Below are 72,089 nucleotides of genomic sequence, written 5' to 3'. Positions count from 1 at the left end.
GAAGAGTTCCAAACAGGATGTTGTAGCAGATTCTACTACTGAATCCGAGTACTATGCCGCTTCAGAAGCAGCAAAGGAAGCTATATGGATGCGTCAATTCTTACAAGGACTATCCATAGTTCCTAGTTCGAATGACTCAATCACTATCTATTGGGACAATAGAGGTGCCATTTTCCAGGCTAAGGAGCCTAAGTCTAGCAACAAGTCTAGACATGTACATCGGAAGGCTCACCTGATCCGTGATTACGTGGAGCAAGAGGAGATAGTGATTGACAAGATTGCTTCGGATGACAACATCGCGGACCCTCTCACTAAAACATTGAAATATGATAAGCATGAAGGGCACGTTATTTCCATGGGAATTAAACGTGTTCCTGAGTTGTACTAGTTTATTATGGATTCGATACATTATCTTTTTCATATGCTATTTATAACTTCATCGTTTTTCATATTTTGTTTTTCATGTGGATTGTACGATAACATTGAACGCCACAAAGTAAACTGAATTACATTATATTTGTTTTGGTCCGTAATCGCCTACATGATCTAATAACTCTGGCTATTATTTTGTGAAGTTGATTGATGGTGGGTTCAACGAGCCATAAGTCAAACGGTTGGCTGATCGATCACAGATGCGAGTTATAACGATACCTCGTAGGACAATTGTGACACATAATGGAGTCCTAAATGTTTAAAAACATTCGGTGCCAGGTCGTGGATTGGACGTCCATTGTGTTCCTAGAGTCGATTCTTTTGACTATCGACTGTCTCTTGAGATTAAGGCAGTTTTTGGGTGACTTTGGTTTCTTTCTCATGGTCGACCGTAACAGGAGGATAAGCAGATTTTCACTGGGTCATTTCATAATGTGCTTATATCTGCAGGATTCGGGTAGAAGAAAATATCCAACCTTTATCAGGTTTAGTTATTTCTCAGGGCCACTCGAGGAGTTGTAACTGAAATGCATGGCCATGCTCGAATGATGATTCGTTTATCAGTTAAGTTACTCTCTAGTCGGGAAAACCACTCTTTATATTGATCACTTGTAAAATACGACCTTTGTGAATACGGATTTTGCAAATTGTTTTACATTGAGTGGGAGAAATTTTAGGATATGAGAATCGGTTATCGCACATACACTTGGGAGGACAAGTGGGAGTTTGTTGGAGCTTGTGTCCTCCACAGTTAGTGTGATAACATATATAAATCTCTTATAGGTTCACAAGGGTATACTTAGTATTTTATGAGTTGATTAACGTTTATTAATAACGGTTGGCTTGCTAGAAGTTTGATATTATTATCATACTGATGGCGGTGATCAACTGGTCCCTAAAAGTCACACCTAAAGAATGTGTTTGAGAGATGTAATTATATGAAAATGTAATCACATTGATGCCTTATATGACTAAAAGGTAAGTCCATGTATTTGACTAAACAGTTAGTCAATGTGATGATGAGACGATTATTTAATACAATTAAATAATATCAACTGAGACGAATTAATTGTTAATTCGTAAAATTGAATATAAACTGTTATATTTATTTAATGTATATAACGTTAGCTTAAACGAATTAAGATGTTAATTCGTAATTAAACGTAATCGGTTATATTTAATTAGCAAATTATAAATATGCGATATTTATAGTTAATGTATATATTATAAGAAATTGTCATAATAAATATTTGATGACGGTATTAATAAATGGACTACAAACTGTTGTGGGACAGACTTATTAATACATGACGACTTTAATGACAATTGATAAATAATACACATTTTATACATTTTTAGAACAACCAAAAATAAGAAGATTTTCTCCTTATTTTTGGTGGTTGGTGAAACCGAAAAAGGAGAAAAAGAGAAAAAAAATATCTTCCCCTAATTCTCCTCTTAGACGGTTTTAAGAGAGGAAAGGAGATCATTTTTTCTTTACTTAATTTTTTACCTAATTCTCTCATCACACAAAAACCCTATAAATAATTAACAATTTAGGGATCTCATTCTAGCAAAAAGAGAGGCATTTCTCAAAGCATTTTGGGTACAACGATTAGGAGAATATCGATCTCGATATTGTTCTTAGGCCATATTGCTAGGACCAAAGGTTGATTCTAATCTCTACTATTTTGTTTATAAAATTTCATTTATGACTAGCAATTTCATAATTATAATTTCGTTATAATCCGAATTTCTTGATGAAGTATACCGATATTTCCCACTGGAAATTGGTTTAATCAGTGGTACCTAAGTTTCTATACACGTTCAATTTCTTTATGACTGATTAGTTAAGTTAAGATTGTATGACTGTGTCCGTATATTGCGTTGCATGAATAATTTCGTTTATAGGAATATATTTATCATAAATTTCTATTTGTTATTTAGAATTTAATTGTCTATACAAACTTAATTCCTTATCAAATATATAAGACACACCATATCTTTTATCTTTCCAAATTCTCCTAAATTGCTTTCCATGTTTACACGACTCATACACCCCATATACAATTCAACTTTCTAAATTTTATCCTTTACCATATTAATTCTATCACCTAATCTCCTATACCTACCATAACTCCTATTACTATTTTCCACTTACCATAATTGATAACCACTTACCTAGACCTAGACCTACTCATATAATTACCCCCTCCCTTGCGTGTGAACCGTACCTCACCTCCCACTTGCACAACTTTTTTTTCTTTTCAGAACAATTACCATCATCACCATCACCTCCTTTACACAACCATCACCATCACTTCCTTTACACAACTATCACCATCATAATGAATCCTAACCATGCAAAAACCCAATCATCAACTTGCCATCAACAAAGCTGCCACTTTCACAAACCATCATCACCACTACCATCTCATGATCTTAATTCCACTAATTTTCCTTCACCTCAACCAAACTCAACTACGCCCCTGTTTCGTGGTCGGGACGAGTCGATGTCCGAGGGTAAAAGGCGCCGCCTTTTTAAAGGGAAAAATAAGGTAGTTGTTGATGAAGGTGAAGATGTTGAAGAACCCGAGGTTATTATTCGAAACGGTATTGCTCGTACCTTGCTCCGGGATGTTTCGAAAGCCGCAACAAAAGAAGGGTTAAATCGTGTTCGGCTAACTCATGACGAAAGCATCCTTGTTAATCGTGTTTTAAGGTATTCTCTTCATGGAGGAAGGTATTATCCGAAATCTTGGTTGATTAATGTTCCCGCTCTTAAGTTCTTTGTTGATTTTCTTGATTTTCAAGGGTGGAGTCACATTAGTCAATTTTCGGGTCCTATTTATCCGGTTGAAGTTGTTCAATTCTTTCCTAGTGTGTCAATTAAGAAGGGAGTCTTGCATGCGGTGGTTAATGGGGTTGATGTGACGGTCTCTGTTTGATTTTTGCTCGCTTTTCGGTTCCGATGACGGAATTGAAATTAATCCGAGTCTTGAATGGTCTAATGTGGTGAGTGAAAAGGAGATGTTAGTTAAAAGGTACTTTGAGGAGGTTGGGTCGGACGGAGCTAATATTGTGGTTCGTCCTCTCTCGGCGAAAATTAAGTTCCTCTTGAACTTTCTTTGGAACACGATTGTGCCGAGGAGAGGAGGTCGTGATAAAGTTTCGAGTTATGAGGCTATTGTAATTTATTCATGGTTGGAGGGATAAAAAGTGAACTTGGAAAGTCTTGTGTTGCATCGTATCGTCCAAACGAGTCTCAAGGTTACCAAGGAGAAATTAAGTACCACAATCGACCTACCATATGGGATGTGGGTGTCTCGGTTGTTAGAGATAAAACGAGTGGTGGGACGGGATAGTTACGGTGTAAGTGCACGGGATTGTATGTGTGATCGATTGATCAAGCTTATGGGTCTTGTAGTTGATGGACCCGAGTTACTTCTTGTCAAGGATGTTGAGAAAAGCCCGGGTGATTCAGGTTTGGGGACTATGGAGGCAAAATTGGAAGGTTTTATGACTGGTTTAATGGAGAAGTTTGAGGAGCATTCAACCAACTTGGCTACGGCTTTGTCACATGTTGGACCATCACGGTCTTTGGAGTCGGGTTTGGATGCTTCTCGGGTTTATTCTTGGATGGATGCGGTGGATAAGAGGTTAGAGGGTTTTGAATGGGAATTGAAGGCAATCCGTGGGGAAGTGTTCCCACATGGTGACCGTCTTACATTTCTCACGAGTCAAGGTGGAGCGTTGGTCATGCACGGAAAGGCTATGGCAAGTGATTAATCGCTTACCTTGGAGGCCACGAAAGCTTTGTCTTTGAAGGTGCTCAACTTTGAACGGAGTATTCAAACTCTTTCTCAGCTTGTGCAGAGTTCCTTCGATCGTCTCGATGCCTTGGAGCATCATACTCGGCCCGACTACGTGAACCCTTACAGAACCCGCAACATTAGATCTACCTCTGCCTTACCATATTTAGCCCCTTCTATTTTTAACTTTCTTTTTCATGGTGTGTTTTGCAAACTTATCATTCGGCCCAATTTTTGGCATGCACTTGTGGATTATGGCCCAAGTGTTTCTCTAAACATGTGTCTCATTCGGCCCATCGGCTTTAAACATGTTTTCTTAAGTTTGTTTGATAATTAATCTTCTAGATACTTATAGTTATGCGTGCTAAATTTGCTCTTTATGTCGTTTTATCTCTTGTCTTGTTTTATATTATTCTAGTCATTTTTAATTTGTTCTTAACTTTTCGATGATGTCAAGAAGGCGAAAGAACGTCTATCGTAAGCATCTACCTAAGCTTGCTCCTTGTCAAGACCGATTGTCTCTTAAAGTCCTTAAAGTTTCGGTTCTTGATAAATCGTCTTGATCTTGCGTTGATCTTTATTATTAAGATGACGGTATTATATTAAGGGAGAACTCTTTACTTAGTCACAAATTAGGAGGCTTGCCATCAACAAAAAGGGGGAATTTGTTGAACCATATAGCTTATATGTTTATGTTTTGATGATGTCAAGGTGCTTTATAATTTATATACTTGTTGCGTGTAATCGTTTGTCTAAGTGTTTTAGAATCAACTTATCTAATACAAGCAACAAAAGAGATTGTGATTAAAGTATAAAATGTTCAAGCCTCTATTCAAGATCAAACGATATGAAGATTCATTCAAGATTTATGTGAAGACGAAGTCCGTCTAAAGATTAATCAAGCTTGTATGATGACGTAGCCTATACTCGAAGATCTCCCTGAAGATTAGAATAGTATAGGTGATTATCTCGTAATGATAACCAAGAATGAGTTTCTTAAATTGGTAAAGTTATAGCTTTGCAGCTATAACATTACTAGTAAAAGAGCTCAATGTTATAGCTCTCCTACTATAACATTGAGATGCTGAGTTTATTATACACGACTTATAATGTTTCAAAATTGTTTTGAAAATTGTTTAAAGTTTATTTTAAATGTTTTGATAAAAGTATTTATTTAATTAAGCCCGGTTTAGTGCGGAGTTCGGTTTTATGTTGAACGTTGCCTAGTAGTTGTTTTGGACCAACTTATGAGTTGGACCTTGCTACTAATTAGGGTTTCAACAAAACCTCTCTTAAAACCTAAATTCTAACCCATATATTGAGCTAGGGTTTGCATGAGTCACGAGGCTTATGAGCTGTGACATCTCGTGTTACCTAGGGTATATTGGGTAAATATTTTATTCTATAATAATATCTTTACATATCTTATATATTCTACTTAATATATTTGTTTATGATAAAAGATATTCTTTTTTTAGGAAATCTTATCATATTTAGAATTTATAGTAAAGATAATATTTGAATAAATTATATTCTATCTTTTGGAATATTCTTTATTATCTTTTAAGGCTTTTAGGAAAGAGATAATAGAAGATATGATTTGTTAACATATCTCTTTTATTCGGCCAATTAGGGTTCTTGTAAACCGAGTTGCCCTACTCTTTCCTTCCTATAAATACTTTACTCTTTACAACATCTAAAGTAGAGACCTTAAGCATACAAATTGATTTTAATTTTACAAAGCAAACCGTGTGTTTTCAAGCAGAAAAACCGATTTGTTATCTTTTGAAAGGTCATGTGTTTTAAACTCGTATACTCGTTCTTATTGTTATTGTTATAAGATAATAGTTCTTAGTTGATTTCTTACTTGTTCATTAACGTGAACCTTTGCAAGAATCATTAGTGCTTTCTTATTAGCGTAAGTTAGTCACTAGAGTATTTAACGGTACTCATTGAGTTACAGCTAGAGTTAGTTGTACGAGTTGGGTTAGTAAATTTGTAATCCATAGAAAGGTACTAAATTTATTAATCGAGAATAGTGGACGTAGGTTTCGACTTGTGAAACTGAACCACTTCAAAAATCGTATGTCTCCTCGTTCTTTCGTTAGTTTGTTTATTTCGTTTTACATTCACTAGTTTATTAGTTAAAGTTTAATCAATAAACTTTAAATAATCAATTGCATATAAATAATCGAAAAAGATTTGAAAAGTTTTAAATCCTCAATTCAACCCCCCCCCCCCCCCCTTCTTGAGTATTTTGGATCAATAGACTCTTCAGTAATATTCAGTTAGAGTTATTGTTAAACATGGATTCAACTACGCAAATCATTGAGAATGTTTTTGAATTAACCAAATTCTTAATTATACCTGCTATATACAATTACAAATTTACACGTGATTTGCGTTACTTCGAACCACCAAAACATCTTAGAGTTTACCAAATCCTTAACTACACACGATATATACGATAACAACTTTGTATAAGTTTCTCGTAGTTGCAACTCATTTACTATCTTTCATTCCTGTGTATGGCTTATACCGCTCCTAATAATTACCAGATTGGTGTTTGGTGGAGTGTTCTGTCATATTACATTCTTGGTAAATTTCAAATGAAAATTTGATAATGCTACCGTATGATACCCAATTTTAAGCTGTACAAAGTCTTGGGAGAGCGGTCTTTTAATATGTTATTGACAGACCAATTCTGTAGCCACTTGTACAATACTCAACTATACTCAACTGATGCCTTCATCAACCTATGAGATAATAAGAACTTCACAAAAACTTACGCCCATCAGTTACCATATACTCCATACATATTAAATTTGTGAGTCTCAATTCTCATCGTCACGCAACTACATGCTAGAGACAACCTTATCCGGGTGTAAACCAAAAGAAATATTTTCAAAGGCTAATTTTTCATATGAGGAGCATTTATCCTACTTTTCTAGTGTAAGAGACTTAATGACTTGTATCCGCAATTTATTTGTATAAAAACATGTCGATGTTTTCGTCGTTGTGAAAAACAATATCGTTGTATAAAAACGTTAAGACCCTGTCTCTACAAATTTCATTTTTATATACTATAAGTCTATAATATCCATGCCCAAGCAAAAATACAAATAGCTAGAAACACTTAACACTCGCTCTACATTCCTACCTTCAAAATTATTGTGGTCTTGATAATTGATACCGTTGTAAAATCATCCACCATCTTGCAAAAGTTCGATCAACCTAAACACGAGATAAATCAAAATTATAAGTAATTTGTCGGATGTTGACATTCGTTGGACACGATACTACATAAACAATCAAAAAAAAAATTAAATAGACATTAAGAAAGTCAACCATGCAAGTATATTGACATTAGGGCATTAGACAACAATAAACCGTAAAAAGGAAAGCAAGCAAAAGAGACGATCTATATGATGCGAGACATAGGAAAGCATGTGAGAGACCATTTTATATAATGTGAGATATTGTCGTGTTTCCGTCCTATACAAACTCTAATACCTATAATCTTATCTTTAGATTTTTTTTGATTTATTATTTAGTTAGACATGAAATATAGATAGATATATTGAGATAATTATACATAATATTATTTTAAATAAAAATTAATTAGGTAGTTTTATAAAGTTGGAGTCTCTAAAATTGCCTGAAAAAAGCCTTTTTTATATATATACTAGATTTAATACCTGTGCGATGCACAGGCCACTTGTAATATCTTGTGGCTTGAACTACCATTATGTATCATTTGGTTGGCAAAGAGTATATATACATATAGAAAATGTAACTATATACTTCCTCTAATCCACTATATTCTTCCCATTTCTTGTGAGCACAAGAATTAAGGGTGAGAATGTGGGTGGGGTTCGGTGTTTGGAGAAAGATAAAAATAGTTACAAAAATATATCTGTTTAAAAAATATAAAAATGTTACCATTAAATTACTTACGAAAAACTCTTTCATATGAGTATACATATCATAATATTTAGCTTTATATTTTAAGAGATATTGAAGAGAGAAGAGAGTGTCTCGAAATGTGAGAAAGTTATATATAAAAAAACAGAGTAAAAGATATGGGTGGGGCTTGGTTATTGGAAAGAGGGAGAAATAATTAGGATTAAATATTAATAAATGATATGGTGGGGTTTGGTGATTGGAGATATGTAAGAGTATACTCCATCCATTCAACTCCACTTTACATGTATTCTTTTTTCGTCCATTCAACTCCACTTTACATGTTTAATTTCCTTTTTAGGCCAAGAAAATGACCATTCTATCCTTATTCACACTCCATATTTACAAAAAATGTCATCCATACCCCACACTAATCCACCATAAAACCCGACCTTATATATTTTTTTAACATTTTTAACCCCACCATTCTCTTTCCCTATGTACTTTTTATAGTTTTTTTTAATCCGCTCCTTAATACCCGTGCAAAAAGCAAACATGCGAAGTGGAGTTAAACGGAGGGAGTAATATTTATAAAAACTTTCCAATTAAGGAAAGAGAGAAGAAAACATGAATAATCCGTTTTAGGAAAGAGGGAAGAATATAGTGGATGGGAGGGAGTAGTAATTATACACAATATCTATATATTTATATTCTATTAATAGCAACTACTCCCTCCATCCCAATGAATAGTTTACACTTACTTTATATTGTAATTATCTTTCTAGAGGAATACTACAAATTCATAAAAGTTAGTTATTTCAATTTCCATGCCCAAAACACGTTAATAAAGAGTGGAATCTCCTATTGTATTCAATATCAAGCTGAATAATACAAATTCTTTTTCAAGGTTTTAAGTGTTTATTGTTAATATCGAGTGCTACTATTATCCAACCTTTATTATTTCAAGTGGAATTGTACCTTTGGTAGTCTATCTTGTAGATAAAAATTAAAATTCACCTCATCAGTTCCCTTGTACTAGTCAAGATGGAATACCCAACAAATTTTATACTGTTGAAACCAACTGTCTTTTTATAATTTCACTTTTAGGTAAAACTCTTGAGATACTCTAACATTAAATAGTACTCTGTATTAGTTTATCGTACACTGTATCTATTATCATACATTATATCATATATTATGAAACAAAATTTTAGTATGTACATCTAATTCACTCTCAAAGGTATTAAACAACAATTACCGAAAATAAAAATAAAGACAAACACGAATTACTATATTTTACTAAAGTGCTAATTTATCCCCTTAATTTTATTAAAACTTGTTGAGAGTAGTTTGGTTGATGGCTACGAATATCAAATAATCTAATACGGAGTATGACAATGTTCGATTCCTTGAAAATTATTAGTCGACGTAATAATGAACGCTTCCCATCAATTCAACACAAATTGTGACACCCCGCGATAAAGAGGAAAATATAACTTATAAATCCAAGAGAAAAATAGGAGGTTTTTTGAAACTTTTAAAATTTAAAGCGCGGGTTCCTTAAAATACAAACACAAATAAAGAATGCGGAAATAAAGCTTAAATTATACAGACGTGATAGTCAAGGTGAGGGAAAATATATCCCTCGAATGACAAAACAATAAAAGGGTGAGTCTAAGCAATCCTAATAAACCGACTACAAGGCCAAAGTGCTCGCTAGCTCACACATGTCTCCACCCGATGAATGCACCGACTAATACCTGTCATTCATGTAAACATGAACGCCACAGTTAGTGGGGAGTAACTCAAGGTTCTCCCAGCCACAAATTGTCGAAACAAACATAACAAAGAACTAAAATAGGTAAATCATATAAAATACTTACAAAAATACGAATATCAAGTTTATATGTAAACATGTCAACTAAATGAGATAAAACAAGATAGACCAACCTTAGCATAATAAAGATTCAACTATTCATGTGAGACAATCAAATAACATGAAAGACAAGAATACGATCATTCATGCAAAAGCACGCATTTCAAAGAATTATAACATAGATATGAGATTGGAATCCGAATCATATGAAACAGTTAAGTAAGGGGTCAACTAATGCAAATTACAAGAATAGAAACTATAGCCATTATTTATAAAACCACTTAGCAAACATTGAACGGGACGTGGCTACTAATGTCACATTCAAACTTATGGCTTGCATCTCACCATAAGAACAGATGGGACCATCAATCCCGACGATCATATCGCAACTAGAGGGCTTATAGCTCACCCCTAGTATCCGATAGGACCAAGACAAACAACACAAGGCATAACTCTTGCCTTGAAAGATAAATACCAATATCTATAACCAAGCAAGACCTTTACTACTCATCTATAAATATATAATTCCCCTGGTAGGACGACAATGGTACTCCCAAGACTCAGTCCTAGTCTAAATCTGGCGAGACTCTCGGGATGAGAATGGTTCCCGATACGACATGCGCGAGCAGTCCGCATCCAAGACTCGATCGCAGAACGGAAGTCGAGAACCCACAATCGGCGAAACGATCCAGAAAGAGGCGGAAAATATGAGCTAAACCCACAATCGGCAGGACAGACCGAAAGAGGCGTAAAGATAAGTCAAGCAATACGGTATAGCATAAAGGCATTATCACCAGAATACGATATGAGCTAACCCATACTTGGCAGAACGGCACAAGTAGGCATAAAGGCATTATAAACGGGTACGACCCAACCAAACGATACGAATCAACTTGGAAAGAGACTACTAATGTAATGAGCAAATGATAATCCAAGTAAGATATTTCATGACAACGTATATTTATGAACATGAACAATTAACCCGTTTCTTCAAATACTTGTAACTTGAATAAAAATGTAATTAAATGGAAATAGCCGCTTTATATTGAGTAAAGTAAAAATTAAACTATAAATTACCCAAATGCAAGATAAATCATTTATTACTTACAATGCATGAATAAATAGCTAGAACTCACATTATAATGAAAACATGGCATTTCATATATAAATAACATAATTGAAGAATGAAATCCACAATTGTAAATCATGTGAGGAATATATATATATAATAATGAACAGAATTTAACGAATTACATTATATCAAGCACGAGGCGGGTTTTAAATAAATCAAATACGGACTTAAATAGACACAACCAAACCACTCAACACGAGGCTAGGCCACGATTCAACATGGCAATGCCTTTACCTGTGACAAGGGCCTCAACAGCCAGCCCTAGCCACAGCCCGGGCCCCAGCCAGGCCCGGCAGGCTGCTACACAGGCCGCAACCAGACCACGGCTACAAGCAGCCCCCGCCAAACCATACAACCCACCATCACCACTCCAAAACAGCCAAAACTTGGGTTCTCACCCACCAGTCCCAAACACCCATTTCGAGACAACTTTAAGACGAGTTTTTATGCATAAATAAGACGGAGTTTTACCCATACAACAAGTAGAGTAACAAGAAAAATTTCACAAGTATAAGACAAGCCTAAAACAGTCCCGAAAGACCACATAAGATCGTCCCCAAAACAGTCCAACTCCCATCTTAAAACAGTCTGGGAACGTGTGATATGTCACGTCACTTGAGGCTCTTATGGCCCTTCCCTTGAAATTCCCATATTAAATAATTGATGGATTAAGCAAGATAACTCCTCTAGCAATGAAAAATAACTAGAAAGCAGGTAAACATGCTAACTGTTCGTATTTTATGGCAGTTGAGAGAATAAGAAATTTTGGTGTGGTGCAGCTCTTTCAGTTTTAAAACATAGACAGCCATGCATAGGATGTTTTGACAAAGGGTATTGGAAATCGACTTCATACAGTCCATTTCCTCGCATAAAATAGTCCATGAATAACCTGTAACAGACTACCAAGATAGAGCCCAAACCAGGCTGTGACAGACCGCCAAACAGGCCCTCGAGCAGGCCATGGACAGTCCCACGCAACCTCTATTCAAAATACCTTAAGACAACACAATCAAGCACCACATATCCGACTCAAAACAACGCTAACGTGCTGTCCAAAACAGGCGGTTTCAAGAACAATTTAAGACGAAATTCTTTACATAAACAAGACGGAAATTACCATACCAATGAGAAAAATGTAAGGAACCAAACTTTATCAAAAAAGGGTATATAAAACGACACATAAGACGAAATTTCGACGATTTGTCGAGTAACCTATAACCGTTAACTTAAACGCTCCTTATTCTTCGAATAAACAGTCCCCAAAGCTTGAGTCTTCCACCGGGTCTTCGAGACCTTTATCATGGAGCAAGAAAAAGAAAGGATTGAGGCAAAAATCGAAACTTTTATAAGACGGTGAAAAACGAAACCTTCACAAAAATAAGACTTTATTACCTTGAAAGATGAAGGAGGAAGTAAGGAGGAGAATGGTACAAAAATTAGAGGAAACGGTGGAGAAACGAGCCTGAAATCCGAGCTTGAAATTGGCCAAAAATGGTGTTTTGCTCGTTTTGGGTTTATTGTTGCTGAAGCTGCTGTTGTTGTTTTGTCAGATAGTTCGAAAAGAATAAATGAGGGTAAGTGGGTTGGGGATTGGTCCGTGGGTTGTAAGTGTGGGTGAGAGAGTGAGATTATTATAATAGTTAGGGGTAGAAAGTAGGTGAGTGTGTGTATGTGTTGTCGGTATAGGATAGGTCGAGAATAGATTAGTCTCATATGTGAAAATGTGACGGTCTTATAATAGACGGAATTATGTTTATATCTTAAGACGGAAACATTGTTATTATTTTTATCATTATTAATACTATCCGACTAAAATACGTATTTTTATATAAATTAAGCTTTAAAATATTACTTTCATAAAAATCGTGTTTAAAATAAAATTAAATAATTAAAAATGTAAAATAAAGTAATAGAATAGTTAAATAAATTATAAATGTCAAAATGAGAAATTCGCGGGTGTTACAATCACCCCACCTTTTAAAAAGTTTCGTCCTCGAAACTTGAAAGTAGAAAATGAAAGGTTATAAAAATGAAACTGTACTTTTTGAAATTTCAGGAACTAAAACATTGAAAGGTTACTCTTTGTGAGAATTAAGATTCTTTCAAAAGTTTCAAGTAGAATTTAAAATGTAACCAAATACTCATCAAAGGAACGAAAGTGCTCTCGTTGCGCATTCAAGAACATCAAACATTCCAAATCAAAGATAAGGTCAAATACCAAAACATTTGTAGAGATCAAAAATCAAAATGCTTTCAAAAACATTTATGAAGAGTTTTCGAAAGTATAAGTCTCATTCATGGAAAGAAATTGCTCTTGTCGTGCACACAAGAACGCTAACTTTCCAAGTCAAAGACAAATTTAAGACAAAAATCACTCGCCGACAAGGGTAGAACAAGTTATTAAACGTCTCTAATAACGGGTTTTAACATCCTATCAACGTTAAAATCCAAAGAAAAGTAATCCACTCAAATTTTCTTTCGCAAAAGCCAATCTGAAAATTAAAAGTCTAGTGGTTAAACTCAAAAATGAGTCAAATTCTGAAAACATAACATTAAACTTTGACAAAGAAATCATAAATAGATCAAAGTTAACAGAAATTGGAAAATTTTTTACAGAAATCTCAGGTTTAGCAACTCAAGACCATGATAAAGAAGTCTATATTCAAAGAACAAATAGGGAACTAAATCAAATTTTCATTTTCAAACCTTTAAAATAGGTAAGGTTTTGTAAGAGTAACATAACTTTTTAACAACGAACCAAAATGGTAGTTTGAAATGTTTAGGAATTTTATGAAATGAAAAGTAACTTGGACATCATAAACACAAAGTACGCTAAGAGGATCCAAACTTAACCAACAAAAGAGCTATGATGAACTTCCTAGGGATAAGAATCGAAGTCAGGTCAACAAGGATGTCAAAGATAGAGTTTCACAGGTTACGAGTATCAAACTTAAAGGAGGAGCATGATGAAGCGAGGAAGAGAGGTATGAACGGTAACACTTATGGTCAAAGAAGAAAGGGAATTAGACAACAAGGAAACGTCAGGTACTCAAATCTCAAACACAACATCAACCTAAGCAGTTCCGAAAACTTCCTACAACAAAATTCATAACCACATCACTCCCAAGGATTTCCTCAAAACACTCATGTTACTTCATCCTAAGCTATTCCATGAAACAAGGTACTTCACTATAAGTGTGATTTCACCACTCCAAATCCTCAAACGTCTACATACGAGATCAGGGTCAAAGTCTCTAACAAAGCTATACTCATATCCAACTAGGGTCAACCATGGGTTTCTCAAAATGGTAAACCATCATTCAAATATCCAAATTCCAAAGTTCTTTTGCACATTCTATCATCCCAAGGATATCCTATTATACTCTCGAAACCCAAAGCATAGATGGTGACATTCTCCAGAGTACAAGACAACCACCCATAACATCTAACTCATCTCAGCTCAACATCTATCGATCCTAACTTATAATTACATCTCAAGAACTCTGGCTAATAATCCTCATTACCGCAAGGTGAATACCCAAATGAGATTCCAAAACTAGCAACAACTCTCACCTAACATGGTTCTTATGTAATCATCGCAACACTCCCAAAAGTATACCGACTATGCTAATCTCGAGCTCAACTCAAACTTCCAAGTATAAACAACAAGGCCAAGTTCCATAATCTTAGTATCATAGGCAACTCACACTTAACACACAGAATTCCACCGATCAATTATACTCACTTTACCAAGGAACTAGATATAAGAATCACTAGGCATGTCACATCACACTACCTAGTCTTTATAACATCACAGCCTCTCAGAACCAAGGGTTATGGGTCAACCATAAACAAACTCCACAAAGTCAAATTATCAAACCAAAATTAACATCTCACAAAAGAAAGAGAACCATCAAAAGGCGTTAAGGGGGGATAAGCAAGGAACAAAGGACAAGTTGAGAGGGTACAAGAGTAACTTCCTAGGAAGAAGAAAAGAGAGTTTAGGAGAAGGATAGGCACCAAGAGGTAAAGAATAAGGCAAGATACATAAGAATAAGGAATATCTTCGAGGAAGAAAAAGCATTCTTCAAAACTTGAACAAATCTTCAATCTTCGGCAGTAGGCACCAAGTCTTGATCGCAACGCGGGTGAGCTCACGGTCATTGATCCAAGGGTACAAAAATTTCAAATGACAATCAACAAACATGTTAGAACCTAACAAAGAGCAAACACACTACAGACTACCACCTTAGGCCCTTAAGTCTACCCATCTCTCATTTATTATTTAAGGTCAAGTTCAAAATTAAGTTTGGGGTACACGTGTGTGCGTCGGGAGCAATATAGGCTCTGATACCAACTGTGACATCCCGCGATAAAGCGGAAAATATAACTTATAAATCCAAGAGGAAAATAGGAGATTTTTTGAAACTTTTAAAATTTAAAGCGCGGATTCATTAAAATACAAACACAAATAAAGAATGCGGAAATAAAGTTTAAATTATACAGACGCGATAGTCAAGGTGAGGGAAAATATATCCCTCGAATGACAAAACAATAAAAGGGTGAGTCTAAGCAATCCTAATAAACCGACTACAAGGCCAAAGTGCTCGCTAGCTCACACATGTCTTCACCCCATGAATGCACCGACTAATACCTGTCATTCATGTAAACATGAATGCCACAGTCAGTGGGGAGTAACTCAAGGTTCTCCCAGCCACAAATTGTCGAAACGAACATAACAAAGAACTAAAACAGGTAAATCATATAAGATACTTACAAAAGATACGAATATCAAGTTTATATGTAAACATGTCAACTAAATGAGATAAAACAAGATAGACCAACCTTAGCATAATAAAGATTCAACTATTCATGTGAGACAATCAAATAACATGAAAGACAAGAATACGATCATTCATGCAAAAGCACACATTTCAAAGAATTACAACATAGATATGAGATTGGAATCTGAATCATGTGAAACAGTTAAGTAAGGGGTCAACCAATTCAAATTACAAGAATATAAACTATAGCCATTATTTAGAAAACCACTTAGCAAACATTGTATGTGACGTGGCTACTAATGTCACATTCATACTTATGGCTTGCATCTCACCATAAGAACGGATGAGAACATCAATCCCGACGATCATATCGCAACTAGAGGGCTTATAGCTCACCCCTAATATCCGATAGGACCAAGACAAATAACACAAGGCATAACTCTTGCCTTGAAAGACAAATACCAATATCTATAACCAAGCAAGACCTTTACTACTAATATATAAATATATAATTCCCCTGGTAGGACGACAATGGTACTCCCAAGACTCAGTCCTAGTCTAAATCTGGCCAGACTCTCGGGACAGAATGGTTCCCGATACGACATGCGGCGAGCAGTCCGCATCCAAGACTCGATCGTGTAACGGAAGTCGAGAACCCACAATCGGCGTAACAGTCGAAAGAGGCGGAAAATATGAGCTAAACCCATAATCGGCAGGACAGACCGAAAGAGGCGTAAAGATAAGTCAAGCAATACGGTATAGCATAAAGGCATTATCACCAGAATACGATATGAGCTAACCCATACTTGGCAGAACGGCACAAGTAGGCATAAAGGCATTATAAACGAGTACGACCCAACCAAGCGATACGAATCAACTTGGAAAGAGACTACTAATGTAATGAGCAAATGATAATCCAAGTAAGATATTTCATGCCAACGTATATTTATGAACATGAACAATTAACCCGTTTCTTCAAATACTTGTAACTTAAATAAAAATGTTATTAAATGGAAATAGCCGCTTTATATTGAGTAAAGTAAGAATTAAACTATAAATTACACAAATTCAAGATAAATCATTTATTACTTACAAGGCATGAATAAATAGCTTGAACTCACATTATAATGAAAACATGGCATTTCATATATAAATGACATAATTGAAGAATGAAATCCACAATGGTAAATCATGTGAGGAATATATAATAATGAACGTAATTTAACGAATTACATTATATCAAGCACGAGGCGGGTTTTAAATAAATCAAATACGGACTTAAATAGACACAACCAAACCACTCAACACGAGGCTAGGCCACGATTCAACATGGCAATGCCTTTACCTGTGACAAGGGCCTCAACAGCCAGTCCTAGCCACAGCCCGGGCCTCAGCCAGGCCAGGCAGGCTGCTACACAGGCCGCAACCTGACCACGGCTACAAGCAGCCCCCGCCAAACCATACAACCCACCATCACCACTCCAAAACAGCCAAAACTTGGGTTCTCACCCACCAGTCCCAAACACCCATTTCGAGACAACTTTAAGACGAGTTTTCATGCATAAATAAGATGGAGTTTTACCCATACAACAAGTAGAGTAACAAGAAGAATTTCACAAGTATAAGACAAGCCTAAAACAGTCCCAAAAGACCACATAAGATCGTCACCAAAACAGTTCAACTCCCATCTTAAAACAGTCTGGGAACGTGTGATATGCCCAATCACTTGAGGCTTCTATGGCCCTTCCCTTAAAATTCCCATATTAAATAATTGATGGATTAAGCAAGATAACTCCTCTAGCAATGACAAATAACTAGAAAGCAGGTAAACATGCTAATTGTTCGTATTTTATGGCAGTTGAGAGAATAAGAAATTTTGGTGTGGTGCAGCTCCTTCAGTTTTAAAACATAGACAGTCATGCATAGGAAGTTTTGACAAAGGGTATTGGAAATCGACTTCATACAGTCCATTTCCTCGCATAAAACAGTCCATGAATAACCTGTAACAGACTACCAAGATAGAGCCCAAACCAGGCTGTGACAGACCGCCAAACAGGCCATCGAGCAGGCCATGGACAGTCCCACGCAACCTCCATTCAAAACACCTTAAGACAACACCATCAACCACCACATATCCGACTCAAAACAGCGCTAACGTGTTGTCCAAAACAGCCAGCTTCAAGAACAATTTAAGACGAAATTCTTTACATAAATAAGACGGAAATTACCATACCAATGAGAAAAATGTAATGAACCAAACTTTATAAAAAAAGGGTATATAAAACGACACATAAGACGGAATTTAGACGATTTGTGGATGAACCTATCACCGTTACCTTAAACGCTCCTTATTCTTCGAATAAACAGTCCCCAAAGCTTGAGTCTTCCACCAGGTCTTCGAGACCTTTATCATGGAGCAACAAAAAGAAAGGATTGAGGAAAAAATCGAAACTTTTATAAGACGGTGAAAAACGAAACCTTCACAAAAATAAGACTTTATTACCTTGAAAGATGAAGGAGGAAGTAAGGAGGAGAATGGTACAAAAATTAGAGGAAACGGTGGAGAAACGAGCCTGAAATCCGAGCTTGAAATTGGCCAAAAATGGTGTTTTGCTCTTTTTGGGTTTATTGTTGCCGAAGCTGCTATTGTTGTTTTGTCAGATATTTCGAAAAGAATAAATGAGGGTAAGTGTGTTGGGGATTATTGTAGATTTGTAGAGGCTCACAAATTTTGAGGAGGTCAAGATTAGAATGTATGTATTATTAATGCGTTGCTCATTTGCTCGTAGAGAAAACAATACTGAGACTTAAATAATACTCTCCCCGTCTTAGTTATTTATTTATTTCTATTAAAATACCCTCACAAATAATATAAAAGTTAACAAATGATTGAGACGGAGGGAGTAGTCCGTAATAACTAATATCAATATCAATTTTCGTACAACTCAAGGTATAATTCTTTTGTGCCGGTAATAAATAGGCAATATTATCTATTTTACATGATAAAACCTTTTAGGGTAAACTAAGCGGTAAGTTAAATTTAATGGCAATTAAAAGTAGACATCTTACGCAATATTTGGTGTTTTTGCTATCTCCGCTACATTATTATTTGCACGACTGACACGCCTAATATGTCGCACTAAAAGACGGCCAAATTAACAATTTATATACCACTAAACACACTAAATAGCACTAATTATAAACTAGTAAAATAGCAAGCAAGGGATCGAACCCAAGAGAAGATGGGTTTTGCAATAGTGAAATTAAAAGAGTAATTAGGAGTCGTTTGGTTGATCAAGGAACTTCAACTTCCTAGGAACTTGCAATTCATAGGAATTAAATTCCATCATCTAATTCGGGTGAATTTGGCAAAATTGTTTGGTTGCCCATGTAGGAATTAAATTCCACAGGAATCTCCAATGACCAAGGGGGGAGTAGGTAAGCCACTTCCCACATCATGTAGGCATTGGAAATTCCTGGGAAGTTCCAATTCCTACATTCTCCTCAAAAAATGGCAACCAAACAACCTTGTTTTTTTAAATTCATGGGATTTTCTAATGCCTGTGTTTTTCAAGTGGTAACCAAACGACTCCTTAGAACAGTTGTAAAGAAGTAACAACAATTATGTAAAGGGGGGGGGGGGGGGTGGTTTGGTTTTAATTGTAACAAGAGCAAGACAAATTCAAACAAGAGTGCAAGGCAAGAAATCAATCAAGAGTTTAAAGATGGAAATTAATCAATATTAAGAGAGACTTAACCCGACCGAAAGTTTGGCACTTTAGTTGACAAAACCCTTCAATCAATCCTTCTAATCAATATTATTGTCCTATTAGTGAGATTAAATCTCCAAATTCCCTTAATTAGAAGTCAATCACAACGAAATCACACTTAATAATTGACCCAACTTATCAATTCCTCTAATGGAAATCACACACATAGATTCATTAACAAGAAGATGAAGCAATAGGAATCTAATAGGTGGAATTACTCACAATGAAATCACAATTAATGAGCAATCACAACTTAATCTCTCTAATGTTAATTAAACCAAGAAGAAATCACATTCATTAGTCTAATAACAAGTTGTTGCAACATGGGATTACAAGGAAATCACACTTAATAAACCCAACAACAATAAATTAAGGAACTTGGAAAGATTATGTAACAAGGAAATCACACTTAATCACAATAATCTAACAAGGATTCCAAAATTAAGCAATTAAACACAAGAGATTAAGAACAATAATAATAATTAAGGAAAGATTAGGGAGTCTTACAACCAAAGATTAAGCCTTTGAGTCGGATTAAGAAAGGGAGGTTAGTTCTCCATGATTAGATCTAAACCCAATTCAAAAGATGAAAATATTCCCAAATTACAACTTGATTAATTAAAGTGAACAAAAGATTCTTAACCTACTTGCAAACATCCTATTTATAGTCTACCGTAACCTAATAATTATGGGCTTAACAAAGGGAAGGCCCGTAATACAAATCACCATGAAACCCAGAATTTTCGCACCGTGCGAGTTCTGGTGTCTGGAAACTCGCACAATGCGAGTTTGGTCCTGGAGTGCGTCTTTCTTTCGTTCTTCTTTTGATCCTTTGGAAGGCTTTCTCGTGGTATTTCTTCAAGCTTGTTATTGGCTCTTCCTTGGACACTTCTCTCGATCTCTTGGCTTCTTAATCTTCACTTGAAATCATGCTAAATGGTGAAGCACATGGAATTGGCTAAATAATCGTCAAAAATGTCAAAAACCGTCACCAAGTGCTACCAAATGAGCTCAAAATGGTGCCAAAAAGTAGTAGAAATAGGAGCTCATCAAACACCCCACACTTAGCCCTTTGCTCGTCCCGAGCAAACTAGAGTAAACCTAATCACCACCTAGGCCAAGAAGTATGGGCACTCCTAATTCCCCTCTCTTCATCTCTCTCTCCCTACTTATATCATCCCTCTTCTAAGCATATGGTCACTTTTCTTCATAGCTTCAACAAATGAGTAAGTGACCCAAATTCCACCAATACGAACCTCTCTTCTCTCACTCCCCCTCCTTATGTCATCCCTCTTCTATGATGATCCTAAGTCCACCAATTCATCCATTCATCCATTCCCAAAACTCATCACATCCTCCTTATTACTCCCCCTTATCACTCCACTTGGTTCAACATAAGGCTACCATGGTCATCAAAGCCTCTCCTATCTATCAATTTGGCAACCTCAAATACCTTCATTCTTCAACAATTCTACAACAACTCAACAACTCAACAACTCAACAACTCAATAACTCAACAACCAAATACAACCTCTCCAACAATGCATAATACAAGTCAACACAATCCCACACAACAAGTATACCAAGCACTAGTAACAAAGTAACCTTCCAAATCCCCCTCCTAGTCTTGGCATACTACTATCCTACCCTTCCGGCCTTCTAGAGCTCCGCCACTTATGTCACCAACTCCAAATGGAAGTAGTCGTGTATGTGACATGATTTCAAGGTTTCAAAGAGGTCACAAGATTTTTCAATTTTTTTCCTACTTCTCTCATTTTGCCTAAACCGCCCTTTCGGGTTTTCGGTTTAGCTCTTTTCCTCACCTCTACTCTCGTGGCTCGCACTATTTTCTTCATTTTGCTCGGAGCGCCCTTTCGGGTTTTCACTCCGGCCTCGGCCACTTTCCCATTTTTGCCTGGGATGCCCTTTCGGGTTTTCATACTAGCCGGGTTTTTATTTTTCTTTTTTTTTTTTTTTTTAACGAAATACAATGCATGGAATTGAATATATCACAATATATACATGATACCAACTCATGCCCACCCCATACTTAAATCTTCACTTTGTCCCCAAAGTGTGAGGTGAACACCCTAACTCACTCAAGAGTGTGAGCTTGAGGCACCTCCAAAGTCCGGAGGTCCTCCTCTTCTTCTTGATTCTCTTCTTCTCCGAAATCTAGCCATTTCGGCTCTTGTTTCCTCAACCTTAGTCTCAATATACCCTTGGTATTGGGTGGGGAATTGATGCATGAATTGAGCATTCATCGCGGCCACCATATTAAAAGTTGCGTATGAAGTATAACGCATCTCTTCCAAATCCTCTTGATAATGGTGGTAGCGGTTTTCGGTGATTCCCCACCGAGCATTCTCCGTTAGTTGCATTTGGGAGAGGGTAGACTCAATGTTTGAGACACGGTTGGTGATGTTGGTTTGCCATATGTTGAAGGCCGGGTAGTTGAATTGAGGGTCCGAAAAAGGATGTTGTTGTTGTTGTGGCATTTGGGGTGGAGTGAAGTGGGGCTCATTATACGGGGCATTAGGCATGGGTTCATGAAATGGTGCATCATTATGAGGCATGTCACCAAAAGTTAAAGCCCCCCCCCCCACTTGCGGTTGCTCTCCTCCCTCATCCTCTTCCGGCTCAACTACTTGGGCTCTATCAACCCAAAGGTACACAAAGGCATCGTCGGGAGGCATGTAGAAATCTTGTGCACTCCCCCAACCCAAGGGTGAGTTAGGGGGACGGGATAGATACATGTAATGCTTGGAGTTTTGCCCACCCATGCACCAAATGACCACGGGGGTGATTTTGTCAACCACCTCAATCATTTTTGCGTGCTTCAAGTAATGGTAGTCAATGAGACCACTACCATCAAGTTCATAGGCATTGGGTGGAAATGGTACACCCGTCTTTTGCACAATTAATTCAATCATGCCCCCAATAAAAATGGTCCCTTTTGGATTCTTTTGTAGTTCAAGGCAACCAGTCACAAACAAGTCCACCCAATCCGGTACTCCCCTCCCTTCCGGGATCATCGACCATAGACATTGAATTTGTTGGTATTGCATTTTTGTTGGTTCGGTCATGACCAAGAAGTTGGTGTTTATATGACGGCTTAGGAGGCGCAAGACCGGGTTGGGGATGGTGGTATTCTTTGAGTTTCCATGACGCACATCTCCCGTAATATCATTCCAAAAAGCACTCATCAATTTTTTATCAAGGTTTTCTTTGACGGGGGCTTTAGTGATATGTAGGGCCTCTCGTACCTCATCATATGTCAAGGTATGGGTAAGGCGACATGCCCGAAATTTGATCCCCGGGACCTTGTCCCTCCCCAATTTCACTTTTTCCAACGAAGATAGAAACTCAAAGGTAACACCCCTTCGGGTGTGTGCGGCCATGTTAATGTAGGCCTCAAGTCCAACTTTTTCCAAGAGCATTCGGGTCAAGTCAAATATTCCCAATTTCGAAAGAACATTGTGGTCTAGGAACTTAGTTTGTACCATAGTTGACACCGAAGCAAACTTCTTCCAATTTGAGAGGGCCTTATCTCGGAGGCCCTCCTTACCCGAGTATTCATTTTCATCATAATCCGAGGCTCCCTTGGGTCCTTTTGAGGAGGAAGCCTCGGTTTCTTTGCCTTTGCCCATTATAGAATAATTAACTTTCAGAAAAACACAATTTTTTTGGAAATGATTTGGGTGAGGCAAATGATCAAACACCTAATATGCACTACAAAAAATGAAGTGCTAATTAGCTATTTGTTGGAATAAAAACACCTCACAATTTAAAGGATTGTTTAAGGACAATTTCAACACAATTAAACAACTAAATTTCGATTTTGAAGCACTCAAATTCGAAATTTAGTAAACTATGAATGACAAGGAGAAGAATAAGGTGTTATACCTCCCTTTGATCCTTGTTTGTGTTGTTGGTTGATGATTGCTAACCAAAAATGCTTAAATTCATCCCTTCAATCCAATTTGCAACCCAAAAATCTTCAATTCTTCAATTACTCGAAACCCTAGGTCGAAAATATCGATGGTTTTGTGATTTTTCTGCAATTACCTTGCCTAAATTGATGTTGGGTAATGAGAGTTGATAAAACTTGAAGGTTAATTGCTAGATTTTGATGATTTGAGAAGGTTTTGATGGGTGATTTTAGGGGTTTAGGGTTAATATGAAGAGAGAGGATGAGTGTTAAGAGAATTGGGGAAGAATTAATGGGGATATCGTGGGAAAAGAAGCTGAAATGCGTGATTCTTCAAAAACTCGCACGGTGCGAGAAAGGCACTCAGAAAAGTCGCACCGTGCGGCTTTGCTGCTGGAAGTGGCTTTTTTGTTGCTTAATTCTCCACTCTAGCCAATTCTTTTACCCATCATTCTTCCTTCTTTTCTTCACATATGCCCTTGAGTTGGTATCCTATCACTAAAACACACATTAAACCATCCTAACATGCTAAAAACATTAATGAAAATGCAAATGATTTAATTTATAATGCAAGAATTAAAGGATGCAATTAATTTAGACATGAAAAATGCAATATAAACAATGCAATTAATTTAAATATGACAAATGCAATAAAGACAATGCAATGCGGAATTTAAATATGCAAGGGAAAGAAATATTTACAAACTTTTGCCGTTTATTTAACGTCGATGGCTCGACAAAGTTGCATCTTCATTAATTTGAGTAAATTGGATCAACAAGGTGGAGTGTTTCCACTTCACCCACTTCAATTCCTTCATGATAATGCTTAAGTCTTTGACCATTCACCTTCAACACTTTCCCCGATTTCAAGCATTTGATTTCAATTGCTCCATATGGGAAGACACGAACCACTTCATATGGTCCCATCCACCTAGACCTCAATTTCCCGGAGAAAAGTCTAAGCCGATTTTGAAAGAGTAAGACTTTCTCTCCCACTTGGAACACTCTTCTTGAAATCATATTATCATGCCATGCTCTTGTTCTTGCCTTGTAAATGGAAGCATTCTCATAAGCATCATTCCGAATTTCTTCCAATTCTTGAAGTTGAAGTTTCTTATGAAGGCCTGCTTCATTCATTTGCAAGTTGAACGATTTGACCGCCCAATAAGCTCGATGCTCAACCTCCACGGGTAGATGACATGATTTCCCAAAAAGTAAGCAGTAAGGTGACATCCCGATTGGCATTTTGTAAGCCGTGTGATAGGCCCACAAGGCATCATCCAACCTCAAGCTCCAATCCTTGCGGTCGGGATTCACCGTCTTCTCAAGGATAGCCTTAATCTCCCTATTAGAAACCTCGGCTTGACCGTTGGTTTGGGGGTGACAGGCGGTTGATACTTTATGAAGTACCCCATACTTTTTGAGAAGAGCTCCAATGGCTTTGTTGCAAAAGTGAGTGCCACGGTCTCTTATCAAGGCTTTTGGGAAACCAAACCGAGAAAAGATGTTGGTTTTGATGAATTCTCCAACTACCTTTGCATCATCGGTCTTGATGGCTTTAGCCTCCACCCACTTGGAGACATAGTCCACCGCCAAAAGTATATAAATATTGCCACAAGATGCGGGAAATGGTCCCATAAAGTCAATACCCCACACATCAAATACTTCACAATAGATCATGGGAGTTTGTGGCATTTTTCCTCTTTTTGAAATGTTGCCAACTCTTTGGCATCTATAACATGTCTTCACCATGGCATGAGCATCTCGAAATAATGTGGGCCAAAAGAAACCGCTTTCCAAGACTTTTCTAGCCGTTTTCTTGGCTCCAAAATGCCCACCGCAAGCATACTCGTGACAAAATTTAAGAATTGGAAGGATTTGGTATCAGGACACATCTCCTAATAACTTGATCGGCACAAAATTTCCAAAGATATGGGTCATCCCACACATAGTATTTGGCATCACTCTTGATCTTGTCCCGTTGAGAGCGAGAAAGACCCTTTGGAAACTCTTATAAGACCAAAAAGTTGACTATATGTGCATACCATGGCTCAATGGATGACAATGCTAGGAGTGTGTCATCCGGAAAGGAAGCTTGTATTGCCGATTCCAAGATTTCTTGAGGCTTCTCTTGCACAATTCGACTTAGGTGATCCGCCACCGTATTAGTTGTGCCCTTCTTGTCTTTGAGTTCAACGTCAAACTCACTCAAAAGTAGCACCCATCTCATCAAACGGGGCTTGGACTCCTTCTTGTTCACCAAATGCCTTAAGGCGGCATGATCCGTGAAGATGATGACCTTGGCTCCAAGAATATAAGGTCGAAATTTCTCTAAAGCAAACACCACCGCAAGAAATTCTTTCTCGGTAGTTGTATAGTTTCTTTGAGCCTCATTCATCATTGTCGACGCATATTGAATAACATGAGGTGCTCTTCCTACCCTTTGGCCAAGTACCGCGCCAAGGGCATAATTGCTTGCGTCCGACATTATCTCAAACGGTTCATTCCAATTGGGAGGTTGAATTATAGGTGCCGAAATAAGCTTCTCCTTTAGCATATCAAAAGCTCCCTTGCATTCTTCACTCATGATAAATTCACAATCATTTTGAAGTAGCTTGCATAGAGGAGCGGCAATCTTGGAGAAATCCTTAATAAAACGCCGGTAGAACCCGGCATGTCCTAGGAAAGATCTCACTTCACGCACATTAGTAGGATAAGGCAAGGTGCGAATGGTATCGACCTTTACCTTATCAACCTCAATCCCCCTAGAGGAGATAACATATCCCAAGACTATTCCTTCATCAACCATGAAATGACATTTCTCATGGTTGAGAACGAGGTTGGTATCAATACACCTTTGCAAGACCCAAGTAAGATGACTCAAACAATCCTCAAAATATTGGCCATGAACGGTGAAATCGTCCATAAATACCTCAATAAAGTCCTCAACATGATCCGAAAAGATACTCATCATGCACCTTTGGAACGTTCCCGGAGCATTGCAAAGACCGAAAGGCATCTTTCTATAGGCAAACGTTCCAAAGGGACATGTGAAGGTTATTTTTGTTTTGTCCTCGGGTGCAATTGGGATTTGAAAATAACCCGAGTAGCCATCGAAAAAGCAATAAAAAGCTTTTCCCTCTAACCTCTCCAACATTTGATCCATGAAGGGAAGCGGGAAGTGATCTTTTCGGGTCACGACATTTAGCCTACGGTAGTCGATACATACCCTTCACCCATTTTGAACTCGAGTGGGGGTCAAAACACCTTCATGATTCTCGACTACCGTTAGCCCGGATTTCTTTGGGACAACTTGGGTTGGACTAACCCATTGACTATCGGATATAGGATAGATCATACCTACATGAAGGAGTTTGAGTACCTCTTTCTTCACAACATCCATCATTGGAGGGTTCAAACGTCTTTGTGGTTGTCGGACGGGCTTTGCTTCATCTTCAAGAAGAATCCAGTGCATGCATAAAGTGGGACTAATGCCTTTAATGTCGGCCATTGTCCGCCCAATTGCTTCCTTGTGTTGCTTAAGAACTCGGATGAGAGCCTCTTCTTGCTCCTTAGTAAGCTTGCTTGAAATAATTACCGGTAAAGTTTCTTCATTTCCTAGAAATGCATACTTCAAGTGGCTTGGTAAGGGCTTCAATTCAACAATAGGAGGCTTGACAATAGAGGGAACGGGTTTCTCTTTTGGTAGCTCTTCTAATAATTTGGAAGAAAGGAATAAAATTTCCTAGACAGGGGATAACTCGCACCGTGCGAGTTCTGGAGCTGGAAAACTCGCACCGTGCGAGTTCTCTGGTGCCTTCCGGATTTCTTCCTTTTCTTCCCATTCTTCCATTGGGGGATTTTCCTCTAGGTCCTTGATTGTTTCCTGCAAATCACAAGACAAAGCATACCCCGTATCCTCTCCAACCAATCCATTAGTCAAAACAACATTTAATGCATCAACTTTGCACAATTCATACACGGTTTGCACAATTGGTTCAAAATTTCAAGAAAACACAAAGATGAAGTCTCTGATGGGTACTTCATAGCCTCATGTATGCTATACTCAATCTTTTCCCCCTCAAATTCCATTGTCAGGCGTCCACTAGATACATCAATATTGGTGTTGGAAGTTCTCATGAAAGGCCTTCCCAACAAAATGGGAGTTGAGCCTTTCTCGGGTTCCATTTCAATCACATAGAAGTCGGCGGGGAAAAGCATTTCCCCCACCTTCACCAAGACATCTTCCACAACCCCCTTAGGATAGATATTGGACCTATCGGCCAAAGAAATGACCGTACGAGTCGGTTTCAAAGGCCCTAACTTGAGTGACTCATAAAGGTAATTGGGCAAGACATTAATGGATGCACCTAAATCAAGCATAGCATGTTGACAATCCAAGTCACCAATTTTACAAGGAATAGTGAATATGCCCGGATCACTACATTTTTGTGGCAAACGTTTTTGAAAAATTGTCGACACATGTTCACTAGCCCTTACCTTTTTCATGCTCTTTGCCTTATTGGTCCTCTTAGTAGTGCACAACTGTTTCAAAAATTTTGCATGCTTGGGTACACTACTAAGAAGATCAAGGAGAGGAATGTTTACCTCCACTTTACGAAATATATCATAAAGGCTTGAAGTTTTCTTGTCAACTATCCTTGTATCATTCAAAGCACTTGGAAATGGAGCTTGTGGCTCATATTCCGGAAGCGGTTCATTCACCCTTGTTGAGGTGTAGATGCTTCCCCTTGTTCCATTACCACTTCAATTTCATCTTCAATCACATCCTCCACTTCATGAACAATAGAAAGTGGTATTGTCTTCTTAGGAGCCTTGGGTGCCTCTACCAACTCTCTACCATTCCTCAAAGAGACCGTTTTTGCTTGTTCCTTGGCGGGCGGAGGAATGGTGTGAGAAGGTAGACTCCCTCCTTGGGTGGGTTGGGAATTGAGTGTAGTGAGGATTTGACCAACTTGGGTCTCAAGGTTAACAAACCTTGAGTCGGTGAGTCGGTTTTGTTGAATCACGGCGGTTTGAAATTCCTTGGTATTTTGTTGCATTGCCATTTGATTCATGGTAAGTGTTTTCATCATCTCTTCCAAGGAGTTTTGTGATTGGTTTTGATTTTGATTTGGCTTTTGAAAGGAAGAGTTTGAAGCCCCTTTTTTATTTTGGTTTTGATTTTGGTTTTGGTTCCCACCCCAACCCATATTTGGATGAGATTTCCACCCTTCATTGTAAGTGTTGGAATAGGGATCAAACTTCCTAAACCCAATAGCCTTCACCGCTTCAATTGCCTCCTCCGTTTGCAAAGATGGACACCCATCGGTGGGATGAGTTGGATCATTACAAAGACCACAAAATTTCACATGAGAAGCACTCCCACCTCCTTTTGTAAGTTCCTTCACCAAATTGGTAAGAAAATCATCTTTCTCCTCCATATGGTTGGAGCTTTGCCTTGAAGAGAATGTTCCACTTGTCTTCTTAATTCTCCTCCCAAAATTCCTAGAGCTTCCTACCAATCTTTAAATCAACTCATTTGCTTCTAGGACCGACATATATTCAATCCCTCCTTGGGTAGCGGCTTTAATCATTCTAGCATCATCCTCAAGTAGACCACCACAAAAGTTCAAGAGAAGGTCGTGGTCGGTATACCCATGGTATGGGCAACTAGCAAGAAATTGTTTAAACCTCTCCCAATACTCATACAAGTTCTCCCCATCCATTTGTTCAACATTACTTATTTCTTTCTTCAATTGAGATGAGAGTCTAGCGGGAAAATACTTTTCTAAGAAAGCCTTCTTCATTTGATTCCAAGTGGTGATGCTCCCGGTAGGGAGATAATAAAGCCAATCATTTGCCGCGTCCTTGAGTGAGAAAGGGAAGGCCCTTAGTTGAAGTTGCTCATCGGTAACCCCATTAGGCTTCATGCTTGAGCAAACAACATGAAATTTGTTTAGATGCTTGTTGGGGTCTTCCGTGCTAAGCCCATGGAATTGGGGCAATTGGTGAATGAGCCCGGACTTCAATTCAAAGGTGGCATTTTCCGCCAAGGCCGGAAAGGAGATACACAAGGGCACTTGTGTGAGATCCGGGGCGGTAAGTTCTTTAATGGTTTTAGGCCTTGGTGGGTTCTCTCTCTCGCCATCTTGGTGTGGATTCCCGTCTTCACGATCACCCATGTTGATTTGTATGGGTATGGGTTGTTCAAAAGGGATGTTGTTATCTTCTCTTTGGTATTGTTGAAAACCGGGATCAATTTCTTCAATAATCGGGTTGTCTTTTCTAATACCTCCTCCTATCCAAGCAAGTGATCTTTGAATCTCCGGATTGAATGGAAAAAGTGGTTCACTTGAATGCCTAGTATTGACCATAAACAACTCTACACAAGAGCACACAATCAAAAAGTTCACACAAGTGATGAACAAGACACTAACAACAAGAAACAAAGAGTAACTAAAACAACTATTCTAAAAACACCAATAACACACTAGCAAAACCGTTACCTTCCTCGGCAACGGCGCCAAAATTTGACACGCCTAAAATGTCGCACTAAAAGACGGCCAAATTAACAATTTATATACCACTAAACACACTAATTAGCACTAATTATAAACTAGTAAACTAGCAAGTAAGGGATCGAACCCAAGAGAAGATGGGTTTTGCAATAGTGAAATTAAAAGAGTAATTAGAACAATTGTAAAGAAGTAACAACAATTATGTAAAAGGGGGGGGGGGGGGGGGGGGGTTGGTTTGGTTTTAATTGTAACAAGAGCAAGACAAATTCAAACAAGAGTGCAAGGCAAGAAATCAATCAAGAATTTAAAGAAGGAAATTAATCAATATTAAGAGAGACTTAACCCGACCCAAATTTTGGCACTTTAGTTGACAAAACCCCTCAATCAATCCTTCTAATCAATATTATTGTCCTATTAGTGAGATTAAATCTCCAAATTCCCTTAATTAGAAGTCAATCACAAGGAAATCACACTTAATAATTGACCCAACTTATCATTTCCTCTAGTGGAAATCACACAAATAGATTCATTAACAAGAAGATGAAGCAATAGGAATCTAATAGGTGGAATTACTCACAATGAAATCACAATTAATGAGCAATCACAACTTAATCTCTCTAATTTTAATTAAACCAAGAAGAAATCACATTCATTAGTCTAATAACAAGTTGTTGCAACATGGGATTACAAGGAAATCACACTTAATAAACCCAACAACAATAAATTAAGGAACTTGGAAAGATTATGTAACAAGGAAATCACACTTAATCACAATAATCTAACAAGGATTCCAAAATTAAGCAATTAAACACAAGAGATTAAGAACAATAATAATAATTAAGGAAAGATTAGGGAGTCTTACAACCAAAGATTAAGCCTTTGAGTCAGATTAAGAAAGGGAGATTAGTTCTCCATGATTAGATCTAAACCCAATTCAAAAGATGAAAATATTCCCAAATTACAACTTGATTAATTAAAGTGAACAAAAGATGCTTAACCTACTTGCAAACATCCTATTTATAGTCTACCGTAACCTAATAATTATGGGCTGAACAAAGGGAAGACCCGTAATACAAATCACCATGAAACCGGAATTTTCGACCGTGCGAGTTCGGTGTCTGAAACTCGCACGGTGCGAGTTTGGTCCTGGAGTGCGTCTTTCTTTCGTTCTTCTTTTGATCCTTTGGAAGGCTTTCTCGTGGTATTTCTTCAAGCTTGTTCTTGGCTCTTCCTTGGACACTTCTTTCGATCTCTTGGCTTCTTAATCTTCACTTGAAATCATGCTAAATGGTGAAGCACATGGAATTGGCTAAATAATCGTCAAAAACCGTCACCAAGTGCTACCAAATGAGCTCAAAATGGTGCCAAAAAGTAGTAGAAATAGGAGCTCATCAACGACCACAAAAAATTTTATCTTTTGTGCACAATGGTAACACATATATCTTCATTTATAGACTCTCATGTCCTGCAAATAAAACAAAATAATCAATTAGTTTGGAAATTGGAGGTTAATAACAAACCACACACTAAAATTGATGAAAAACAATCAATTATACTATACTACGTATGTTATATCTAGCATAAACTAAGAAAACATTGAACATTGATGTTGGCAAGTTGCAACTAAAATTTATGATTTATATAGGTTAGAAGGTTTGATGTTGGCATGAACTTGATTGCTGCTAATCTTCTATCTGCGATGGAATTCTTGATGGATTTATCATTGTAATATTAATTTATTTATTTATTACTTGTAAGTATATTATTAATGTTGGAGACTCTGTAGTCGCTCGAAAAAAACTTCCTTTAATAATATAGATAGATAGATATATATTGATTAATGTGGTGCCTTCAAATTTATGTTTTAACTTTCTTACTTCATTCTAACCCTTTTTATTTCACTTTTAATCTTTTAAAACAAAACGTTTATAAACATATACTTGAAGATATATAGTTTCCCCAACTAAACTAAGTTCACAGGCTACTAGTTTTATCTAATACAACTCATAATGGAGTAAAACAATCATCATCATCCACCATAATATTATTGTAGATGTTGAATACGGAGTACATGTTTGATTGTAATATGTCCCAAAATGAATTCATTTGTGTTGATTGTTTTCCCTTACCTTCGACAATTCATGGCTCACTGCCTCACCGTCACCAATCAACCCAACACACACCATAATACCGCACACTAGTCACCATTTTCACCAATTCACCACCCAATACCCATCACTTCACCAAATTTGAACTCATCAACCAACCACCATTTTCACCAATTCACACCACTGTAATCACCGAAGTACCACACCAGCTCCGTTGCTCCGTCTCCACTATTGTGCCCATTAAATTCACCTCATTTCACCACCTAATCAACCTCAATTCGACCATCACCTGTTGGCTCGACCAGGCCTCCTCCTCCTCTGATACACGGCGACCCAACGGAGCATTAACTGAGTGCGACGGCCATTCGAGCCCACGACCACCGAGCTCCTTTACCCAGTTCGACCTCCAAATCTCCAATCGACCATCACGCTCCTCCTCCGGCGAGCTCAGTTGCAACAACCCGGAGTTCGACGCACCACGGTGACAAAGAACACCGAGGCTCCCACCACGACATCAACCCACATGGAGACTTGGAGAGGCCATTTTGTTTAGAGTATTTTTTTATGCCGTTTCACGAAGTTGGTTAAAATATAGTGTGATAAGAAGAGATTAGAATATTTAGAAGAGGGAGCTAAAAGGTGAGATTATTGTGTATAATCCCCTCGCCGCGGGTGCTCTCACGAAGAGGTAAACGACTGGCCAAAGAGTTTGCTCCATTCCCATAGGCAGGTGAGCAACCACCACACCAAACCCAGTAAGAGGATTATACATCTGATGTATTACCTCCAATTCTATAGTTTATGAGCATTCTAATAAAGTTTTTGAGTTTTATTTTAAAGTTTATGAGTTTTACTATGAAGTTTATGAGTTTATTCATTTAAACATTATGCTCTAAAAAATTACAATAAAACTCAAAAATATTACTATAACTTTAGTTAAATTTGAGTTTTGACGGAAAAAATATTAAAATCTAACTTATAAAGTTTAATATGCTCAAAAAATACACATATATGCTCAAAAACAAATAAAGTTTGAGGAATAAGCTCAAAAAAAATACATATATGCTCAAAAAACAAAAAAGTTGGAAGTAGTACATCCGATGTATGTTCCTTTTTCTCCACCAAACCCATTTGATTTTATTTTCGGATTATTGAAAAGTAAGATCATTATTGAAAGATGAGTTAAATGTCGGATTATTATCAATTATTCCTAATATTTTTCCCTTAGAAACAAAACAAGGCAAAGGTGGACTCGTAGGATAACACAACTCCAAAAGTCGAAACCCCACAAAAATAAAAAATAAGAGCGTGAGTGAAATACAACCACAGAGTAAATCAGCCCTATAATGCCAGCTGGACATCGCAATGAAGCAAATCAAAGCTTCCCAAAACCTTATCCTCTTTTTTTTCCTCAACATTTGTCCAACTTTTGTCTCCTCTCTCTCACTCTCTCACCAAATATATATATATATACATAATTACATATACTTAAACAACTCCACCACCTTCCTTAATCCTCTTTTTTTAATCATTTCCCCAATTTTAATCCCCCTTTTATCAACTAATAACACTACCTCCTCCACTTTACCCTAACCCTAGATCTATCTATCCATCCATCTATTCAATCCTTCTATTTTTCGAATTTATTATTTCATCCTCTAATCAATCGTATCTCAAGGTCAGCATCCTTATTTATCGATTTTATTTTCTCTTTAGTTTTTCTCAGATTGTTTATTTAAATACGAGTATTTATTACCATGAATTTCCTGCTGTTTTCATGTTTGATTTTTTCTATCGTAAATAACTGATTGAGACGGAGGTAGTAAAGTATAGGTTATAGAGTTGGAAAACAGTGTTTTGAGTGCCAGAGGTAGTGTAGCGATTTTCGTGTGTTTAGTTTACGGAATAAATCGGGCGAATGAGGGGATTAAATGAGCTGAAATGAGTAGGTGGAGTGTTTTAATGTGTGCGGGTAGCTGAGGATATTCATTGCTATTGTTATTGGAATTAATTCGGCCGAAAACAGTAAGTACTCCCTCCGTCCCACTCATTTCTTTCCTTTTTTTTATTCTTAGTGACGGTATTTTAATCAAAGGTAAACTAAATGATTGAGTAAGTATTGAACTTAATGAAGTAGAATTAGTTAGGGAGCAGACTCGGTGTACGTCCGAATCTTTAATCACCATGCTCATTCATCAACTGGATATGGGTTTGCAACATTTCTATTTTAAGATAGAGGTAACCTAGGGAGAGAGAGAAAGTGGGGAGGTGTTTGTTAGTTGCTCTACTTGCAGGGGTAGTAGAGGAAAAATGCACATGCAATTCGCGTATCTCAATAATTGTGCAGTACCACAATGTTAATGTTGCAGACCTGTGAATTGGGGATAGTGTGATATTAGCTTTAAATTTGGAATGTAAGTAGTAAGAGTTGCTCGAACCACAATTGGGGTTTGGTATAAGTTAATGAGATTTTGGCCACTTCCATTGTGCCTGTTACTTTTAATCAGTGACTTCCCTATATCGCTATATTGTGTGTTAAAGCAATAAGCAACCATGGTCCGTACCATATTTTTGTACCATGGCTCTCATGGGTTAGCTGCTAACTGTATTTCTTCTTCTTTCATTCCTTATACATTTGAGTGTGGGATCATAGGTAATATACTTACCTGGTTTTTCGTTGGGTCTTGCGTGAGTCATCACCAGTCATGTTTGTCAGTCATGTTTGTCAATTAGTGGTAATTGAAAGACAAACATGAGGCTGTTCATATTTGTCAGTGAAGCTGTATATAGCAAGGAAAAGGATGTTGTTTGAGAATTAAGTGGGGTTCTGATTTGGACTAGATCTTTATTTCGTTTTTAGGCGCTGTTTGTTTTTGACATGCTATTAAATTCTCTTTTACTTGGCTTTTTCATAAGCTTACACCCCTTACTGTAGCATCTTCACTTTGATTTATCTCTCTTTGATTAGAGAACTTATTCTTTTGTGATTATTTTTAGGAACTATTCTGCGTTTGAGAACATAAGGTGTATGCATTCAGGCAGGACATTTGCTTTATCTATCCTCATGTCACATGGCTAAGAAATTCGGAGGTGAATAATGAGAGTATAGTGGTGTGTAAGAGAATAAACATTGGTCTAGTTAATTTGTGCATTGAGCGTTTTTGGGAGGACGAAACAACAGTTATTGGTTGAGAAGAGAAAGAAGCTTGACAAGATGATGTCCAGATCTTATACCAATCTATTAGATTTAGCATCGGGTAACTTCCCAGTGATGGGACGGGAGAAAAAACGGCTCCCAAGAGTGATGACATTGTTGCGGGGAGTGATATCCGAGCTTGATGATGATCAAGCTAATAGTGTTTCATCAGATGTGCCATCATCAATTATACAGGATCGTATAATCATGGTATCTAATCAACTCCCAGTAAGAGCAAAGAGAAGGCCAGATAATAGGGGTTGGAGTTTTAGTTGGGATGAGGACTCGTTGCTTTTGCATGTGAAGCATGGGTTGCCTGAGGACATGGAGGTTATCTATGTTGGATCTTTGAATGTGGAAGTAGATTTGGATGAACAAGATGATGTATCACAGATCTTGCTGGAGAAGTTTAAATGTGTCCCTGCTTTCCTGCCTAATGATATTCATACGAAATTCTATCATGGCTTCTGCAAGCATCATCTATGGCCCCTTTTTCATTATATGTTACCCTATTCAGCTAGCCATGGTACTCGATTTGACCGCTCTTTATGGGAAGCTTATGTGGCTGCCAATAAGATATTCTCCCAGAGGGTGATTGAAGTGATAAATCCTGAGGATGATTATGTCTGGATTCATGATTACCATTTGATGGTGCTACCAACTTTCTTGAGGAGGCGATTCATCAAATTAAGGATGGGATTTTTCCTTCATAGCCCATTTCCTTCTTCAGAGATATACAGGACTTTGCCTGTGAGGGAGGAGATACTCAAGGCGTTGTTGAATGCGGATCTTATTGGATTTCATACCTTTGATTATGCTCGTCATTTCCTTTCTTGTTGTAGTCGAATGTTGGGTCTGGAATATAAATCGAAGAGGGGATATATTGGTTTAGAATACTATGGAAGGACTGTCGGAATAAAGATAATGCCAGTGGGAATTCATATGGGGCAGATTGAGTCTGTTCTGAGGCTTGCTGATAAAGAATGGAGGGTGCAGGAGCTTAAACAACAATTCGAAGGGAAGACTGTTTTGCTTGGGGTGGATGATATGGATATTTTTAAGGGTGTGAATCTGAAACTTTTGGCTATGGAACAAATGCTCAAGCTTCATCCCAAATGGCAGGGAAAAGCAGTTTTGATTCAAATTGCAAATCCTGCCAGAGGAAAAGGCAAGGATCTTGAGGAGATTCAAGCTGAAATCCAGGATAGCTGTAAGAGAATTAATGAAACATTTGGGCGCCCTGGTTATGAACCGATAGTTTTCATTGACAGGCCTCTGTCTTTGAGTGAAAGGGTTGCGTATTACACTGCTGCCGAGTGTGTAGTTGTCACTGCTGTCAGAGATGGAATGAATCTCACTCCATACGAGTATATAGTATGCAGGCAAGGAGTCTCTGAATCCGACTATGGCTTATCATCTAGTAAGCCCAAGAAGAGCATGTTGGTTGTATCAGAATTTATAGGGTGTTCTCCTTCTCTTAGTGGTGCTATTCGGATAAACCCATGGAACGTTGAGGCAACAGCGGAGGCAATGAATGAGGCTATATCCATGAATGATGCTGAGAAGCAGTTGCGGCATGACAAACATTATAAATACGTTAGCTCACATGATGTTGCTTTTTGGGCAAGAAGCTTTTTCCAAGATTTGGAGAGGACCTGTAGAGACCACTTCAGACGACGTTGCTGGGGAATTGGTTTGGGATTTGGTTTTAGGGTAGTAGCACTGGATCCTAATTTCAGAAAGTTGACCATCGATGCCATTGTCTCTGCATTCTCCAGGTCCAAAAGTAGAGCCATACTACTCGATTATGACGGAACCATGATGCCTCAGACATCCATAAATAAGACACCTAGTCCAGAGGTGATGAGAATTATCCACTTACTTTCTGAGGACCCCAAAAACACTGTTTTTATTGTCAGTGGAAGAGGAAGGGATAGCTTAGGTAAATGGTTTTCACCTTGCTCGGAGGTCGGCATTGCAGCTGAACATGGATACTTCATGAGGTACTAACCATGCTAACTATACTTGTTTAGTTATACTACTACTTCCTAGTACACTGTCCCCTTTTGAGTTTGATGATCAACTTTGGCTATTAGTGTCTCCAAAAAGTATGGGATCGTACAATGTCAAATTTGTCACATGTGATTTAGCAAAATGAGTATTTTCATGTCACCTTATGTAAAAGTTGTAATTACGGTATATTTTGAGAAAATAGTGGTCAAAGCTAACTATCTTTGTGTTGCCATGTGATTGGGATGGAGAGTATTTTTGTTGTATCTTTTACTTATACACGTAACTTGATATTTGGTCAGATGGTCTGCTGAGAGCGAGTGGGAAATTTGTGGTCAAAATTGCGATTTTGGATGGGTACAGATAGCTGAACCTGTGATGAAACTATATACAGAAGCAACAGATGGTTCTTACATCGAAACAAAAGAGAGTGCTTTGGTTTGGCATCATAGAGATGCAGACCCAGGTTTTGGTTCGTGCCAAGCAAAGGAGATGTTAGATCATTTAGAAAGTGTGTTAGCCAATGAGCCTGTTTCAGTGAAAAGTGGCCAGTACATCGTCGAAGTGAAGCCTCAGGTTTGTCTGGTTTATACTTTTTTTTTTTTCTGCTGTTACATTCAGTTTCTATGACAGCATCATGGCAAATGACAGCATCATGGGCAGTAATGAATTATTCAGTTGTTGGTAAAGAGTTGATGTTAATGGTGTCCTATCTTATGCTCCCTCTCTCCCTACAGATAGTTTCTTTTGCAGTTTTAGACAGTCTTGGCCAATAGTTTACTTTTTATTTTTAGGCATGTTTTGATTGCTGGAAGAGGAAGGTAGGAAATCCTAGCCCACTTTCATATACTTGCATAAAAATACGAACCCAAAATTAATGTAAACAATTTTCGTGGGTCAAAGGGAGTATGCATTGTGGATTCAACATGTCAATGAATCTGAATAATGCTTTATACTGGCTAGGGAAGGTCACCTTACTGGTTCACAAGTATGTAAAACTGTTTTAGAAGTATTTGATATGCAATGTGTCACGGTCCGCTACTTTTGTCGGACCGTGGCGCGCACCCTTGCCCGTCTCAAGGCAAGATGCAAGCGACAAGGATCTTCGTACTAGTGAGGGATCGCCCACTAGCATGATACTCGGGTCTCGGGTCGGTGTGTGTCGGGAATCCTAGTCACGATTATCAAGTCCGGCACACGAAAGCAATAAAAGTAAGCAATACGATTATTGAAAGCAAGCAACAAGCAACAACAAGCTTTTGGATGAGAAGCGGTTTTTCATTGACTAGCACCTCTCAAAGAGGCAAATTTGATAGCTTGGTCTGGTAGCGGAAACATTGAATTTACAAGTTTAGTTCGAATAGCGATATACCTATTTATGGAAACCTATTCTAAAACTACTAAGAAAATACTTACTACAAATGTACAAGGAAAATGAAATTACATAAGTATAAATAAATCTAAGGGTTCAAGTGTGCGGATCGTCACACTCTCCCCCACCTAATCTGTTGCCGCCCTCGGCAACACAAAAATCTCGAACGGCGCTTCAGTGAGACATCCTCGGTGAGCTGTGGCCGTCCATGCTGCATTGTGGTTTGACTTTCTCTTGAGTCCGGCTTGTAGATACTTCTCGGTCCACACCATGATCGGATTCATCGTCCCTTCAAGAATAGAGTGCATTTCCTTGACGGCGAGACTCCCGAACATCATGTCCTCCAAGTTTATCACTCGCCTCTGGAAAGTCCAAGTCCTCGTTGCTCGAGCGGAAATTTTACGAGATCGTTCAAGGTGCTTGCTCCATCGCACCTTCACCTTGTCCATCACCACTTGCACTGCGCATTCAAGGGTAAGTGAGTTCTCCAGACGCCGAATCGGCATTTCGGCGCGGCCCCCTGATGGTACGAGGCCTTTTCTCTTGGGTCGGTCGACATGAGCCAAACCAGGACGTCGATTCAAAGATATCGACGCGGCCCCTGATGGTACGAGGCCTATTTCTTTGGGCATTTCGGCCCTCATTGTCTACTCCTCGGTGAGGAGGTAGACTCTCCTTTCGTCCCCAGGCCACTTAGCGGCGTAGTTAGCACGGGTCTTGTTCGCCCTCGGCTCCACCGAACCTTTAGGCATTCCCAAGTCGCATCCCTTGTTTCGGCGTCGGTATCACCCTCATAGCCGAAATTCGATGTTGCCCCTTGTCTTCGTCGCTGTCTACCGTCTTCACTACGATAGACCCCATTAGTAGCATTGATCCGTCACTCGGTTTCAATACCACCAATGCTTTCCGAAAGAAGCGCATCCCGAGTATTAACTTGAAGTCATCCAAATGAACGGTGGTGAAGTCGAGCTCCCCGCCCACTCACCCACTTGGACCGCGACCTTCTTAGCCACTCCTTGGACGCGTCTCATTTTCCCGTTGGATCGGCTTCAGGCGGTTTGTTAGCATCCGCGAGAACTAGCCCCAACCGATCCGCTTCCTCTTTCGTCACAAAGTTATGGGAGGCACCCGAGTCGATCCGACTCGTGCTTGCTTCCCATTCACCATCAAGTCCACGTACATGAGCCCGTTGGATTTCTTGGCGGAGGAATCTTCGTACTTCCCCATCGCGCTGATCCTTTGAAGTGAGCCCATCCGTGGTTGGTCTTCCCCATCACTTGAGGCTTCGTTGCACTCTTGGTGATAGTCGGCCAACGCCCCATCAAGACGTTCTTGAGCCCCTTTCGGCATCTGCTTGAACATGGCATTGAATTCCGCCTTGTTCGGACAATCGGCCATCTTGTGAGGACCCTTGCACACAAAACACGCGAACGGTCTCTTCGTTGTGGAAGCAGTAGAGTTTCCCGCCTTCGAAGACGAGCTTGAGGGCGAGTTTGTAGTGCTCGCCGATTGGGCTTGACTTCCTTGTGAGCGGGAACCGCATTTCCCAACTGAAATGGCGCTGTTTTGTGGCCTTTGTCCATTGTACCCACTTTGTGACACACCAGTATTCCCCGTTGGTGCCACAACTCTTGGTGCCTCTCGCTCTCCGTGAAAGTCGAGTAGGCGCTCCGCAACCGATATGGCCGAAGACAGAGTTTTGGGATTCTGCCTCATGACCTCTTGTTGTGCCCACCTCTTCAACCCGTCAATGAACTCGAATGTCCTATCCGTCTCGGACATTTCGCTAATCTCGAGCATGCACGCTGAGAATTCCCTCACATATTCCGAATTGATTTGGTGTGCTTGATTTCCTTCAACTTCTTCCGAGCAACAAACTCCGTGTTCTCGGGGTAGAAGTGATCCTTCAAGATCCTCTTGAAGTCGGCCCACAATGTCACCGTAATCGTGCCCGCATCGATTTCCTTGTACCTAGCCCTCCACCACATCTTGGCATCGTCGACTAGATACATGCTTGCCGTGACAACTTCCGCGTCTTCGTCGAGCCCACTTACTCGGAAGTATTGCTCCATATCGAAGATAAAGTTATCGACCGCTTTCGAATCCCTCGCCCCATCGTAGGCACGAGGTGGAGGTGCCTTCACCTTATGGCTCCCCCGATTTCCGTCATTGGCCACCGCTTTCACGAGCGTGGCGCAGTGTTCTCTAGCATCTCGACCTTTCGATGCGGATAATTGATCTCTTCCTCCCGATCGTCGGGATCGCACCACCGATCACTTGGATGCGGGTGTCCATCCGTCCACCTTCGTCTCAAGGTCACAAACCGTCTTTTGCAACTCCTCGAGGCTCGAAGCCATCCGCATAACGATGTCCTCGAGTTTGGGAAGCTTGACGTCGATTGCGTCCTCTAAGGCATCCACTCGGTCCTCGATTCTTTCGCCCATTTTCTCGATCTCGATGAACAAATGCGGCGTGCGTAAACCCGTCAAGACCAGGGCTCGATACCAAATGTCACGGTCCGCTACTTTTGCCGGACCGTGGCGCGCACCCTGGCCCGTCTCAAGGCAAGATGCAAGCGACAAGGATCTTCGTACTAGTGAGGCATCGCCCACTAGCACGATACTCGGGTCTCGGGGGTGTGTGTCGGGAATCCTAGTCACGATTATCAAGTCAAGTACACGAAAGCAATAAAAGTAAGCAATACGATTATTGAAAGCAAGCAACAAGCAACAACAAGCTTTTGGATGAGAAGCGGTTTTTCATTGACTAGCACCTCTCAAAGAGGCAAATTTGATAGTTTGGTCTGGTAGCGAGGAAACATTGAATTTCTGAGTTTAGTTCGGAATAGCGATATACCTATTTATGGAAACCTATTCTAAAACTACTAAGAAAATACTTACTACAAATGTACAAGGGAAATGAAATTACATAAGTATAAATAAATCTAAGGGTTCAAATGTGCGGATCGTCACACAATGCTACTAATAGCTGATCTGATCTGACCAATCTCTGAGGTTGATGAAACATGGGGTGGTCCTAAGAGAGCTGTTAGATGATAGATTTGAACATTTGTACTTCTAGAATAGGTTCAAAAATAAAAATTTGTCCTACGTATGTTTGTATGTTTATATGATCCATTTTAATAATTGTGATTCTTGAGCATTGTTTTTGACTATTTTGGTAAATTACCCCGAAATTCCTGGTCCATCCTATATTTTAATCTGAAATCTTTTTTAGAAACGTTAAAAGTGTATTCATAAACCATAGCTTTTGTTTTCATAAGAATGGGCTCATGAATCGCTTATCAAAATTGTTTAGTAACCATAACAAGAATGCTTTTTTTTTAATTGTTTCTGAATTTTCTGTCTCTGCGTCTTCTAAATTCCGTTTTTGTCTGTTTTATATGTAATTCAGGGAGTGAGTAAAGGTCTAGTAGCAGAGAAGATATTCAACCGAATGGAGGAGATTGGAAAGCAGGCTGACTTTGTACTATGTGTCGGTGATGACAGATCCGACGAAGACATGTTCGAGTTCATTGGGGGTGCTATTAACAATGGTATCCTATCCTCAAATACTTCAGTTTTTGCCTGTACTGTTGGACAAAAGCCGAGCAAAGCAAAATACTACTTGGATGACACTCTTGAAGTCGTGAATATGCTCGATGCCCTTGCCGAAGTTTCAGACCCTTCTCCGTCCATCGATATTGGGTCTATCGACATTGGGTCAGGAACCCCAAGCCCATCTTGATGTCTTCGTCACTATTTGTTATGGCTGAACTCGAGTTGCCTGACTTTCAAAAAAGCTTTCCAAGTCTTTCAGGCCACAAGGCATTGAACTGAGAGCCCGTGGTGTTTATAGAGACAAATGCCAACATGAGAATATTTGTTTCCAATTTGAAAAAGGCGATCATTGATAAGTGGGAGACTTGGCCGCCTCAATTGTACATAGAAAATCACCAGGCTTTGCCATTTATCCAATTATGCTGAAAATATTGGTGTCAATATTTGGAGCTTTTTTGGACTTGCTACCTGGTGGGTAATTGACTGCAGAACAGAAATCTGGTAATAAGGACTTGTTGAAATTTGGTATAGATGTGTTAGAGAACTTTAGTATTGTTTTCTAAATTAGTTATTTTTTCCGTTGTTGAATTCTTGTTGGTAAACCGTAGACATTGGTGAGTAACATTTCAAGACAGTGAATTTTGGGTTAATGATTCTACATGCAAAAGAATGCTGCGTATAATGATGCTGCGTGGGGACTCCCACTTAAAAAGTCTGCGTGGTGAGTTGGTGTTTTCGGTGTTGCCCCGGTTCTGTAGTTTGCTCACTTTGATTGTATATACTAAATAGCGTTGTGTTGCGCATGTTGACGGATTAACTAGTATTTGGTAGTTTGTCTGTGAAGCTAAATCCCTTGTTCTTTCGACACTGAAAAAGGCTAGAGTTGTCAAAAGCTGATCAGACTTGAGGAGCTCAATCAGCTAGATAATTTGGTGACCAATCTTGAGCTAAACCAATAACTGATGTAACCCAACGTGTCTCAACCCAGCTTGTACGATTATATCGTAGTCCACTTGGAATGACTGCTGATAATGACTCGGTTAGTCACTTCACATTGAGTCAGTTTAATAATGAATAAATATCGTTGGCTTTGGCAGTTAAAAATGTTGCCTGTGATCAGAACGGTAAGACTGTGTGCAGATTGCAGACCCTGTGGAGTTTCCTAATAACGCTAAACTGTGGAGTTCACTGGGTACGAGCTAGAGCTACTATAGGTATAAAATCAATCAACGCCTACAGTTAATTGAGGTTACTAATTTTGGATGTATGTATTTTTTTCCTTTTAATAATATGAATTTTACCATTGACTCATTTCGTCTCTCTTAACAAGTTACAAATCACACGGTCACCTCTCTCTTGAGTTGGCGCCCCGTTTGTGCAACAACCAATCCTACGTTGATCCGTTTTTGCAAATTTTTTTCCCATTTCATCCTCATGTCATTAAATTGTTATTTAAAAACAACGAAAAGTTCACACGGTATCCCTGAGACTTGTCATTTTGTACGAAATACCCAAATTTTTAATCCGGAAAACTTTAAGAGGTTATAACTCATGTTTACGAGTTCAGAAAGCGGCTATTTTTTTTCAAATCGATCATTTCACACTTCTATGCTGACTGATTAACCACCCAAAGGTCCAAATCCTTACAAAATTGAAACCCTCAAAAAACTATACGGATTACTTATACAAAATTACAGAAAAAGGAGTAAATCTTAATTAAGAAGTAAAAAGATGATTAAAAGCATGTTCTATTACTGATTTTTGCTCCCTTCTTGAAAAGGGCGATCGATTAGAGAGGAGTATTGACAGATATTTGAGAGAACTTAATTGTTGGGGGTTTTTAAGTAGGGGTATACAAATGGAAATTTTGGGGAAAAATGTACTGAAATGAGTAAAATGCGTACTGCGAAAATAAATTACGTTTTTTTTTTCAATTCGTAATTTTCGCAAAGGTGGTCAATTTGAAAAAAAAAATTGTCAGTTTTTGAACTCCTAAACACGAGTTATGGTCTTTTAAAGTTTTCCGGATCAAATGATTGGGTATTTAGTGCAAAATATAAAATGTAGGAGCACCTTGTAAATTTTCCGAACGTAGATTTACGGTATTTTTTTAAACAAAAATGATACTATTATCAGCAACTCTACTATAAACAGTCTTATATCATAAGACTGATCCAATAGGAGAAAAGTCCAAGCAAAACATTGAGATATTAAGCTTTTGATTTATTTTGATAACTTTATACTTTATAATGAAAACTAATATAAAACTAACATATTAACTAATTTAAAATATTAGGTTATTAAAATAAAAGTATTATTTCATATTTTATTAAGTAATTTTTATTGAACTTATGCTATTGGCTAGTCTTACCTAAATATAGGTCTTATTTTTATTCCATAACTAGTTTAACACCCGTGCAAAGTTGCACGGGTATGTGTTAAAGATTTAACAAAAGATAAATGAGGTACAACTCCGAATAAAAATTATCTTGATGGATGAGTTAGAAAGTAACTACTCCCTTCTGCAGTCCTGCCCAATCATTAGTTTACCTTTGATAAAAATACGTCTCATAAAGAATAAAAAAGGTAAACAAATGGATAAGACGGAGGAAATATGTAGTGTAACTCAAATGATTGTTTACGTTTGATTAATATTTTTCACACAAAAGAATAAAAGTATAATAAGCTTTTTGGAGCCGGAGAAAGTCACAATTAAATAACTTCCCTTACATATAAAATATGCTGAAAATAAATATTGACATTAAATTGTGAATTGTCAATGCTAATTGCTAAGAACATCTTAAATTTTAAATGTTGAACAAATACCTACAATTGAACCGAATCTTGTTCATTTTAGTGCTTATGTATAAATATCTTCAGAAAGTAACTGCTCCCCCTTTTTAAAAGGGCTCATCCTACATAATACTCTCTTCCATCCACTCTAAAGCTAACATGGATCCACCACTTTTCGTGAGAGGAAAAATGGGTCCATGTTACCTTTGGAGTGGATGAGAGGCAGTATATGTAACACCCGCGAATTTTCTATTTTGACATTTATAATTTAATTAACCATCTACTGTCTTATTTATATTTTAAATTATTTAATTTAAATTAATTTCATTATTAAACATGATTTTTATAAATATTATATTTCTAAATCTTAAGTTATATAAAAATAAATATTTTGGTCGGATAATAATAATAATAATAATAATAATAATAATAATAATAATAATAATAATAATAATATTTTCCATCCTGAGTCGTAGTGGGCTTGAGACGTAAATTTTTAGTGTATATCGACTCAATTTTGCATGTTGGACCTAGTATGACTATTGGGCTCACATACTACTCTTTCCTCCTCATAAAAATCATGAAGGGAACCCTAACTACACCTCCCTCCTCAATTTCTCAGCACTCATCTTCAACCACCACCACCATTGTTACACCTTTCTCTTACAAACTTCAAAAACTTCATAACTTGCTCAATTCTTATCCGAATCAAGTGTTTTTCGCGTCTATCTCTTCTTCTCATCGCCCTCCATCTTTCTAGGTAAGAAAGGAACCGACTTTCCTCCTTATATAGGGCTGTCGAGCCATTTATACATGGTACCCTTTTTCCTAATTTCGATTCTTAGTCTTAATTTGTGTTTTCTTATGTTTAGGAGAAAGATTAGTTAACCCGGAAGTGGATTCTTGAAAGGTAGACGAGTTTATTGCGGATTTAAGTGCAAAAGGTAACGGTGATGGGTTACTCGACATTATGTCAAATTTGTGTGTTTATATGTTGTAGTTTGTCCATATGTATGTTAAAGATTGAATCTTTTCTTGTTTCACATGTTTGTTGTTGAATGAGTTTGTGTGAAAAACCATCTCATGGTTGGTTGAAGAAATTTCCAATATTTTGGGTTACATGAGTGTTTACATGGATGAATTAATAAAGAAACCGTCTTATTCATGCTTAGTAATTGTGTTTAATTATGTCATGAAATTGTTAGTTTGGAATTGTTTGAATTTGAATTGAATCTTGTGTTTTAATCCCTCTTTTATGCTTTGATTTCACCCTTAATACTTGTATAAAGTTACTTGGGTAATATATGGTGCAATTGAGATGGCAATGGCATGATAAAAAAATGATTTGGGGATGAAGATGAATTTGTTGTGTCGTGCAAATCAGTGATTTGCGCAGGTGCGCGCACCTAGGCGCAGGCTGCGCCACAGCTTGGACCAGTTTTCGTAAAATGGCCATAACTTCTTCGTTACTTGTTTGTTTGAGGCTTATGACCTACCGTTAGAACCGTAAGAGGATAAGCTATCACCTCCAACTGATTTCACCTCATTATCATGTTTATAACTCAAGTTATTACCGTTTGAAGTTGACCCTTATTGTAGTAGAGTATTAAACTTGTTGTTATAGATTGGGTTTTATGTTTCTTATTGGGTATGCATCTTAAACTTGTTTCTAATGCTTGTGTATGGTGTATTGACACTCTTTTATCATAGGAGCACCTGATATTTGTTATACTCTCGTACTTATACATGCTCCAAATGAATTGTTTACGTCACGTTTATATAATCATTGTTACTCGTATTTGTGACCCGAGTGTGACGGTTTACATTGTGTGACGACTTGACATTTCTTATTTTACCCTTTTGGACCTTTGGTCAAGAGTGTGAGCCATGTTTCCGTATGGGGTTATATTCTCCCTTTCGGACCTTTGGTCACGAGTGTGAGTCATGTTTCCAAACTAGGGTATCCTCCCGCCTTTCTTCGGACCTTTGGTCACGAGTGTGAGCAATGTTTCCGGATTGGGTTACGTTTTCCCTTTCGGACCTTTGGTCACGAGTGTGAGTCATGTTTCCGATTAGAGGTTACTCGACCTTTGGATACGAGTGCGTGCCATGTTTCGAGTCTTGGATATGATTGCTATATCGTTTGTCGAATCGGGTGACGCCCATCCCGAGAGTCTGGATCCAGGTTTAGACTAGGACCGTATTATTATCGTCGTCCTACCAAGAGGTTGGAGTCTACGTGTTTGTCTTGTGAGTCCATACTACGTAAATGTCTTGCTTGATTATGGTCATTGACGTGTCCTTATATACGAGAGTTCATGTATCCTATGATTGTTTGTGAGAGTCTTGGTCCTATCGGATACTAGATGTGAGATGCAAGCCTCTAGTTGCGATATGATCGCCGGGATCGATGTTCCCATCCGTTCTTATGGTGAGATGCAATCTCTTAACAATGTTTGTTAAGAGATTTTCAAAGTAATGGCTATGGTTTCCATCCATGTATTTTCTATTTAATTGATCTGTTATTTATCTTATTCATATGATTCGATGACTAATCTGATATCTATGTTATATTTCCTTGAAATGCGTGTTTTTGTCTAAACGACCGTATTCGTGTCTTCCATATTATTTTAATTATCTCACATGAATAGTTGAGTCGAGTTAATATGAAATTGGTTGACTTAGTTATTCTACTCCCTTGAATGCATATTTAATATAATGTACCATGCCTATCTCATCATGAATGTAATATGCCTGTCTCATTATGATTATCGTTTATATCCCCTTGTTTATTATTATTCAAGTATGATGTATGATCAATATGTTTAATTAAGTTCTTGCTTACTTGTATTTTGACATATTGTGGCCGGGAGAACCCTGAGTTACTCCCCATCGACCGTATGCGTTCATGTTTACATGAATGACGGGTTTGTGATGCAGATTATATGGGGGAGACGTGTGAGCTAGCGAGAACGTTTACCCTTGGACTTTAGTTATCGTTTTCATAGACTCACCTATCTTTAGACTTGTGCTTATTCGTGGGATATATTTTCCCCAACGCACTTTGTTTTTAATTGTAAAACTTAATTACACTACTACAAAACTCGTTATGGACATCAGTCGATGGACATCGGATTATCTGGAAAACCGATGTACATAACATGCACATCAGTTGTTTGCAAAAAACTGATGTGCATATAATTATATGTACATCGGTTGCGTTAAAAAACACATGTCCATTATTTCTGATTTTAAAGGACATGTGATATTTAATAAAACCCATGTCTATATAAAATTCATGGACATAGGACATTGCATTTAACCAATGTGCATCTAAAATGAAAAATATAGGCGGCAAAAATATTTGCCTCACCGCCATCACTTATAATTTTAATTACATACATTCTACCCCAAATCCTCTCCCTCACTCTCACTCCCAAACCCTAACCCCCAAAACCCTCACATAATTTCTTTTGTGACGACAATCTGTCACATAAAGGAATCTGAAAACTCGGTTTTGTGACGGACTATCCGGGATTTGTGACGGACTTGTGACGGATAAACCGTCACATACTTCTTTATTCTGAAAAAAATATCGCATACTCCTTCATTTCCCCCAAATCAATTTCAATCACACTCAAAACCTAAAATCGCCCACCACATCGCCCGTCACCACCACCGGCCTACCACCACCACCACCGGCCTCGCACCACCGGCCTGCCGCAAGAGGCATGCCTCCGACCGCGCCCTTGTCCTTCTCCTTTCCTCTTTTTCTTTGGTGCTCTTTTTCTCTTTTCCTTTTGTGGTGCCTCCGACCACGCCTGCACGGCTGTACCACCGGCCTGCCACCACTAGAGTTCTTCTTGCCCTATTACGTCATTTAATTAACTGTATTTGATGAATTGTTAATGGTTCTCTCGATTACAGGTTCCCTTACTTCTTAGCATCTTTGGCGATATCAATGTTCGCTTTATTTGTGTTTGTTATCTGCTTTACACAAATAAAGCAAACATTGATGGTTCTCTCATCTGCTACTCGCTTATCCTCTTGTTTCCAGCTTGGAGCTTGCAATGGAATAATTGGACCAATGAGGGTAATGCTTACTGTCATATTATGACAATATAAAACCGTTTCACAGGAGAGTTACTCTTCTTCTAAAGTTTGCTTCTTTTTTGTAATGGGCAGGCTTATGTCACCGAAGCTTGTCGTGTTGGGGTTGGTGTCCTTAACAGTTAGTGCAAGGACTTATAAACCTCTAAAAGGATCAAAGGGCATACTTTTGGTATTATTATCAGTTGATCCACGTTTATCAATAACGGTTGGCTTGCTAGATAAGTTTGACGTTATTGTCATACAGATGGCGGTGATCAACTGGTCCCTAAAAGTCACACCTATAGGATACGTTCGAGAGACGTGACGGTATGAAAATACAGTCATGTAGATGCCAAAATTGACTAACCAGTTAGTCCGAGTTATTTGACTAGTAATTAGTCAAATATGTGATGTTGAGATATTATATTTAATACGGATTAAATATCATGGGCTAAAGCGAATTAACGATTAATTCAGTAAAATTAAATATACGTGATTTATATTTAATTAAATGTATATTAAAAATAATTATACAATACTGTTTTGTCGGACACGTATTAATAATTGCTAACCCGTATTATTAGGCGATGCCTTAATTTCAGATAACCGATAATGATTTATAATACAAACCCGTCATATACATTTTAGTATTTAACGAATAGGACCTCGAGTTAAAACCAAGAGGAAGTGGAAGCCCACTTCCCCTTGTGGGTCACGGTTTTGGCCGAAATAGGAGAACAAAAGGAGACCTCCTCCTTCGGTTAAACCTAATCATCATTTGAAACAAAAATTAGGGTTTTGAAGAGTATTCTTCTACGAAAAACCCGAGATCTCTCATCTCGACAAAACTCACATCAGTTCTCCCTATATTGCAAGGCAATCGGAGAACACTGTACTAGCACAAGGGCATATCTCGGACAAAGTCTTGGGTGTAACGATTAGGAGGAAATCTGCTTTGATTTCTGTTCTTTACGCCACAATTTAAAGGACCCGAGGTTATTTCTTGTTCCTTATCGTTTCTATTGTTTTTATGTTTTATGACAATATTCGCATGTCTAAATTTACGTTATAGTCCTGCAATTTAAGGGGTAGTATACGGATATTAACTCACAAGTGGTATCAGAGCGAGGCCACGTGAATTTTTCATGTGTTTTTCATAAAACGTTTTTGAAACGATGATTTTTACGCTTTGAAAACCGTGCCTAGTATACACGGCAGATTTTTTTTCAAACCGTGTCATGTATTACACGGTAATTTCATGTTTTTTCGATTTGGTTTTTGCATATTGTTGTTTTATACAGAGATTATAACAATATGTCATGTTTTGTCAATTGTCAAATTTGTTTTAATGCGTTTTTGATCGAATTTGCAATTGATTTTGTCTCGAAATATGTTTTCACGAGGGTTTTGAATTTTCCAGAGATTTTAGCACTCGATCGACCATGTTTTTAATCGATCGAGTGGCTTTTTAGTATATTTTTTGCTCGATCGAGTCCTGCTTTGTACTCGATCGACCCATTCAAAATTTTTTTGCTCGATCGAGTCCTTCTTTGTACTCGATCGACACGCTTTCAAAACCCCTCCGCTCGATCGAGTTGTCCTCGTACTCGATCGAGCAGATTTTCTTGATATAGGTACTCGATCGACCTCCAGGTTAGTCGATCGAGTACTCCCTGACAGCATACCCCTCGATCGACTTGCGGTTGATCGATCGAGCCCTTTGTTCCTCGATCGAGCACTTGTGTCCCTGGATCGAGGATTTAAATCTTTTGACTTTGAAAATTTGTTTCTTTTGATTTAAATTTTCTTTTGGCTTCTATATGTACTTTATACGGATATAGTACACTCGCTTAATAGTGAATCGGTTCACTCACGTACCATATAGTTGTTTTAAAGCGTCTTTAAAATGACGGATTGTAATGGATTAAAATTAAATGATAGAAGCGGTTTTATCACATGAATTTTAATCATTAAAAGGTGGTTTGGATAATTTTAACATAATTACGGAATTATGTCACGAATGAATTTGTTTTTAGTTGATGCATTTTATTTATCGTTAATTATGAATGCCGTGAATGCCTTTTTATTACGTATTTAATTTTTACAATTGATTGTAACTTAGTGTGGCCTTAGTAGAACGTGTTACCGTAATGATGGAACACGGTCTTGGTTGTATTTTGAGATCTTGTATCTCCGTTTTGGATTTTTCACTTGTAATTACAGTTTTAATTAGAATGTAAATAGGTTTATATTTTGTAATTATAAATTTGTAATTTTTGAGAAGACCAAAGATGGAGACCAGATGCTCACTCCCGCTACTTGGATCAAGATGGAACATCAAGACAAGCTTTTCGGGTCCAACGGTGGATTCCAAAGTTGTATTATGTTCTTTTACTAGGATAGGCCACACTAGGAAATTTTTATTTACGTTTTGCATTACTTTATTTATTCATTGTTACGATAATTTGCATCATTTTCCGCCTAAAAACCAAACCACCTAATTATTGCATGAAAACTGACACATATAGAGGTCACGAGTTAGTTTTCATTGACATTCTCATGTCACACGTTTTAAGCCATCATCCAAATAAATTCATTCACGACGGACGCTAGTTATTCGTTCACTTAAAATGAATTATAATTTAGTTGATGGGATCTTCCTCGTATAAACTAAAATTGAGAACGGTCTTTATAGGTCAAACTCAAATGAGTCCCTTCTTCGTCGGTAGGCATACTATGACCCCTTCTACGTCGGGTAAGTTGGAACCGATTGACCTATTTTATCTCAACACTATGGTCACTCGTACGATCCTGTGATCATGGTGGACTATAGATAGGATTTGAGTAAATCTATCGACCAAGAGTTCTTAGGAAGAATTAGCTAAACAGTTGGCTTATCGGTTTACGAAATTGAGTCTTGGGATCACTTGTATCATTCTTGAGGGAGATCAATTATGCAAGTGGGAGAGTCTACATGTTTAAAATGAATTTTAAAATAGACTTAAATCACCTCGATGAGTTGCTTATTTCGTTTTGTTTTTCTTCTTTTTCAGTGTAGATCACGTATTAAACTGCTAAACAACAAATGGCTGGTTCAAGTGATAACCCAATGCCAAGTGCCACATTGGACCGTGAGTCTTGGCTTAGGATCTTCATGAGTCGGATGAATCGGTCTACTCGATCAAGAATGACGGATCCAACCGCGGATCGGGAGGCGGCATTACGGAATCTGCCGCTGGCGACGGGAAGCTCGGATATCGCTTGAGCCCATGCCGTTAAACCCAGGCCCCACGGCTGGAATAAACGAGATCGACAAGTATAACGATTTCGCTTTAGAAGCGGGTGCGGTAAAGAACGTACTTATTTTTGCAATGGAACCCAATTTGCATAAACGCTTCATAGCCCATGGTGCAAACAAGATTTTCACCACGCTCACTAAGGAATTCTCGAAAGCACCGAGAATCGTGACCTATGAGCATACCACTCGCTTCTTTGATGCGAGACTCGAGAAGGGCCAACCGGTTAGCCCACACATTCTCAGCATGATTGAGAATGTCGAGAAACGGAGACCTTTAATCGTAACATCAGCGAGAATATTGTTATCGACCGTATTCTTCACTCACTCCACGATGGTTATTCGCAATTCAGAGCGAATTACTATATGAATGATTTGAAGAAAACTCCCCATGAATTGCACTCCCTCCTCGTACAGCCCGAGAAGGACATGAAGTTCGGTGGGAGTTCGAAACGAGATGTTCTCGTTGTGTCAAACAAAGGGAAAGGTAAGGGCAAAGCTCCGGCAAACCTAACGATGAGGTAAGGCGAAGTTCAAGAAGTCGGGTTCGGGGAAGAGTGGTCCTGGTGAGGCGAGTAACTCATCGGGCATGACAAAGAGCAAGAGTGAAAACATGGAATGCCATCATTGCCACAAGATTGGGCATTGGAGACGCACATGTCCTGTTTATCATGAGGACTTAAAGGCAGGTCGTGTTAAACCTGTTGGTATGTCTTCTCTCTCTTCTACTTTTATTCATATGATTGAGATTAACCACGCAAGTTACGGAACTTGGGTACTTGATCTTGGTTGTGGTTTCTCATCTGTGTAATCATGTGCGGGGCTCGAAACATCGAACCCCTCGTAAAGGGTGAGGTGGACTGCGTGTTGGGAATGGAGCAAGAGTAGCCTGCCATCTCAAAGGGGACATATGTGATCCGACTTCCAAGCGGATTTGAGTTATCATTATATGATTGCTATTATGTTCCTAGTCTTTCCAAAAACATTATTTCGGTTTGCGCTTGATAAACTTGGTTTTTCATTTGTAATAGAAAACAATGCTTGCATTTTCTCATTACACGATATGATTTCTGACAAGGCGAGTTTCCATGAACGGAATTTATGTTTTAGATCGGACCTCGGAAATATTACACGTAATGAATAAAAAGTTAAAGGTTGGTGACAAAGATCAAACGTATCTATGGCTCTGCCGTATGGGACACATTAATGAGAAACGCGTAAAACAGCTCATCAAACATGGAGCTATCTCGGCCTTTGATTTTCAATCATTTGGCACGTGTGAATCATGTCTCATCGGTAAGATGACTCGGATTTCCTTCAAAGGTGTTGGAATGCGCGGCTGCGACCTATTAGGGCTCATACACACGGATGTATGTGGCCCTATGTCAATCACCGCACGAGAAGGCTATAGGTATTTCATCACTTTCACGGACGATTTGAGTAGATATGGCTATGTCTACTTAATGAAGCACAAAAGTGAATCCTTTGAGAAATTCAAGGAATACGAAAATAGGGTACAGAACCTATTAGGTAGAAAGATTAAAACACTGCGTTCGGATCGTGGTGGCGAGTATCTTTCTCACGAGTTTGATCAACACCTAAAGGATTGTGGGATTGCCCTACAGTTAACTCCACCTGGAACACCTCAGTTGAATGGTGTGTCCGAACGGAGAAATCGAACACTACTTGATATGGTTCGATCCATGATGAGTCACACGGTTTTACCGGATTCATTATGGGGTTATGCTCTTTTGTCGGCCGCTCTAATACTTAACCGAAGTCCGTCTAAAGCTGTTGACAAGACTCCATATGAACTATGGAAGGAACGGTCCCTAACTTGTCCTTTATACGGGTTTGGGGGTGCGAGGCTTATGTCAAGTGGAGACTGAAGATAAGCTCGGCCGCGATCGGTCAAGACATACTTTATAGGTTATCCTAAAGGATCACGTGGTCATTACTTCTATTCGCCAACCGAACAACGTGTTTTTGTTGCGGCTAGTGCGACATTCTTAGAGAAGGAATTTCTCGAGAATGCAAAGAGTGATAGAACCTTCGACCTGTCGGAGATTCCAGAACCAAACACCGAGCAACCATTGGAGGAACCTATTCCTTCAATCCCGGCTGCGGTGAACATTCCTGAGGAACCTAGGAGGTCGGGAAGAGTCTCTATTCCTCCGGACAGATACATTGGTATGGTCGAGGAACATGACATAGATGACGTTCTACTCTTAACGAGTAGTGAACCCGCAACCTATAAAGGTGCCATGACCAGTTCTGACTCAAAGCTATGGCTTGAGGCCATGCAATCCGAGATGGACTCCATGTATGAGAACAACGTGTGGGATCTTGTTGACTTACCTGCTAAGGTTCGTCCCCTTCAATGCAAATGGCTTTACAAGATAAAGCATTGTGGAAGGTCAAAGCAAGACATCTACAAAGCACGACTAGTTGCAAAAGGTTTCACCCAAGTGCCAGGTTTGCACTACGATGAGATTTTTGCACCCGTAGTTATCTTTGCGTTCCATTCGGATTATCTTAGCGATCGCCGCTTTTCATGACTATGAAATTTGGCAAATGGACGTGAAAACCGCCTTCTTAAACGGCTTTTTGGAGGAAGAGTTGTACATGATACAACCCGAAGGTTTCATCGATCCTGAACATCCTAAGAAAGTATGCAAGCTTAAGCGTTCCATTTATGGACTTAAGCAAGCATCAAGGAGTTGGAATCATCGCTTCGACCAAGTGATAAAAGAAAATGGATTTACTCGATCCGTCGAGGAACCATGTCTATATATCAAGTCGAGTGGGAGCAAGATTGTCTTCCTAATATTGTATGTTGACGACATACTCCGGATTGGGAATGACATACCTCTCTTAACTTCGGTGAAAGTATGGTTGAAAAACCATTTCCGGATGAAAGATCCGGGAGAGGCACGAGAGAATTCTAGGCATCCGTATCTATCGAGATAGATCACGACGGATGTTATCTCTCAGTCAGGAGTCTTACATAGACAAAGTCCTAGAGAGATTCAGCATGACTAACTCCAAGAAGGGGTTTCTTCCTATGGCTCCAGGGGTGCATTTGAGCAAGTCTCAGGCACCAGAGACACAGGAAGAGAAAGAGCGCATGACACGGATTCCTTATGCTTCGGCTATAGGATCAATCATGTATGCCATGATATGCACACGTCCGGACGTGGCATATGCATTGAGTATGACAAGTCGATTCCAACAACAACCAGGTGAACCACATTGGTTGGTTGTCAAGAACATTCTTAAGTACCTCCGGAGGACTAAAGATTGGGCATTGACTTATGGAGGCTCCCAAACGCTATGCGCAACCGATTCTGCAGATGCTAGCTTCCAAACGGATCGTGATGACTCGAAATCTCGGTCAGGATTCGTTTTACTCTTAATGGCGCTGCAGATCAGCTGGAAGAGTTCGAAACAAACTATTCAAGAGATTCTACGATCGAGTCCGAGTACTATGCGCGTACGAAGCTACAAAGGAAGCGATATGGATGCGTCAATTCTTACATGGACTATCGATAGTGCCTAGTTCGAATGACCCGATCACCATCTATTGCGACAATAGTGGTGCCATCTTCCAAGCTAAGGAGCCTAAGTCTAGCAACAAGTCTAGACATGTACAACGGAAAGCTCATCTAATCCGGGATTACGTGGAGCAAAAGACAGTAGTGATAGAAAAGATTGCTACTGAGATGACAACATAGCGAGATCCTCTCACTAAAGCATTACGACAAGATAAGCATGAAGGGCACGTTAATTCCATGGGAATTAAACGTGTTCCTAAGTTGTAGTACTCTTTTATGGATCGGATTCATTCTCTCTTGTACTCTATACGACATCATCGTTTTGATATTTTATATATATATTTTGTTTTTCATGTGGAATTGTACGACGATTTTGAACACCACAAAGTGAACTGAACAAACATCATATCTTGTTAGTCCTTAATTGCCCACATGAGCTGATAACTCGGCAATTATTTTGTGACGTTGGTTGATGGTGGGTTCAACGAGCCATAAGTCAACCGGTTGTGACCGACCAATCACAGAGGCGATTTATACGGATATTTCGTAGGACACCATTGTGACATCGACGTGGAGTCCTAAATGTTTTATAACATTCGTTGCCCGGTCGTGGATAGGACTTCCATGGTGATCCTTAGAGTCGAATCTCTTGACTATCATTGTCTCTTGAGACTACGGCGATTTTGGGTGACTTTGGTTTCTTTCTCACGGTCATCCGTAACAGGGGCCAAGTAGATTTTTTCTGGGTCATTTCATCTTTGTGCTTAGATCGGAAGGAGTCGAGTTGAAGGAAATATTCAGCCTTTATCGGGTACTCGATATTTCTCAGGGCCACTCGAGGAGTCAGAATCGAAATGCATGGCCATGCTCGGATACGGATTCGTTTTATCGGTTAAGTTACTCTCTAGTCGGGGAAACCACTCTAGATACAGATCGATTGTAAAATACGACCTTTGCGGATCCAGATCTGCAAATTGTTTTACATTGAGTGGGAGAAATTTTTAAATGAATATGAGAATCGGTTATCGCACATACACTTGTACGGACAAGTGGGAGTTTGTTAGAGCTTGTGTCCTCCAGTTAGTGCGGATAACGTCATTGCACATGCACTTGTACGGACAAGTGGGAGCTTGTTGGGGTTGGTGTCCTTAACAGTTAGTGCAAGGACTTATAAACCTCTAAAAGGATCAAAGGGCATACTTTTGGTATTATTATCAGTTGATCCACGTTTATCAATAACGGTTGGCTTGCTAGATAAGTTTGACGTTATTGTCATACAGATGGCGGTGATCAACTGGTCCCTAAAAGTCACACCTATAGGATACGTTCGAGAGACGTGACGGTATGAAAATACAGTCATGTAGATGCCAAAATTGACTAACCGGTTAGTCGAGTTATTTGACTAGTAATTAGTCAAATATGTGATGTTGAGATATTATATTTAATACGGATTAAATATCATGGGCTAAGGCGAATTAACCGGTTAATTCGTAAAATTAAATATACGTGATTTATATTTAATTAAATGTATATTAAAAATAATTATACAATCTTTTGTTTTGTCGGACACGTATTAATAATTCACTAACCCGTATTATTAGCGATGCCTTAATTTCCGATAACCGATAATGAGTTTATAATACAAACCCGTCATATACATTTTAGTATTTAACGAACCGGACCTCGAGTTAAAACCAAGAGGAAGTGGAAGCCCACTTCCCCTTGTGGGTCACGGTTTTGGCCGAAATAGGAGAACAAAAGGAGACCTCCTCCTTCTGTTAAACCTAATCATAATTTGAAACAAAATTAGGGTTTTGAAGAGTATTCTTCTCTGAAAAACCTGAGATCTCTCATCTCGACAAAACTCACATCAGTTCTCCCTATATTGCAAGGCAATCGGAGAACACTGTACTAGCACAAGGGCATATCTCGGACAAAGTCTTGGGTGTAACGATTAGGAGGAAATCGCTTTGATTTGTTCTTTACGCCACAATTTAAAGGACCCGAGGTTATTTCTTGTTCCTTATCGTTTCTATTGTTTTTATGTTTTATGACAATATTCGCATGTCTAAATTTACGTTATAGTCCTGCAATTTAAGGGGTAGTATACGGATATTAACCCACATGTCGTAGGGAGCATCAACCTCTTGGCGTCTCATTGGTATGTGTACAATATATGTCTATACTCGACTTTGTGTTGGTTATTATGGTTTTTAGTGTATTGAGTAGAATATCTTGATCGTTTCAGATAATGTCAGCCTGGGGGATTGGTTTGGTAATAGGCCCGGTAATTGGTGGTTTTCTGGCGCAGGTGCATTCGTCTTCTGTTTTGTCATTCTGCATCAATGTTTGCTTTATTTGTGTTTGTTATCTGCTTTTGGCTGTCAGTATGTTCTCCGTATTGTGTCCCTTACCACGCTTTAGTTGAATGATGCATGCTACTGATCAGTAAACTGTTGTTGCAGGAAACCCTGCACTCGCATTCTGCAGAGGATAAACTTAGATTTAATGATGTTGAAAAATCGCAAAGTACCCAATCAAAAACCTCCAATTCCTCGCTCACCCTTCTCAGAAACTGGCCTTTGATGTCGATGATCATCGTGTTTAGTATCTTTCAGATGCACGATACCGCATACAGTGAGGTATTTGCAGTTTCCAACCATATATGTTTATTTGAGGTTAACTGATACGGATTCAAGATTAAATGTGAACATTTGATTTTTTCGAGGTATTCTCATTATGGGCGATGAGTCCTCGGTCATTAGGAGGATTGAGTTTTTCAACTGACAATGTTGGCCAAGCTCTTGCAGCAGCAGGTACTCGGAGCATTGTTCTGATTTCTGATGACTGTTTTTCAGCCACGACTATATAAACGAAATATATCTTAGTAACAAGGGTGCTCAATGATTGTAGGAATTGGTATGTTAAGTTGTAACCTACTTCTGTACCCGGTCTTAGGAAGCTCTCTAGGACCGTTGACAGTCACTCGTACTGGAGCGGTAATGTCTTGACATTGATGAAACTTTAGTTTGAGTTTTGATCTCGACACTGATACTCTTGCTTTCTATGTGAAGGTTCTTAGTATACTTCTGCTAACTTGTCTCCCTTTCACTACTAATTGCTGGAACAGTGTAATGCTTACTGTCATATTATTTGAGATTGTTTTTGTTATATTATTTTTGTTATGCTCTTATCCAAAGGTAGATAATGTTGCATGAAATTATCTTATGGCGTTAGCTGTTCTGCGATTACTCTTTTAAATTTCAAATAGTTAAACTAATTTTAGTAGTTTGATTAACTATTTTATATGATTAAATGATTGACAGATGGAGATTCATCGTATATATATTATTTTGGAAGCTTTATCGTTTAGTAGCTTGTGTTGATCGTTTCCTTTACAAGTTGCACACTGTAAGTTTACTTTCTTATACACTGAGTATATGTTTAATTTCGTTCTACTCTTCTCTACAGAGTACTCCCTCCATCTCAATCATTTATTTACGTTTTTTTTATTCTTTGTGAGAGTTATTTTAATCAAGGGTAAACAAATGTTTGTAATGGGGAGGGAGTATAATTTCGAATTAATAATTTGATTTTACCTTGAAATTAATGGGAAATGTTTTTTTCCTGAGGAAATAATGAAGAATGTTATAATACGTGTATTTGGCTAAACTAGGCGCGTTAGTTTGTTAGGGCGACTTTCACAAATCTCTTCTACTGGACAATAGTTTCGAAACCATAATGCATTCTACATTGTCCTTGTTAAGCTTTGATTTAAGTTCTCTTCTATCTTGTGTTTTTGGACGTTTTTAACTCGAACAAGATTGAGATGAACCATTGTATTTACAGCTGGCTAAACATTCAAGTAGTTTCATTTGCTATACGAAGGAGAATTTTAAATGGTAAGCTTCAAAGAGTACTCATTTAATTTCTATCTTATGATTAGAAAATTATTTAACCCTTGTCCTTCAGTATATGTACTTTTTTAAATTTCTAGTAACAGTGTTCTTTTTTAACCATTAACTGAAAAGGAAGCCACTATTGAACCCCTAAGGTTACGACATGTCTATAGTTAGGATGAGTGGTGTATGTGTCTCGTTAGTTATATAGGATCTTCTATGTTGATATTTTGTTTTCTCGTTAACTTTCTTGTGTTGAACCAGATTGTCGTGGTAATATGCCCAATGGGAGATGAGCAAATCTGAGGCTGCCAAGTAGTCTTGTCTCTTCGGCCTTTTTTTTAAACAATTAGTCAGTTTACATATCGGTTTATATATTTGTATAGATTAGTCGTCTAAGTAAATTGGGCACATTATGTAATGAAATTTTTTTGTAATTGGCTTTGGATAACCGATTGATGATTTGATTGTATACAGATATTTTTTGTTGCTTATGGAATCATTTTGCATTGTCATCGTGTGTACGACTAATATGGGCAACATCGTAATATTTTTTTTTATAAAAAATAATAATTATAGACATCGGATTTTTGCAAAAAACTGATGTCCATTGATCAAATAGACATCGGTTTTCCTAAAAATCCGATGTCCATTGATCAAATAGACATCAGTTTTCCTAAAAATCCGATGTGCAAATTTTAATGGACATCGGTTTAAAATCCGATGTCCATTAATCCACAATGGACATGACCAAACTCTACATCGGTTGTGTATCTGATGTCCATATAGCGAAAAGTCCGATGTCCATCACAAGTTTTGTAGTAGTGTTATCTTTCTTTTCATTTTCGTTTGATCACTTAATGGTGGATTTCGCACTTTAAACTTTTAAAGGTTTTAAAATATCGTATTTTCCGCTTAAATTTAATAGTTCTTTTAATGCCTCATCGAGGGGTGTCACAGTTGGTATCAGAGCCTATGTTGCTCCCGACGCACACACGTATACCCCAAATTTAAACTTGAACTTGACCTTGAATAATGAATGAGAGATGGGTAGGCTTAAGGACCTAAGGTGGTAGTCTGTAGTGTATTTGCTCTTTGTTAGGTTCTAACATATTTGTGGATTTTCATTTAATAAATGTTGTGCCCTTGGATCAATGACCGTAAACTTACCTACGAGAAGATCAAGATTTGGTGCCTATTGTCGAGACTTGAAGATTTGTTCAAGTTTTGGAGAATGCTTCTACTTCCTCGAAGATGTTTCTCATTCTTTGTGTATCTTGCCTTATTATTTACTTCTTAATGTTTTCTCCTTCTTCTAAACTCTTTTTTATTTTCCCGAGGAATTACTCTTGTACTCTCCTAACTTGTCCTTTGATCCTTGCTAATCCCCCTTAACGCCTATTGGAAAGTACTCCTTCTTTTGAGGAATGTTGACCTTGGTTGAAAATTTGACTTCTGAGGAGATTGTTGTGTTTGAGCCTTAACCCTGGTTTTGAGAGGTTGTTATGTTAGAAAGACTTAGGTAGTGTGATGAGACATTTTTTATGGTTCTTATACCTAGATTCTTGATAAAGTTAGTATTCTTGATTGGTGGATTCTGTGTGTCAAGTGTGAGTTGGATATGTTATTAAGGTTATAGAACTTGGCTTTGTTGTTTATGTTCGGGATTTGAAAGGCTCGGGAAGTGTAGTGAGACGTGTCTTGGGATACTAGTGCCTAGTGCTTGACTTAAATGGATGGAATCGAATGGTGAATTTGAGGATGTAAGATTGAGTGAGTAAGTAAGTGGAGTTTAATGTTGTATTTGAGTGTAGTTCCGCTTTTGGGAATCCGTAATAATTAATGGGAGATTAGGACTCGATATCCTATTGATTCTTCAAACTTGGGTGATTATGCATATTTCTCAAAAGAATGTGTAGTAGGATGTGTAATACTATGGATTTTATAGGCTAGTACTCGACCGAGTATGGCCTACTCGGTTTGAGTAAAGTGTGTTGGGTATTATGTTTGGCTTCTGCCCAGGAATACTCGGCCGAGTATGGGTAATACTCGACCGAGTAGAGGGTACTCGGCCGAGTATACTTTATACTCGACCGAGTATCCGGTCTGACAGGTTTAATTCTGCGATTTGGTTAAGGTGATTAGAGATTATTATAAATTATACTTTTACGGTTTCTGAACCATTTTACCAAAACTAAACGACGCTCACTTCTCTCTCTAATCACCATAACCATTCTCAAGGCTAATTGATTGGTCGCAAGTCTACACTTCCGTCTCTTGTCTCAATTTAATGGGTAAGTCTCTAGTTCGTTGTAATCTGCTAATAGGTTGTCTTTTAGGGTTTTGCCCCAATTTGTGATTTGGGGGTTTAGGGTTTGTTCATCATATGTGTGTTGATTGTGGATTATAATTGTTGTAGGTGACGATGTGGTAATTTTTGTGCAACTATATGATTGATTTGACATAGCGGATTGCGAAAAGGTAGGGTTTCTCCTACTCGATCTTGTTAATTGATTGAGATTGCATATGTTTTATAATTGTTATTATCTGCTGATCATCGGAGGTTGGGTGTTGTGGTGACGATGTTGGTGTGGTTGTGTTGTGACGGTTGTGGTGTTGTGACAGCTGTGATGCTGTGTGTGTGATTGTGGTGGGCTCACTTGCGGGAGTGGCATCACACCCTAGTTCGCCCTCCGTGGAACCCGTCACGGGAGGGGATTGTTAGTCGCTCATTAAGGGACAGGGATTGTTAGTCGCTCATTGAAGAGCTGGACTAGGTGGGGATGGGATGCGGTCACCCACTGGCAGTGAGGATTACCTGTTGCGATGGGTAATCTGGCAGGGTTATACACTTCGGTATGTAGTCGGTTACTGTGTGAGATCGGGAGACCGGGGATGGAGGATGATCAGCCGGTTACATTATGTGTTTGTCTTATCTTGATTGAACGGTACTGACCCCGTGTTGTTGTTTTATAAAACCTGCGGTGATCCATTCGGGGATGGTGAGCAGATTATGACAGGTAACGCAGATGTTTAGCTATGGGACAGTCATGGGGAGTCATCACTTGAGTCTAGATTCCGCTATTACAAGTTTAGTTGTCTTTGATTTCAGTTGTATTGAGACCTTATACTTTTATTTTTGAGTCGACCGAGTTTTATGTAATCGCTAACTCTTTATGCTTTAATAAATGTGGTTTTGGATTGTTGCTTTTGATATATACTTATCTCGGGCAACCGAGATGGTAACAGCCTTTCATGCTAGGGTAGTCCTTGGTAAGGTACCTTGGTATGAGGGGGTGTTACAGAATGAACTTTCATGAAAAAAGTTTTAGGTTGAGTTGTTACTACCTTGCTTTGAAATGAGAACCTTGTGGGATATTTGAGGAACCTGGAATTTAGAACTTGAGATTAGGATCCTTGATTGAGGATTTTACCATTTTGGGAAACTTATAGATGACACCAGTTGGATATGAGTATAGCTTTGTTGGAAACTTTGACTTTGATCTTATGGAAGTTGTTTGTGGATGTCTGAGGATTTGGAGTCATGAGATTACACTCATAGTGGAGTGCCTTGTTTCATGGAATTGCTTAGAGTGAAGTAACATAAGTGATTTGAGGAAATTCTGGGGAGTTATGTGGTTATGAGTTTTGTGGTTAGGAAGTTTTCGGAACCGTTCGGGATGACATTGTTGTTTGAGACTTGAGTACCTGACGTTTCCTTGCTATTTAAATTCCTTCCTTCTTTAAGCATAAGCATTTCCATTCATACCTCTCTTCCTCGCTTCATCATGCTCCTCCTTTAAATTTGATACTCGTAACCTGTGAAAGTCTATCTTTGACATCCTTGTAAATTTGACTTCAATTCTTACCCCTAGGAAGTTCATCATAGCTCTTTTGTTGGTTAAGTTTGAACCCTCTTAGCGTATCTTGTTTTTATGACGTCTAAGTTACTTTTCAATTCATAAAATTTCTAAACATTTCAAGCTACCATTTCGGATTCATTGTTAAAAATTTATATTACTTTTACAAAACGTTACCTAATTTAAAAGTTTGAAAATGAAAATTTGGTTTAGTCCCCTATTTGTTTATTGAGTGTAAACTTATTCATCATAACTCTAATTACTAAACCCGAGAATTCTTCAAAATTCTATCCAATTTCTATTAATTTTGATCTATTTACGATTTGTTTGTCAAGGTTTAATGCTATATTTTCAGATTTTGACTCTCTTTTGAGTTTAAAAGTGAAACCTTTATTTCTATTTTGACTTTTGCAAAAGAAAATTCGAGTGGATTACCTCTTCTTTTGATTTCAACGTTGATCGGATGTTAGAACTCGTTATTATAGACGTTTAATAACTTGTTCTACGCTTGTCGGCAAATGATTTTTGTTTTAAATTTGTCTTTGACTTGGACAGTTAGCGTTCTTGTGTGCACGACAAGAGCAATTCCGTTCCATGAATGAGACTTATACTTTTGAAAACCCTTCATTAGTGTTTTTGAAAGTACTTTGATTTTCGATTTATACAAATGATTTGGTTTTGACCATATCTTCGATTTGGAATGTGATGTTCTTGAATGCGCGACGAGAGCAGTTCCGTTCCTTTGATGAGAATCTGGTCCTGTCGGAAAATTTTATTTGAAACTTTTGAAGGGATTTTGATTCTTACGATAAGTAACCTTTTAATGTTTTGGTTACCGATTTCAAAATTCCAGTTTTATTTTTATATGACATTTCATTTCTATTTTCAAGTTTCGAGGACGAAACTTTTTAAAAGATGGTGTGATTGTAACACCCGCGAATTTTCCATTTTGACATTTATAATTTAATTAACCATCTACTGTCTTATTTATATTTTAAATTATTTAATTTAAATTAATTTCATTATTAAACATGATTTTTATAAATATTATATTTCTAAAGCTTAAGTTATATATAAAATAATATTTTCCATCCTGAGTTGTAGTGGGCTTGAGACGTAAATTTTTAGTGTATATCGACTCAATTTTGCATGTTGGGCCTAGAATGACTATTGGGCTCACATACTACTCTTTCCTCCTCATAAAAATCATGAAGGGAACCCTAATTACACCTCCCTCCTCAATTTCTCAGCACTCATCTTCAACAACCACCACCATTGTTACACCTTTCTCTTACAAACTTCAAAAACTTCATAACTTGCTCAATTCTTATCCGAATCAAGTGTTTTTCACGTCTATCTCTTCTTCTCATCGCCCTCCATCTTTCTAGGTAAGAAAGGAACCGACTTTCCTCCTTATATAGGGTTGTCGAGCCATTTATACATGGTACCCTTTTTCCTAATTTCGATTCTTAGTCTTAATTTGTGTTTTCTTATGTTTAGGAGAAAGATTAGTTAACCCGGAAGTGGATTCTTGAAAGGTAGACGAGTCTATTGCGGATTTAAGTGCAAAAGGTAACAGTGATAGGTTACTCGACATTATGTCAAATTTGTGTGTTTATATGTTGTAGTTTGCAAATATGTATGTTAAAGATTGAATCTTTTCTTGTTTCACATGTTTGTTGTTGAATGAATTTGTGTGAGAAACCATCTCATGGTTGGTTGAAGAAATTTTCAATATTTTGGGTTACATGAGTGTTTACATGGATGAATTAGTAAAAAAATCGTCTTATTCATGCTTAGTAATTGTGTTTAATTATGTCATGAAATTGTTAGTTTGGAATTGTTTGAATTTGAATCGAATCTTATGTTTTAATCCCTCTTTTATGCTTTGATTTCACCCTTAATACTTGTATAAAGTTACTTGGGTAATATATGGTGCAATTGAGATGGTAATGTCATGATAAAAAAATGATTTGGGGATGAAAATGAATTTGTTGTGTCGTGCAAATCAGTGATTTGCGCAGGTGCGCACCTCAGCGCTGGCTTGCGCCACAGCCTGGACCAGTTTTCGTAAAATGGCCATAACTTCTTCGTTACTTATTTGTTTGAGGCTTATGACCTACCGTTAGAACCTTAAGAGGATAAGCTATCACCTCCAACTAGTTTCACCTCATTATCATGTTTAGAACTCAAGTTATTACCGTTTGAAGTTGACCCTTATTGTAGTAGAGTACTAAACTTGTTGTTATAGATTGGGTTTTATGTTTCTTATTGGGTATGCATCTTAAACTTATTTCTAATGCTTGTGTATGGTGTATTGACACTCTTTTATCATGGGAGCACCTGATATTTGTTATACTCTCGTACTTATACATGCTCCAAATGAATTGTTTACGTCACGTTTATATAATCATTGTTACTCGTATTTGTGACCCGAGTGTGACGGTTTACATTGTGTGACGACTTGACATTTCTTATTTTACCCTTTTGGACCTTTGGTCACGAGTGTGAGCCATGTTTCCGGATGGGGTTATGTTCTCCCTTTCGGACCTTTGGTCACGAGTGTGAGCCATGTTTCCAAACTAGGGTATCCTCCCGCCTTTCTTCGTACCTTTGGTCACGAGTGTGAGCATTTTTCCGGATTGGGTTACGTTTTCCCTTTCGGACCTTTGGTCACGAGTGTGAGTCATGTTTCCGATTAGAGGTTACTCGACTTTTGGATACGAGTGCGTGCCATGTATCGAGTCTTGGATATGATTGCTATATCGTATCGAATCGGGTGACGCCCATCCCGAGAGTTTGGATCCAGGTTTAGACTAGGACCGTATTATTATCGTCGTCCTACCAAGAGGTTGGAGTCTACGTGTTTGTCTTGTGAGTCCATACTACGTAAATGTCTTGCTTGATTATGGTCATTGACGTGTCCTTATATACTAGAGTTCATGTATCCTATGATTGTTTGTGAGAGTCTTGGTCCTATCGGATACTAGATGTGAGATGCAAGCCTCTTGTTGCGATATGATCGCCGGGATCGATGTTCCCATCCGTTCTTATGGTGAGATGCAAGCCATAATTATGAATGCGACATTGGTAGCCACGGGCCGTACAATGTTTGTTAAGAGATTTTCAAAGTAATGGCTATGGTTTCCATCCATGTATTTTCTATTTAATTGATCTGTTATTTATCTTATTCATATGATTCGATGACTAATCTGATATCTATGTTATATTTCCTTGAAATGCGTGTTTTTGTCTAAACGACCGTATTCGTGTCTTCCATATTATTTTAATTATCTCACATGAATAGTTGAGTCGAGTTAATATGAAATTGGTTGACTTAGTTATTCTACTCCCTTGAATGCATATTTAATATAATGTACCATGCCTATCTCATCATGAATGTAATATGCCTATCTCATTATGATTATCGTTTATATCCCCTTGTTCATTATTATTCAAGTATGATGTATGATCAATATTGTTCCGGGTGTAATTCCAGAGCAAGTTTGTTTACCACCCGCGCTTGTAAGATGACGTCTTTGGTTGAATCTTCCTCACCTTGATTGTTCTCCTCGGCCTCTCCTGCAACAATGAGCGGGCGAGGGCTTGGCTTTGTGCAGCGTACTCACTCCGACGCTCAAGTCGATAAACTCGAATGGACTAAGTTGTATGTTACTTGGCTAAGTATGTGTTGTAGAGAGATAAGGAAGATGTTACCAGATGAATAGTGATTCTTAGGCTAAATTGTGGATCCTCTACTCAATGAGAGTAGAGGAGTATTTATAGACTTTCACCTTTTGTCACGTAGTGGCCAAGTGGCCAAGTGGCTAGCGGTGGAAAGGCGATCTACCCTCGGCCGAGGGATCCATGGCAGCCGACGGGCCCTGTTGGCTCACCACCGAGGGGTCTTGGATATGAGTTCGCGGATGTGTGCCCCGGCTGGCTAGTTGTCTCGGTAGGGACCTAGGCTGTTGCGTCGGTTAGGGCTGTCTAGGTCGTTGACTTGTTGTGGATATCCTTGACCTTGCTCAATGTGTTGACTTGGTCGGCGGGTGCGAATATGCCCCATCAATTTGCCCCCAGCGTAGTCTATGCCGTGGTATGGACTCCGATGTATGTTGAGCGTATATTCTGCGTAAGAAACGAATTTTAAATCCCCGGCTTCTTCTCCCTCGGCTTACTTTCGTGCACAGGCCGTACCCTATCCCCCCTCCACATGGATGTGTAATGGACATCAAATGTGGAAGAGAAGATGGCGGTGGCTGGTGGACCCGAGGTTGAGAGTGCCGGTGTGCTTTGATTGCCCCGGCCGGTGCTGCCAAGCTCGGTTGATCATGTGGCCGGCGGAGAACAGATACTTAGGAATTTGCTGAGGGAGATGAATAGGCGGAGATATGAAGGGCGTGTTGAAGAAGCTTGGTCATTGTTGCATTGATTGACGTTCAATTTGTTGCAACGATTGACATTCCGTGGTCGCATGTCCGGCACGTGTCATTTTGATTGGTCGACGTTTCATGGGCTGTGCCCTGATTGGTCTTTCTTCATGGGCTTTTTCCTATAAATAGGGTAGTTAGCCCCTGAAATTGGCCCTCAATTTCATTTTCTCTAAAATTTCCTTCTTGCTTAAGCTCTCATTGACGGAACTTCTCTCTAGCCTTCAAACTTCTACTCGGCGTAACCCTTTTTCCAAGGTAAACAATCAAATTCTCGATCTTTTCTTTGTTAAATAATTGTTCTTTGCCATGTCTTCGCCGACGCCGGCCTAGTAGTCGTGCGCCGGGGGTTCCCGTCGCGTCTTAATGAAGAGGAGATACTAGAGGCTATCCCGATAAGGTCTAGGGGTCCTAGGCCTCTTTCTCCTGAAGTTAATCCGAAGTTCGGAGGGTTGGGAGGATGAGGAAGATGATGATGCGAAGGGCTCATCCTAATGAGGGGAGGCCGTATATCGAGGATCACGGCGATGCACTGTAAGGCTGCCTAACCGCGCTTGGACCCATAAATTTGCCGGAACATTTGGTCCCGACGCTTTCGCGCGTCACTTCTACTTTGGCGGGGGGTATAGTATCGTCATTCCCGGGGTCGACCAGGCGGTTTGTTGCCCTCCCAAGGGCTACATCGGCGTGTACATTAGACATCTGGAGTATGGGCTCGGTTTCTCACGAATGAATACGTTATGGCCATTATTAGAGCCATGAAAGTTGCCGTGGCCCAACCGCACCCGTTGGTGTTAGGACCATAGTCGGCTTTGTCCGGCTCTGTCTCTTTAGGGGGGAGGTTTCGACGGTTAATTTATTTCGTCGGCTTCACCACCTTCGACCGTCGTTTCCTGGTCGCGTCGGATGGTACAGCGTGCAGACGGAGCCGGGTTACGTCTCCGTTGAAAAGCTTTCTTCCTGCAAAGGCTGGAAAGATCGGTGGGTGTTTGTTGAGGTTCCGGAGGAATACCCCTTACCCCGGTCCTTCCAGCACCAAGTCAATTTGCGGTGTGAGACTAAGGCGGAGCGTGACAGATGGGTCACCCCAAATAAGCTTAAGATGGATGCCAGCAAGGTCCCTCTTAACGCCGATGAGGAGCGGGCGATGAAGCTGTTTGAGGTGGGAGATGATGGGTTGCCGAAGGGATGGATTCCTCCGACGCAGATCATTCTCCAGGATGCTCCGCTTTGCCACGTCGGCCTCATACCGGCCCTAGCACAGGGTGAGTGGGGTCGGTGTGAGGCCCCTTTCTGTCATTTTTAAATGTTCATGTTTCTTGAACTTTGATTTCATTCCTTCCACTTAACTGTTGCTTTGCTTCTTTTGCAGACCATTTTGGCCCGGACCTGTCGGAGGATATCCTTAGGAGAATGGGGCTTTGCGCAGACAAGTCGATTGTTGATAAGCACCCTAAGGCTCGGCTCGTGACCGCGAACGCCGCCGAATGATCTCATGGATCAGGTGAAAGGCTTAAATCGAGGCGGCTCGGGCGACAGTTATTGGTAATATGCCGCGCCGAACGCGGAAGACAAAGAAATCGGCGGTGACGGCGTCGACATCAGTCCCGCCTCCCATTCCTTCGATCAAAAAAGGGACGGTGGAAGTCATTGATGTTATTGCTGGGGAGGACTCCGATGCAGAGGGATCTCCTCATGTTCGTAAGAGGAAAGAGCCTACCCCTGTCACTGACGCCTCTGCTGCTACTGCCGCTACCGCCGAGGCCGGCAAGGATAAAGGGCATCCGACCAAGAAGGCCAAGCCCTCTGGTACTGATCTAACCTGTGGCTCAGATTTAGCCGGCTCATTAGGCGTTCCTAATGACGGGCTCTCTGGTATGTCTATGTATGTTGACACAGATGCCTTGATTGGATTTTTTGTAGATCAACCGCCGCCGTCTACGGGTCATACTGTCGAGCGGCATGCCGAGAAGAAAACTGCGCGGGCAAGTGGCCAAGATGCCGCCGTTGTCACATCCTTCCCGAAGTCCACCCCACTCCAGGTTAGGTCGGAGGGCCTAAGCTTGGTTAAGTTGCTGTCAAAGTGGGCCGAGGTGGCGGTAACCTCGTTGTGGAGCAAGGCTCGAGCCATGGCGAGGTGCGCCTCGGCCTGAGCAGCTCCGGTCACCGAGCTTGCTGCTGCGAAGGAGGAAGCTTGTAGGGCCAAGGTTGAGGCCGAAAAGGCGGTCCTTCTTGAACGAAAGTTTCGGGAGGACGCCGAAAAGGCACTAGTTGTTGAAAAGGCCAAGGTCGAGGCTGCGGATGGCAATGCCGCTAGGTCTTTGGAGGAGCGTGACCACTTTCGGAGGCTCGCCGACCTCAATGCTAAGAGCTACCAAGAGCCGAGGTCGGGTATAAGGCCCGGGGGAAGGTGATCGGAACAGGGGACGCTGTTATTGCCCAGAGGGAGAAGGACATTGAGATGCTCCAAACCGTTGTCCTTCCTAACATGTGCACCCAATACCGGGACCTGTCCGAAGAAGCCGCCAGGGAAACAATTGGGGAGCTCTTTCCTCTTGATGGCTCCTTTCCGTGGGGGAAATATGACGAGCTGTTCGATGACAAGCTCGAGGCCAAGGAGAAGGCTACGGAGGAGAAGGCTAAGGAGGAAGCAAGGGTGAAGAGGGAGGAAGATGAGGCCGCAGAGAAGGCGATAGTTGCGGAGGATGCTAACGCGGCCAAGGAAGCTGAGGCTGAGGCCGAGGTTGTCAAGAAGGCTGAGACCGAGGTCGGGGCTACCAAGGAAGCTCCTGGTTCGTCCACCAAGGGCGATGCTGCTAACCCCACCGATGGCGGGCAGCCACAGGCATAGGGAGACGGGCGGTCGTCACCAGGCTCACCCGGCATCTCGGATAGCTTTAGCTGTTCGGGGGCCAATTATTAGGCCTTTTCTCCCTGCCATCTTTTGGCGCTTCAAATTACAAGTCTGTAACCTTTTGCTTTCTTTTTCCTTGTATTTCGTAACACTTTGGTAGGTAGAGTTTTGGCTTATCCCTATGGGGACGGCCGTCGTCTGTATTCTCCTTGCAATTATGTCCAATGAAGTTTGCTTTTTGGCCTTCGGCCTTGGCCGGGGTTTTGATCACCGCTCTTCACTTATCTTCTTGCGTTATTTAATTGAGCGCTTCTTTTTACCTTCGGCCGGGCCGAGGTGGTTTAGAATGCGTATCTCAAATGTGTTTAACGTCTTAAGCTCGGTCTTAATTTGCCGAGGGCAAGTCGCGTTTTACTCGTCTCTTCCCGGTCTTAATTTGCCGGGGGCAACGGAGTTTACGTTTTGACTGCTGTTGCACACATGTTAGCATATTGGCTCGTTCCCCTGTCACTCTTGGTCTTAATTAGCCGAGGTGATCAAGGTTTTGGCTCTATCCGCTGTGTACATATGTGGAGATGTGGGCTCGTTTCCCCGTTGCTACCGGCTTAAAGCTGGGGTAATCGAGGTTTTTGGCCTATCTGCTTCTTGGCGTGGGCGTGGCGTCTACCACTTGGAGTGGCTGCTGCGGCGTCTACCTCTTAGGGTGATGTAGTAGCGTCTACTTCTTGGGGTGACTGCGACGGCGCGCTTCTTGATAGTGATCGCCGTGGCGTCTACCACTGGAGTGACTTCTTTGCGGCGTCTACCTCTTAGGGTGATTGCCGTAGCGTCTACTTCTTGGGGTGGCTACGACGGTGCTCGCTTCTTGATAGTGACTATGGGGGAGATGAACACTTTGATGG

The 72,089-nt window shown here is 39.2% G+C and overlaps 2 protein-coding genes across 9 annotated transcripts; both read left to right on the top strand.

Moving 5' to 3' along the window:
* The first annotated feature begins 32,196 nt into the window (after positions 1-32,196).
* Positions 32,197-42,995, top strand: LOC141634518 (putative alpha,alpha-trehalose-phosphate synthase [UDP-forming] 7). Of its 3 annotated transcripts, none has more exons than XM_074446662.1 (4): positions 32,197-32,999; positions 35,267-37,468; positions 37,778-38,051; positions 42,262-42,995. In XM_074446662.1, the coding sequence occupies exons 2-4, from the start codon at positions 35,484-35,486 to the stop codon at positions 42,592-42,594; spliced, it is 2,592 nt and encodes an 863-aa protein (XP_074302763.1). In that variant the 5' UTR covers positions 32,197-32,999; positions 35,267-35,483; the 3' UTR covers positions 42,595-42,995. The 3 variants fall into 3 exon arrangements, with proteins under 3 accessions (XP_074302763.1, XP_074302761.1, XP_074302762.1); XM_074446660.1 differs by lacking the exon at positions 32,197-32,999 and adding an exon at positions 33,526-33,947; XM_074446661.1 differs by lacking the exon at positions 32,197-32,999 and adding an exon at positions 33,683-34,294.
* A 5,620-nt stretch (positions 42,996-48,615) lies between these two features.
* Positions 48,616-60,553, top strand: LOC141634517 (protein ZINC INDUCED FACILITATOR-LIKE 1-like). Of its 6 annotated transcripts, none has more exons than XR_012539238.1 (11): positions 48,616-48,929; positions 49,128-49,293; positions 49,386-49,409; positions 58,273-58,302; positions 58,390-58,452; positions 58,607-58,783; positions 58,870-58,957; positions 59,055-59,140; positions 59,216-59,552; positions 59,991-60,043; positions 60,305-60,553. XR_012539238.1 is itself a non-coding variant. In XM_074446658.1 (10 exons), the coding sequence occupies exons 1-9, from the start codon at positions 49,162-49,164 to the stop codon at positions 59,525-59,527; spliced, it is 717 nt and encodes a 238-aa protein (XP_074302759.1). In that variant the 5' UTR covers positions 48,616-49,161; the 3' UTR covers positions 59,528-59,552; positions 60,305-60,553. The 6 variants fall into 6 exon arrangements, 2 of the variants coding, with proteins under 2 accessions (XP_074302759.1, XP_074302760.1); XR_012539239.1 differs by having other exon boundaries at positions 48,616-49,293; positions 59,216-59,272; positions 59,468-59,552; XM_074446658.1 differs by lacking the exon at positions 59,991-60,043 and having other exon boundaries at positions 48,616-49,293; positions 59,216-59,272; positions 59,468-59,552.
* Positions 60,554-72,089: the final 11,536 nt, after the last annotated feature.

Source organism: Silene latifolia, chromosome Y (assembly GCF_048544455.1).
Source record: "Silene latifolia isolate original U9 population chromosome Y, ASM4854445v1, whole genome shotgun sequence".
Taxonomy (NCBI): Eukaryota; Viridiplantae; Streptophyta; class Magnoliopsida; order Caryophyllales; family Caryophyllaceae; genus Silene; species Silene latifolia.
This window is presented reverse-complemented; position numbering and strand designations above follow the sequence as displayed.

Coding starts and splice junctions, on each gene's coding strand:
- LOC141634518 (XM_074446662.1), top strand. CDS start 35,484: ATGATGTCCAGATCTTATACCAATCTATTAGATTTAGCATCGGGTAAC. Junction 37,469..37,777: donor GAACATGGATACTTCATGAG/GTACTAACCATG, acceptor ATATTTGGTCAG/ATGGTCTGCTGAGAGCGAGT. Junction 38,052..42,261: donor TCGTCGAAGTGAAGCCTCAG/GTTTGTCTGGTT, acceptor TATGTAATTCAG/GGAGTGAGTAAAGGTCTAGT.
- LOC141634517 (XM_074446658.1), top strand. CDS start 49,162: ATGTTCGCTTTATTTGTGTTTGTTATCTGCTTTACACAAATAAAGCAA. Junction 58,784..58,869: donor ACGATACCGCATACAGTGAG/GTATTTGCAGTT, acceptor GATTTTTTCGAG/GTATTCTCATTATGGGCGAT. Junction 58,958..59,054: donor CCAAGCTCTTGCAGCAGCAG/GTACTCGGAGCA, acceptor CAATGATTGTAG/GAATTGGTATGTTAAGTTGT.